Consider the following 72,089-nt stretch of genomic DNA (forward strand, 5'->3'; position numbering starts at 1 on the left):
CTATAAGGTGCAACAAAAAAGAGACAAAGAGGAAAATGATTAATATGGATTAAAATGAATAAAAATGAATGTTTATTGAAAAAAACAAAATGAGTAGAAACAGGCTCTAATCATTTTTAAAAACTGGGACTTGGATGGTACAAATAAATTTAGAAATATTGGAGGTAGTAAAAAATGAAGTGGAATGCATAAACATCATTCCATTAATGAACTCAGATGGATTGCTATTAGCCATTTTGTAGCAAACAATAATATGACTTAGTCTGCCTGATGGGACAAATTCAAGAGGAGTGATGTTATAGTTATTGTCAAAAAGAATATTTCACCATCTGTCTTGAAATACAATGTTTTCTGTGATCAGATACAATCTATTTACTTACAAAGTAATCTAGTTAATACAATTATTATTTGAATTTATGCATCAGTCATTAAACACAGTGAAGAAAAAATTGAAAACTCATATCATTTTGTTTATAATTAATCAAATATGCCATCAAGATGCCTTGATTATTATTGGTAATTGGAATGTCCAAATTGGAAACAAAAAGAAACAGTAGTTGGAAATTAGAGCATTGGAGGTTGAAATTAAGCTGGATTATTGCATGATAGAATGTTGCAAGACTAATTAATTCTTCATCATAAATTTCACTACTCATATGAGCTTCACCAGATGTAATAAAGAAGAATCAAATTAACTACATCTGTGGAAGGAGGTGATGAAAAGTTCAATATAGGCAGCTAACTGGAGGGCAGGGATCAATAGTAGAACAAACCATCAATTGCTCATGTGCAAATTCAGGCTAAAGGTGAAAACAATTAACATAAGTCTAGAAGAACCATCATATGTCCTTGAGTATATGAGGAGGTACCCACCTCAAAATGGAAAATGTTTCTCTGGGTGGAGCTTTTTGAGTAAGCGTTTTTTCCCTGCCAGGCAAACATCAAGCAAGTCGCTCTGAGTTAGTGCACCCACTGGCATCGCCTGGTAGGATTCTTTCTGATCATAGTGATTTAAAAAAAAAATAAACATGATTTCACATGAACTTTATTTATTGTGATGGTCAATTTAAGAGAAGGATGTGCTGCTGTGAAATTTTGTTTTCTGCTCAGGAAAAATGTGACTGTTGTGATGTTGAACACAGCTTATGAGGACAGTGCTATGGGTAAAACTCAAGTGTACAAGTGGTTTTTCAAAAAAGGTGAAATGTCGATTGATAAGAAACCTTTTTCTGGACATCCATCGACTTCCAGAACAGATGAAAATATTGACTCATAATTCATGTGGATTCCATTCCACCAAGTCAGACTATTAATCAAGCTTTCTATTGAGAGGTTCTGAAAAGACTGAGTAACAGTGTGTGACAAAAAAAGGTCTGATTTTGTGGAAGACTGGGAGCTGGTTTGGCCACCATGACAATGTACCTGCTCAAATAGCCATCCCAATTTTGGTAAAAACCGGCATGCCTCTCTTGCCCATGGTCCTTACTCTCCTCACCACACTCCTTACCACTTCCTTCTGTTTCCACAAATGAAGATGAAAGTGCTGGCATCCATCCAGATGAGTTTGAAAAATGTTTCCAAAATTGGAATTGCAGTTTTTAAATATATATTAAATGTAATGGAGAGCACTTTGAAGGCAATAAGGTTGTTTTGTAAAAACATATTAAGTACATTGCTTTAAAATTTCGGGGGTCTTTAGGGGGATACAGGCCCATAGACCACCAGCATTTTGAGTACATTTCAGGAACAGACTTGGTGCACTGAACACCACTGAGAGATGATCTGTTGAGCTGTAGGGTGACATCAAGAACACAGCACCTGAAGGAATGAAAGGGTCATTTTAAAGGCAGGAGCGAAACAAATAATCAAAGTTGAGGCAAGAAGAAACTTTCTCTCGGTCACAGAGTCACTAAAGCAAATGAAGACATCACATTAAAGCAAAGGGACTGAACGTAAACTTTGGAAAAGCAGCTGAGACCACAAAGTATTTCTAATGTAATATGCAAATACCTAGAGTTAGAACACAAAATAAGAACACGCCCAACATATATCAAGCTAAAAGAACGGAAGTAGAAATTCAAGTCTGGGCTTGTAATATTGAAAGATTCTATGAGTAAAATATTGAACATTGTAGGAAGCATCAAGAGAAGATGGAAGGAATACAGTTACTATACCAAAAAGAAAAGTTAAACATTCAAGTATTTCCAAAGAAGCATATAATCAAGAATGAGTGACACTGAAGAAAGAATTCCAAGCTACATTAAAATATTACTGAGAAACAAGGCTTGAGGACTTCACGGAATTTCAATCAAAATAAATCACAAGTTAATGAGGAACTGGAAATGCTGACTTACCTATGTCAAGAAATATGGAAAACAGCTACCTGACCAATGGACTGACAGAAATGCATAATTGTGCCCATTCCAAAGAAGGACGCACAGCATGCAGAGATTATCCAACAATATTGCTGTCACTGGTAATTAAGGTTTGAGTGAACATCATTCATCATGGTTGCAGCTGTACATCAACGTGAAGCTGCTCCAGAAGAAAGTTTGTAATGTGGACTATCATTGCTAATATCTGATGGATCTTGGGTGATCATAGAGAATGTCAGAAAGATGTTTATTTGTGTTTTATTGACTGTGCAAATATATTTGACTGTAGCACCTAAGAAAGTAGGGAAAGCATTGAAAAAAATGTGACTTCCAAAGCACTTCATTGTGATCACTCAGAATGTGCCCCTGGATTAAGAGGCTCACTAGTTGGGAAAGAAAAGGAGAATGCTGTGTGTTTTAAAATCAGGAAACATGGGTGTGGAGTTCATGCATTCATCATACTTATTGAATCTGCATGTTACACAGATGATCCAAAAAGCTGGAATCTATGAAGAACTCAGCATCATGATTGCAAACAAGCTTATTAAGAACCTGCCACATGAATATGACACAACTTTGCCTGCTGAAAGCGAGAGGACCTGAAGCACTTACTGATGAAGGTCATGGAATACAGCCTTCAGTATGGATTAAAACTCAATGTAAAGAAGACCAAAATCCTTGCAACTGGACCAACAGGTAACAACCTGATAAACGGAGAAAAAATTAACTGGTTCAAGGATTCTATCTCACCTGGATCCCCAATCAGTGCTCTCAAAAGCACTCCCGAAATCAGTGGTCATAGTTCAGAGACAAAGTGTGCTGCACAAAACCTCCTGACAGAATTGAAGAGAACGCATTTCCCTGTGAAGATGAAGGTATTCCTGACTCAAGAAAGGGCATTTTCAAATCGCCTTCCATTCACTGGAAAGTTGGACATTAAGTACAGAGGACTGTAGAAGATTCATTGGATTTGAATTTTGGTGCTGCCAGGATATATTGAAAGTGACCTGGAAGGTAACTTCTGGCAGAAGTGTCCTCAGAATGCTCCTTGGAGTGATAGAAAGGCTTTCTCCGCATACTCAGGAGAGACCAAGCATTGCAGAAAGAGATAATGGTTGAAAAAGTGGAGGGACAATGATGAATTAGAAGGGGACCCTCAAGGAGATGAATGGACATAGTGGCTAAAAGAATGGGCTGAAAGACAATAACATGTGAAGATGGCCTACGACTGGGTGCCCTTATAGTCTATTGTGACAGGGACCCTGTGAGTCTGAGCCAGTGCGAAAGCACTGAACAACAAGAAAAACAACCTTCAATGAGAATTAGCATTCAGTAAATGCAAACATATGCAAAACTGCCAAAAACTTTAAAAGTGTGGTTCAATAGAGACATTATGTATATGTCAAATACTATGACCACCATCTAGCCCAATTCATTATCAGAAAAGTTAGGTGTAGTAGTAAGTGAAAAATTGGATGTATTTTCTAAAACTCCATATGATAGAAATCAACTAATACCTAAAATGATGATTTAAGTGTTTATTTATTAACGTGAAAATATCACTATTTTTGACACATAGTGGCCAAGAAATAAGTTCCAAACAAAGTCTACGATATGGATTCTGAGAGGAAGAACAAGTGACAAAATAAGAGAAAGAAGGTTAATACTCTTTTTGCTATTGCTAGCATACCAACACTTACATCTGTATGGACAAACGGGAGAATGTGCCCACCATGCGTTAGAGTTAGCCAGGCCATGTGACTGGCTCTTGGACTAAGCATGTCATTGGCAGGGGGCCCTGCAAAGCTTGTCCGCACTTCCGCTGACATCACCTTAATCTCACCATGAGATTTTTCATCTTTCAGCAACTTTTGTACAGTGACTAAAGGAAGTAAGCCTCTTCATTGAACAATGTATAATATAAAGGAAATACATCAGTGTGGTTTCAGGACAGTGGATTTTTTTTTTGTTTTACTATCTTTCATTAATTTTATTGAAATATAGCCTAAACCCACCAACAAATTTATGTGTATACTAAATGTGTATATGTTCATCTATATATGTATTTATATGTAAATACCTTAAATACTGCTTTTATTTTACTCTAGATGATACAATGTATACGCGATTTTTATACTTTGTTGTATATTTTATCTTTCAGATGACACATAATACATATATTTCTAAGAATCTATCCTTCCAAAGCAAATTAATTATAGGGATAAGAAAAGGAGTAAATGGCTCTTGAATAATGATTATTACCCTAGAATTTACATGCTTATCAACTGAAGATATTCTTATTTTCTGTTAAAATTAAGATTACTGTAAATTGAGAGATACTATGAATGCATGTATGAAATACAAAATACATTCAGATATTTAAAATAATTACATATTTTTTGAAAAACGATAGAAATAGCCAATACCAGAAAAGAGTAGTGTTAATAAATAGTAACCTCCTTGTGTTTGACAAGGTATTAGAATAACAAAAGCAGATATAAAGCTTAAAGACAGATTTATCTATGTCTTCAGAAGCTAACCACGTGGAATTTATCTTGTGAGTGGGCAGGCGAGTGCACATTAAGGGACACCAGTGAGACGCTTTTCTTGCCCCACTTGTAACAAGACTCAAGTGTGACCTAAACGGCTCCCTGGTGCTGGGATTTATATTCTTCTCAGAGGCATTGGATATTGTATTTCACTACAAAGAGCTAAAAATATTGCAATCATTATTTATAAATCTTTTAGAAAAAATGCATTTTCTTAGCAGCAACTATGGCAACAGGAACTTGCAATGACACTGGAAAAGAATGGTGCTTGCTTGCAAGGGGCGATGCATGGAGAATTTATGCGTTAACACAGTCTATATTTTAGCTCCAGAAAAGTCAAAATAAACCCACAGCTCATGCTCCATGTTGTATCCGCATGTTCCATTTAACCAACATTTAATTTGTAGGATATAAAATATATTTACTTAATTGTCATGAAAAATTTATAAACAGAAAAGGACTGGCCGTGAATAAAACAGCATCTTATTTCTAGAGTACAGTCAACTTTACATATTTGCAATAAAAGTAGAATTTCTAACCAGAGGGTTTATATTTCTACTACTTTTTATAGATTTTATAAACTGTTCTATAAAGGGGGAGATGGCGATTCTTTTAGTGTTTAACATAGCAAACATGATATTTTTTCTTCTTTTTTTAAAGGAATTTTTTCATATTCCTTTAAGAACACAACTGAAATAGTCGTTTCTAGTAGGTTGGGCACAAGCAACATTTATTTCATAGCACTATTTCACCCTTTTTCTTAATCAGAAACTTTGCATCCCGTTATAATTGTTCTCACTAAGACAGACAAGAGAACTTCAAAAAGTCTGTGAGAAATTCCACAACCTTTTCATTCTATTTTTTATGAAGGTCTCATAGATAGATAGATAGATAGATAGATAGATAGATAGATAGATAGATAGATAGATAGATAGATACATAGATAGATAGACAGATAGATATAGATATTTCTTAAAATTAAAAACTGATGTGTGCTAAAGCATTAGTCAATAGTTCTTATATAGATCAGTATTTTAAACCCTCATTAGCAAGTCCTGACAAAGTCTTTCTCTAAAATATTGAAATGTTTTGCAATCATTAAATTTGTATATCACATTACATGGCTTGATAACATTTAATTAAGTAATAATATAGTAACATTGATCTACACATACTATAGGAAATATCCTTGCAGTTAAAGATAGGTACATGTGCTTCGGTCTTGGAATTTACTCCTATATACAAATATATTAACTTAAGAACTCCAAGCATTTTTAAAACGTTGACTACTCATTAAAACATCAAAAATATGTACATATTTACTAATAAGATTTCCCAAATCTTTCCCTAATATTAAATATTAGGATATTTTTAAATACCCATCTGCTTATTTGATAGTTAATTAAGTATGCTATTTTTATTTACTTTAAGTTCTGATAACATAATAGCATTAGAAGGTTTTTTTTGTAATTCCTGTATCATTACTAGGCTATATTCAAATATTGTCAATCTATTTAGTAAAAATGTATCTTATAACCCTTTTCTCAGTCTGTAGTGTACCTTTTTATATATACACATAAAATCCATAAGTGCAATATGTAATTATTTAATTTGTTCACATAGTTAATACAAAATGCCCATAGTTATTTTAAACAAATGAAGTACACTTGGATTATTTTCTCTTCTAACAATATCAACATCCTTGTTTTAAATTTTGGTCTCCCCAGCATCAAGTCCTCTATGTCAATGTCTGCATCGGTGGCTTTCCTAGTGTTGGTGAGACCCTGCGTTATGACCCAGGCTATCAGCCCACACTGCCCTCACCCCCAATGCAGGCCAAGGACCGCTCTACTGGGATCTGTTTCAGAACATATGGAATTCTTAATATTGAGTCCGACCCATTTTAAAGACAGAGCGATATGTGAAACCATAATTGCTAACTTCTTAAATGCAAGTCATCTATTACAGGAAAACTAACAATACAATTATTCTATAAAGTGTTTTATACTGAATTGCAATATTCTTAGTTCTATCATTGGTAATAATGTAGACACTTTTTTTCTACTCTTTTCCCTTAGTTACTATGTCATTCCTTAAATAATTGTAGATTAAGTTCACAAATATGAAATAACAAAATATTCTAGCTAAAATTCCAGAGTATGTGATCAAATCAGAGACTGAAAACCCTGGTACCTACAAAAGCAGGGATCCAAATTATGCAATTAACAATTTCGCTGAATGAAGGGTACAAGAAGGCAGTTACTGTTGTGATTTCCCCTGGAAAGCAAAGTGATGTTTCAGTGCAGTGGTTCTCGGCCTTCCTAATGCAAGGACCCTTTCAAGCAGTTCTTCATGGTGTGGTGACCTCAAACATAAAATTATTTTCGTTGCTGCTTTATAACTGTAATTTTTCTACTGTTATGAATCATCATGTGAATATCTGGTATGCAGGGCGTATGTTCTTTTTTTTGTTTTGTTTTGTAAAACTCCAGGATGTATTTTCATTGGTACAAATTGAACATAATAAAGCATAGTGATTGATCACAAAAACAATATGTAATAATAGGGTGAAATATTTATTTTGAATGACAAATAAATGAAATTTTGTCTTGAAGCATGGCATATGTAGCCTGGGTAACAGTCTTCACACAGGGTACTCTTTGTGAGCTTATCTGCATGTGGGCAGACCCGCCTGGAGACAGATAGAGGAGCGGGGTCTCGGTTCCGAAGACCATCAGAAATATGTGTTTTCCGCTGGTCTTAGGTGACCCCTGTGAAAGAGTCATTCGACCCCCATAGAGAAGCGCGGGTTTAGTGGGTTAAGTGTTGACCTGCTGGCCCAAGGTCACTCTGGGGGGGAGATATAATGGTGAACCCTGCAGTTCTGCACTGTGCTAAAGGATCCCTATGCTGAACTGAACTCAATGGCAATATTTCTCTGTGCTTATTGTGCTTTGGGTGTTTTTTGCCTTCAATGGATATTAATAAATGTAAGCTGTACTTACAAAAGTATTTATAATTTTGCAACAAACTCCAGGGATATTCTTATAAAAAAAATAAATGGTAGTATTGGGAGGAAGCATCCAGGATCTGGGGGAAAGCTACCTTGCTGGGCTGGGTAGGGCAGAGGTTATACACTGGTACATATGAGGACTGGAGGCACAGGGAATCCAGGGTGGATGATACCTTCAGGACCAAGGGTGTGAGGGGCGATTCTGGGAGAGTGGAGGGTGAGTGGGTTGGAAAGGGGGAACTGATTACAAGGATCCACATGTGACCTCCTCCCTGGGAGATGGATAGCAGAGAAGGGGGGGAAGGGAGACTCCGGATAGAGCAAGATATGACAAAATAACAATGTATAAATTACAAAGGGCACATTAGGGACGGGGGAGCGGGGAGGGAGGGGAAAAAAAGAGCACCTGATGCAAAGGGCTTAAGTGGAGAGCAAATGCTTTGAGAATGATTGGGGCAGGGAATGTATGGATATGATTTATACAATTGATGTATATATATGTATGGATTGTGATAAGAGTTGTATGAGTCCCTAATAAAATGTAAAAAAAGAAAAGAGGAGAAAAAAAAGAAAATGATTAGGGCAAAGAATGTACAGATGTGGTTTATACAATTGATGTATGTATATGTATGGACTGTGATAAGAACTGTATGAGCCCCTAATAAATTGTTTAAAAACAAACAAACAAATAAATAAATAAATGAAGCACTGCTAAAATACTGTGCCATCTTTTGGGTGTCACCCTTTCTACCAGTGTCACTCGGCAAAGTCAGCAACCCTACGCCTTCTTAGGGAGTCCCTGAGCTGCACCTCCTAGATTGCACTGGATCACCCTCAGTCACAACGTCCTTAATGCTTGCCAAAACATGCAGAAAGATACCAAAGGTAGGGATGGGAAGATCCTGTTTTTACACAGAGTCACACAAGAGTTAATAGATAGATAGGCATTAACTTCCCATCTTGTTAGATTGTATGTCTAATTGTACTTGTGTGAAGGTAGGGGTTGAGTCTAATCTATCAGAACAGAAACTAAGGAGGTGTCCTTGGAGGTCTGGCCTTTTTATAAGAGATGCTGTAAGCAACTTCCTTCGGGACCTCTCCTTCCTCCTCTACTAGGTCCTCTGTCTACCTTGTGGAGCTGGTGACCCATGTCACCTATAGAAGTTCCTGTGGACCCTGGATCCAGGTACCACTGCACCAACTAGCAGGGGCAGTCTAACTTCCTCCTTAACATTCCTGCTTAACCGCCTGGCAGCTGCATGCGTTTGGCAAGCCTGCTACTGACATCTGACCCATGGACCTTAGATGGACAGGGCTGTATCAATTCCAGGGTGTACAATTATTTCTTAATATAAAGTTCTTTTGTATGCACAAGGGGTCGAGATGTAAAGCTAAGCCTCATCTTGACATTGAGCACTTCTGTGAGCCTAAAGAAAACACACACCAAAAAATTACCGGCTTGTTATTTTTGAACTGGAATGAATGCCAACAGTTGCTTGGAGATATGCATAAACTAGAAAAGACTGTGCCCAACAAAACTCTGAGTATTCCCAGCTGCAGGACTGAAAATTAAAGAGAACCTTGTGCAGCCTGGAATGCACACTAGGTGACCACCTGGATTCACGTGTGAAATGGTAATAAAGGAAATGCAGCAATGAAAGGATACGTTGAATATTGCTACTGAACCTTAAGGCCCTAGTCTACAGAAGCTAGAGTGGCAAGATGAGGAAGGACTAGCTGGTCTGAAGTTTAAAGAGGTGTGCAGAACCCAATCACCCTAATTCTATGGCAGAACCTAGCCCAAGGGGCTAGAGTTGATGAGAATATGAGAACAGGCAAATGGTCTGAAGTGTAGGGAGATGCCTATGAAAACTAGAACTTTCACTCTTTGCCATTGATCTCGATTGGAATGTCTGGCACAGTGTTTTCCAGAACCCAACCAGATGAAGTGAAAGATGTCCGGCCCTCCAATATGGCACACATTGCTTGCAGTCTTGATGAATGGCTGACGTCAGATTTGACTTTGCTTATGGATGGACACACACAAAGTTCTAACTGAAATGAAGGTTTCTCACATTCAAAAGCATGCTTGTGTACTCTAAGCAATGGGTTGACAGGAATGGGCCATTTAGAAATGGGATGTCCAAAATGCAGGGAGGTAATGGCATTAAGGGTCTGGTTGACCAATTTTCATTGGAGTCTTTAAGATAAAATAAGTGAGACAAAGAAGGATTTCCATTGAATAGTTTTTACTTCTCATTATGGGTCTAGTGAAGAGGGGGTTAGGGGAACATGCTGATGGGATTATTTGATTCAGGTAGAGTTAACTGATGCCAGAAGTACCATCTGTTGGTTTTGTTCACTTATAGAAAATAATCTGTAAATGGGCCTGGTGGATTTTTGGCTTTACAAGTGTTAGTTACCTCCTGTGAGTCACAAGTTTGATTTTTTTATTGCCTTTGCTTGGCAATTATGTAAAGTTAATGATGTAGGTTCAGGTGCCAAACGGATAAGTGGTGTACTGTGGTGGTTAGATTTTATGACAGCCTGTATTTGTGTGGAGGATATTCTGATTCTACATTACGTTACACACTGAGTGCTAATGATCAGTTAGGAATTCAAAGCGACCAGCAGCACTCAGGACAAAGGATGAGCATTTCTACTTCCATAAAGGTTTACAGACCTTAACACCCACAGGGAAGTTCTGCTCTGTTCTGGAGAGTTGCCATGAGTCAGAAGTGAATATGAATTGACTGTATGTCAGTTAGCTTGGTGATTTTGGCACCTATGTGATAAACGAGGTAAAGTTCTAAAGGTCAATCAGGACCCAGTCTAAAAGAACATCCCCCTAAGGATATGGCCCTATGTAAGAGATATGGAGAGATGCTTGTTCTCTTGCTCTGCTCCTTCTTGCTGGAATGGGTCCTATGTCTCATGACTGGGCCGACAGCCCGTACAGACTGAACACTGGTAGCAACAGCATCTTATTTTGCTCCTATGGATGTTGGACCCATGTGTCTTTGCACCTACCAGCCCATAATTTTCCAGCTGTGTCTTCAGACTCCATGCACAAACAGCTGCATGATACTAGGAGGCCTATATCTAGCATCTACTCCATGGACTTAAATTGGACTGGGCTGGACCACTTCCTTGATATAAAACTATTTCATGATATAAAGTTTATATCAAGTTTCTAGAGAAACAAAACCTGAGAATATATATATACATATACATATAAACAAAACACACACATAAACATATTCTCAGGTTATGTTTCTCTAGGAAACTCAGTGTAACACACAAACTGAACCAGAAGACAAGGAGTAATTATGTTAACCTTTGATGTTTTTTATTTTCTTTCTGTTCATAAGGTGATGCTTGGGCAACACATGGGAGGGAGTGTTTCCTGACTCCCCACCCTTATCACAGATCTGATACTTATTCAATAATTGCTGATGTCAGATGGATCTTAGCTGAAAGCAGAAAATAACAGAAAGATCTTTAGTGGTGTATAATTGACTATTTCAAGGCATTCAGCTATGTGAATCATGACAAACTTGAGAAAAATGGCATTTTAGAACAGCTAATCATGCTCACCTGGAAACTGTACATGGATCAAAAGGCAATTGTGCAAATAAATAAGGTGTAACGCAGGGTTTAAATCAAGGGTGCATCAGGGTTGTATCCTCTTACCATACCGATTTAATTTGTATGCTGAGAAAACCATCAGAGCTGTTAGCTTATACGAAGCAGGACGTGGCATCAGACTCGGAGGCAGGGATACTAACAACCTGCACTATGCAGATGACACAAAAGTCCTTGCTGAAAGCGAGGAGGGCTTAAAGACCTGGCTGATGAATATGAAACATTTCAGGCTTCTGTATTGATTACAACTCAGTGTAAAGAAAATAAAAATCCTCACAACTGGTCCAACTGATAACACCATGATAAACTGAGATCTGATGGAAGTTGCTAATGATTTTATCTTTCTCAGAACCACAACCAATGCTCGTGGAACTGATATCCAGAAACTGGATGCATTGCAATTGGGAAATCTGCTGCACAAGACCTCTTTAAAGTGCTGAAAGCAAAGATGTTACTAAGGTGCACCTGGCCCAAGCTGCAGTGTTTTCAGTTGCCTCATTTGCATTTGAAAATTGGACAATGTATAAGGAAGGCCCAAGAAGAATCTAGGCATTTTAATTATGATTCAGGTGAAGAATAATGGAGGTCCCATGGACAAACACAAACAAACAAAACCAAATGTGTCCTGGAAGAAGTAGAAACAAAATCAAGGCTGGTGAGATTCATCTCACGTACTTTTGACTTGTTGTCAGGAGAGTCCAGTCATTGAGTATCATGCTTCGTAAGTAGAGAGAGAGAAAAAGAGGAAGTCTCACAAGATTGCTGGACACAATGGCTACAATAATGGGCTGGAGCACAGAATCATTGTTAAGTTGGTGTAGGAACGGGCAGTCTTTTGTTCTGTTGTCCACAGGGTGACTGAGCCAGAACTAACCAACGGCAACAACTGTGTTTTAGTTAGATTTGTAGCAACAATTAAAAGGCACTTAACAGCAAGGACTATGTTTTAGCATGAGCCTGGTGAGTTTGGTGGGTATTAAAGTAGGACTATAACTTGTAAAATAAGAGTTAGAGGAAGGAGTAAACTAGAAAGGAATTTTGGAGTTAGAGTCTTGAGACGACCTCTCCTGCTTGGAGTAACCCTGTTTTCTTCTATGTATCTTTGTAAAGGACACTCTAATTAACCTTCTATTCTAACAGCCTTTAAAGTGCTACCCCAGAAGATAGCTCCATCACATATCTTAGACTTTTGACTTTTAAAAAAGGTTAGGAAAAAGAATATTAAAGTAAATTAATAACAGAATGAGATAATTTTTCACGTGAATATTCTTCTTGCCTTCAGTTAATGAATCTTAAATTCTCCAATTTTATTAAAATTGGTGATTACTTGTGTTTGCAGTGCTAATGTTGGACTGACAGATTATCACATGGACACAATTTCTTTATCTAATAAAATGTAATTTATTTGATTTTGAGTTATTTAGTATTACCCAAAACATTTGATATGTTTCATTGTGAGATTATTCAGAGTCATCATGTGAATTAAAGATATGTTAGCATATGATCTATAAGGAACAGAGTAAGAAAAGATCCTGTTTTTAAAAATATATAAAACAAGTAACAAGTAGACTAAACAGTATTATTGAGTGAAATATCAGCTCGCATTCTGCTTAGGCCCACTGTCAAATGACAGTGATGTAATGGAGACAGTAAATTGGTCATCAAAATTACATCATAGGAGAAGGGCTAGAGAAATGTTAAAGATCAACCTCAAGATCTCACACCAGACTTCTTAACATGTGATTTTCAATGACTCTTACCAAGACTCATACCAGGATACATTTGAGAACTCTGTGGAAATTTGTATGCACAGTACTGAGAGCTACTATTCTTCTCTGTCATAGAGAGTTACTCTGAGTTGGAATTAAATCAAGAGCATACAGGAATAACATGGTTTCTCTATACTCTGATGTGTAAGGATGTTTCTATTTTTACAGAAATAAAATCTTCCAATCTGACAAAAATATAAATGACTAAATATATTGATGACATAATTTAAATTTAATTGTTCCTTGGAAAAATTGCCATTGGCTTTGTTTAGAAGGAATAGAAATGCACCAAGTTCTTCCCCCCTATTTTTCATGATATATTTAGGTAGAAATTAAAGTCCCTTATTTACATTTTCTCATCACCACATTATGAGTGTTGAAGGATGATTAATTTCAACTTTAAAACGATTCACAGATCAGTGAACTCAACTAAAATGCCATTAAAAATTAAATCTCATGAATCTGAGAACTTAGAGACTGTCTCACTTCCCAATGAAAGACTGTGTACTCTCTTACACAAACTATTTCTAAAACCAAAGCTGGAAGTAATGTAGGCGTGTATGTATAAAACAATTAAACATATTACCCATCATAAGAAACAAGAACACTCTAAAATGTAGTAAGGAAATCTAGAGGAGGTTATCTTTTGGACCTTATTGAAATATACTCTTAAAACTTGACAGCTATACAGAAACATATCAGCACATTGCCATAAAGGGCCCAATGTGAGAGACTATTGACTTAAATCCCCCACATGCTTCCATATGCATGGTGCATCCACAAGACATGTAAATGCAGATGCAGGATTGAAAATGTTCTGTCAAGCTTATATATCTAGGGCTGTAGACTCATTGACTGCTAGTCTTTTCTTTTGAGAATCTGTTTAGAAAAGCACTTTGTATTATGTGGAATTCTGGACTTTCCATCCTTTTAAATGAAATAATAGCATTATTTTACAGTGAGTGAATGTATATATGCTATTATAATCATCTGTTTGTAAAAAGCCAGCTTAAAGAATGATACAGGGACAAGTTTCCTGTTTTGTGAATGTGTTGCCTGTGTGTGCATTAATAGGCTTTCTTTGAATAGGTTGCACACCTATGCTGTCACTTGTAAATCTGCTTGGACACCTCAGTTTATATAAGATTGTTAGTAACAATATAAAATCACCCAAGAGAAACTTAAATTGTGTGTGTTTCTAATGTACCATGAAACAGACGTTTTCTGAAAAAGTTGTTTTTTAAAATTATATTTAAATATTTAAATGGTTTATAAATAAATTGATATATTTTATGCTCACACATTTTATGATTTTATATTGATGATTCATAATATAGATTGTTTTCTAATAAAATTAATCTAAAAACTACATTTAACCCCAATGATTATAAGGTATTGCTGTAAAGATGTTTGGTAGGAAACACTAATGAAAAAAATGTGCAGAAAAATGTTTAGAAATGATTGATGTTACATGTGATGTTACTTTGGCATGGTGTATTTCAGAAGTAGCTTATTTTTATGTTTCTGTGTCACATAGACTGTATTGAGTAGTAATTACTACTAACAGAATGTAATACTTCACTATTATCATAGGCAGCCTTTTTATTACACAACTTAATAAAAAAATAAGAAAGCTATTGGTAAAACTGTCACATTAATATCCCTCTGAGATTTGAACTATAATTGTCATGACTTTTATTCTTCCCCATGAGACACAGGAGGAATGTGGGAGGCAGCTGGCAATCCACTCGTGTAATTATATTTCCCGCTATGTTTGAATTATTAGGTAGAGTTTTTGCTAATAGAACTGAAAATGGAAAGTAGCCTATCCCCTTTATATTGAACTCAGTAATTCTTGTGCCTCACAGAGGTCTACAAACTAGAGCTTCTAAATTGTTCAGTTCTGTTTCTACTCCCTTTTGAAAGTTAGAACTTCTCCCATGTCTACTGAGTCAGAATCTCCATTTTAACAAGAACCCGAAGGGATTCTTATGTAAGCCTGGGTTCTATACAAATCTGGGCTTCTTTGTAATAGAGATCCTGATTCAGTATATATGAGATGGAGAAGCAAATCCTCAGTATGAGGTCAAACCTAGCCCCATCTCAAACACAGCATAGAGAAGCCCTATTGCGGGTCTGTGATCTTTTGTCATAACTCCATAGTGACAGGAAGAATCTATAAGGAAATGCAAGAAATAAAGTTCGGGTATTTCCTAGCAATACCTCAACATATAAAATCCAGGGAAGATTCACAAGTAATGAAAAAAATGTGAAATCATTTGAAACCTATTTCAGATATACTTTCTGAGTTTCGAAGACATCTAGCTAGAAAGAGCGCACTAAAGAGAAATGGGGTCGTTTTCCATGCATCAGAGGAGCAATACTAAAGGAACAGCTTGAAATAAAAGTATACTTTTCTATTCATCACCACAAACTCACGCTCATCATCACAGCAGGATGCTAAAATTATCATCAAACATAATTCAAACATGGTTTCCAAATGTAACAGTAATAAAGTGTGAATCTAATAGAAAAATAAAGACTCCAGTCACAATGTTATGCATAAGAGCTCCCAAATCTAGATGTTTAGCATAGAGAAACAGCTGATGAAACTCCATTTTCATTAAAACAAAATAAATAAATACATAAAAAATAAATAAATAAATATGTTAAAATTAGGTTGCTTACCATTAACTTTGAGATATTTTAGCATATGGCCATTGTTTTCACACAAGTTTTTGGAGGGACTTGAGAAATAGTACAATAACCACAGTAAAAGTTAAGATTTATTTTCTCTAAATGAAAAAGGGGCATAGGGAAAAAGCTACGGTATATAAACATTCTTGGGGTGAGGACCGTGTAGGATGGCAGGGACCAGATAAAATCCAGGGATGCACATTGTATACAACTGGGGAGGAGGTGGGAAAAAGAAAAGAAAATAGAAGACATGTTAGCGGGGGCACGGGGCGCCAACCCACCCAAGGGGAGGGTATTGTTTATATCTGCAGAGTGAAGGAGGAACCAGACTTCAACCTAGTGCCCCAAGGTGTGAATGCAACATTCCGGCTTGGAGTAGTGAACCAGTGGAGAGGTCTAGGGGGCTGGTCCCAGTACTAAATACTAAGTGGACGCCTGACCCTCCCCCCACAAGAATCTATTTCAAAGAACTGCATTGAATCTCCAGCTCTGTGAGAGGGACATATCTGATTGGAGCATTCGGGGGCAGATGAAGGGGGAGTAGGAGAAAGTGGAGCACATCCTGGCCCACCAGGCCTTGAGGATGATGACCCCAATTAGAGCAGCCAGACCACAGAGAGAACCACGTGGCCAGCCCTACTATGAGATATGACACCCCTCACTGACCCATGGCGCTACAGGGGACAGCACAGGAGACACAGTGTGGGAATTTTGCCCTACCTGATCCCACCACACGGAGGCAAAGCATTGGGGGAGTGCAGCAGAACAGCAAGGGAATGGAGCGGCAAAGTTCTCAGGGAATGCTGAAGATGGGCTTTGGGGCCAGGGCATGGTGTCCCAACAGACTGGACTGGAAAGCACTCCTAAAGGCCAACAAATTATCCTGGAACTAACTACAAGCTTTTCTTTCTTGTTGTGTTTTGTTATGTTCTTTGTCAGTGGTTTTGTTGTTGTTTTGTTGTATATTGTTGCTTGGTTTTACTCTGTCTTGTTTTTGTGCATGTTATGATCTCTGCAGGTCTGTCTAAATAAGATAGGCTGGATGAATAATCTGAAAGAAAAAAAAAGGGGACCGACAGTTCCGGGGAGACATGGGATATGGGGAGGTGGGGGTAAGGAAGTGGTGTTAACAAAGCCAGGGACAAGGGAACAACAAGTGATCCAAATTGGTGGTGATTTGGATGCGGCAGGCCTGGGAGGGCATGATCAAGGCTAATGTATTGAAAAGGTATTGCTGAAACCCAGGTGGGGACGGAGCATGATAGCGGGGCAGGAGGAAAGTCAAGGGAAATAGAGGAAAGAGCTGGGAGGCAAAGGGCATTTATAGAGGTCTAGACAAACACATGTATATATGCAAATATATACATGAAGATTGGGAATTAGATCTATGTGCCCATATTTATAGGTTTAGTATTAAGGTGGCGGAAGGACATTGGGCCTCTACTCAAGTACTCCCTAAATGCAAGAATATTTTCTTATATTAAATTGACATTCTATGATGTTCCCCCTCCCGGCACTACTGCTGAAGACAAAGCAGGTGAATAAGCAAATATGAAGAAAGCTGATGGTGCCTGGCTATCAAAAGGTAAAGGCTTGAAGATAAACAAGCGGCCATCTAGCTCAGAAGCAACAAAGCCCACATGGAAGAACACACCAGCCCGTGTGATCATGAGGTGCCAAAGGCATCAGTTATCAGGCATCAAAGAACAAAAAAATCCTATCATTGGGTGCAGACCTCCATGATACAAATGCTGAGGACAAATGCGTGCATAAGCAAATGTGGCAAAGAAAGCTGATGGTGCCTGGCTACCAAAAGATATAATGTCTGGGGTCTTAAAGGGTTGAAGGTAAACACGAGGTCATCTAGCTCAGAAGCAACAAAGCCCACATGGAAGAAGCACACCAGCCTGTGCGATCATGAGGTGTTGAAGGGATCAGGTATAAGGCATCCTCAGAACAAAAATATCTTACCATAGTGAATGAAAGGGGAAGTGCAGAGTGGAGACCCAAAGCCCTCACAGACGGGCCAGGGGAAGAGATGAGTCAGTAGGGTGCGACATAGCACTGATGAAGAATACAGCTTTCCCCCAGTTCCTAAATGCTTCCTACCGCCTCTGTCCCCCCCACTATATGATCCGAATTCTACCTTGCAAGTCTGGCTAGACCAGAGGATGTACACTGGTGCAGATAGGAGCTGGAGGCACAGGGAATCCAGGGCAGATGATACCTTCAGGACCAGGGGTGTGAGTGGTGATACTGGGAGCGGGTAGAGGGAGAATGTGTTGGAAGGAGGGAACTGATTATAAGGATCTACATGTGACCTCCTCCCTGGGGGATGGACAACAGAAAAGGGGGTGAAGGGAGACATTGGACAGGGCAAGCTATGACAAAATAATAATTTATAAATTATCAAGGGCTCATAAGGGAGGAGGGAGCGGGGGGGAGGGGTAAAAAAGAGGACCTGATGCCAAGGGATCAAGTGGAGAGAAAATGCTTTGAAAATGATGAGGGCAATGAATGTACAGATATGCTTTACACAATTGATGTATGTATGAATTGTGATTAGAGTTGTATGAGCCCTTAAAAAACGTTAAAAAAAAGAAGTATTTTCTCAGTTGAATTTCACAGTGATGACTGCATTAATTATTTTTCAGGAATGTTGGGGGGGGCGTCTTTCAAATATTTGCATACTTTAAATTACCGTCGTGGACAATAGATGGTAATTCTTTTCCTGAGTCCAGTTAGTTTGGCTGTGTGAAGGCACACTTAAACTACGGATTGTAACATAATGGAAGATGCTTATCCTAAGCCTAAAGGGACTCTGGTGACATAAAGGGAGAGTGGGCTGGTAACCACAATTTCGTGATTCTAACCCACTAGCCATTCTATGGGAGAATGGTCGGGCTTATTGCTCCCACAAAGATGGAAAGCCACTCAAATCCCAAGAAGCAGTACTACTCTATCCTATAGACTTGCTAAGAGTCAAAATCCACTAAATGGCGGTGGTGTTTGGTTTCAGTGGGTCACTAGGTCAATGTTCCATTTTTGAATGAAACATGTACTAATCCAATGCTCTATTTTTAATGACACATGTAAGTCTTCCTTTCTGCCTTCCGAAAAGTAAAGCCTGTGATTTAGAACTACGAAATTTTAACCCTCCTCCAAAAATTATACAGAGGACAAGAACACGTTTGGTGAAGAAATGTGTGTCAGGAAAGGTTGCTTCTTTGGCTTCAGAGGTATGTCCACACAGCAGGCCTCAGAAAGCACATAGAGGGAGCCAACTCAGTTGACTCAAAGAATATAGCTTAGAAAATAAGTCAGCTGACTTTGTACAGCACTATCTTGCATTAATTTGTTTCAGACCCAAGTATGATCCCAAGCCTGCATGGCAGTAGTCACATGTTCTGTCCCCACTCTTCTATATAAAAAGCGCGCCTTTTCCTCAAAGTGGTTGAACACTTCATTTCAATGAGAAGGTCTATGTGAATTTCTTTCATTCCTTCAATAAAACTATTTGCTTTAATTTTTAACAGAGATGCCAGTGTGCTTGTTGGTGATAATTTAGTCTTGATCCAATATGACATCCACATAATAGATTCAGCTTCTGTTGAAAGCAATGTGAGATAAATAAATCTACTTTTCAATTTATAATTAAAGAGTTTAAAATAATATGAAACATACCATTATGTTTAATGATATTAAGCAAACATCAATAAATTCGTAATATTAAGCAAACACTAATTTTATAAAATATTTTTTACAATCACTAATTCTGATCATTTAAATGATTTTCTGGCAAATTGTTCTCAGCAGCAGTGAGAAGAGGGTACAGGAATTCCTCTAAAGTAGATGTGATATAAGAAAACAAACAAACATTTCTGTGTCTGAAGGCAGAATGTGTCTGTCAATCATATTGTGAGGATTGAATAAAACAATTTAAGAGTCCTGTTTAGCACAGCCTCTATCTTTATAGAGGAGAAGAGTAATTTGATTAAATATTTCCTCAATCCACTTGTTTTTATAACATGCTATTGGCACTCTTTCAATAATGGAAGGGATTTGTGTTGGTAATTTATAAGCAGAGTGCAATATTCCCAAATACCCATAAAGATATTTCTGCATGTATTCTGCATGTTCTTAAATGTGCACACATAAAACACTTCCTAGGATGAGGATGTAGTGTGGTGTAACTACTATCTGAGATATTAATGAAGGAAGGGTAGATTATATTAGCATAGTGCAGCGTGATTCAATGCAATCTAGCCCTAGGTCGTACTGGTTACATGCTGGCCCTCGGTTCATATGGTTGGCCCACAACAGGAGCTCTGTGCGAGAAAGACCGGACTTTCTATTCTGCTAAACAATTACAGTTTCAGAAACCCACAGGGGGTGCCTGTGAGTCAGCACTGATTCCCAATAACAGTGAATTTTGGAGAATGTTTGAACGCTAGAGATGGAAGGAGAAAATGTGAAAACAACTCAGAAAAGCAAGTGTAAAGAGAGAAGTAACTGAGTAGGGTAAGTTTGTCAGTGTTCAGGACATAGCCAAGGTTAAGAAATGCTTCCCTGAATGACCACAATATGAAACATCTACTCAGTCCTATAGAAGGTTACTGGAGTGTCTCTCTAACATAAACCAGGAAAGTTCACTCACTTTTTTAGAACCTCCATGTCTTTTCCTTGTCTACAGAATGAAAGGTTACTCTAACCACCAAATGGAAATGTATTATTTAGAATTGATGAAACCACCAGATTTTATACTAGAGGATGTGCAATTCATACTTATTTCCAATAGTACACCGGTATAATTCATCTGTTTAGATCAGGTATCATGAAGTGATTTAGAAGAAGTGTGACCATTGTGAATTTTCTTACTGCTGCTTCAGCCTCATCGTGCCCAGCTCTGCTAAAGTCTGCAACTCACTCCATCTTTAGCACTTCTTACAACAGCGCGAGTCAAAGGTACACACACAACAAAGGTTTGTTCAATGAGAAGACAAACACGTGGCAAGACATGAATGCCAATTCCTGAATTCAGAACAGTAGAATTACTAGTCAATGGCCCTTCAGCTGGGACACTTTAATCAAAGAACTTTTTTACATCACATATTGAAAGTGAGGGAAAAAAAGATCAATGATGTACTTGAATTAAATACTTCAGACTTGCAGTCAGACAGAAAAACAAGAGTGAGATAGTTGTTGCCTCTCTGGTTTGTTACAATGACTATCAGTTTATATGTAATGATTATACAACAAAAATTGTATGATTCAGGAATAACTTTCATTCTTTGACCATATGATCTGGCATAACTCTCTCCTGATATTACCTGAGATGATCTCATTTACTCTTCACAACAACTTGTGAAATTTATATTTGATGTCCATTCCATATTCAGATAAAGTGAGGCTCAGACCAATTAATTATTGTATAAAAATGATGCAGTTAAATTAAAGTTAATTTATAGTAAGTTCAGGATGCAAACTAATGATTTTCTGATTCCAGTTTCATAAAACAACAGCATATACTTAATATTTTAGAACAATATCTTATGTCTCTCTATGATATATAAAAATTCTGAAGTTTAAATAAAACAATCTATCTATTCATTGTAGATTAATTTTTTCACAAGAGAAATTTAGTAATTTATATGTATGAAAGAAGAGAATATTTTTAATGTGCAAAAAAATCTGTCAGAGAAGTTTGGAGAGTGAAGGCAAATATTAAAAATATAAGTAAGGAACTCTATTATTTGCCAATATAAGTGAACTAGATTTCTTCTTTGAGTCATCATAAATTAGGCTACTTTGTTTATCTCTTGTCCTATTATATCTATCTATATGTTACAACTTCTTTATGGTATATAAAAATAAAATGGGAACTTAAAAATGGTTTACAATATTTTATAAATTGTAATTGAATCTAACTTACATTTTCAAATTTTGACAAATTGATCATCCCATTTCACTTATACCATTTTTTAACTTCATATATTTTATGCAATATTTTAGTATGGATAATATGCAAAGAAATTAGATGTAAAATAAATATTTGTAGTAAATTTGTGTTGAAACTTATATTCAACTTATTAAAACAAGTGCCTTACAATAACCCCCCAATATATATGTATACATATATAGTACATGTATATATATACATATACGCATATGTCATGCTGAACAAAATGCTTTAGGCAGTAGCAATTTCAACTATTTGATACTCAACCAGCATGGTCTAAAAGTCAATGCATGTTTTAAAATTTTGTTACACATCTATGTATTACTGCTGAGCCTTATACTGATAAAAGTTGGCGCTTTTTCACAGGATACCTTAAAGCAAAAGAGGCGGTGGTTGTGCTTGAATAATGTAAAACTGGTCCATGGAATTTCAATACTAAGAGAATGATGAGAGGCTTGAAGATCTGCTTAGAAAATCAGCCAATGAAATCCCTATAAATCTAATGGAACAATACCAGGTGGTATCCTGCTCACAGCGAAGAGATGCTGGAGCAATGGGTAGCATTTTATTCAGTTGTGTATGGGCTCACATTTACACATATAAGTTCAGTTCCAGATAACAATAATGATATCAGTGATAAAAGTAAAAAGAAACTTTTTAAAGTGGATTTGGCAATGATTTATGAATCAGATGATAAGCCTTACAATCAAGTGTTCAAGAAAGTTCAAAAAAAAATTACTTCAGTACAGAAAATCAGGTAGAACAACGAAATCAGGAGCACCCCGATGAAAGATATTAATTAAATCACACTTATACTTAATATCAATCATCTATCATACATACAAATGAAAACACACTGAGTCTAATTGTATTTGATATATCATACATGAACAAAGGAAAGATATTCAATAAGCGCATATAAAGAAAATACACTGACAATTACAAACCTCACTTTTGCAATTGATCACGTGATGGTAACTGATAGGTAGAATCTGTTAGGCCGTAACTGATAGATAACTTCTTCTACTACCCATTCTGTATTACCTTTGCCCTTGGCAAGCACCTCAGCTGGCTGTGGTTTGGATTGAGGTAGGTAGTTTAGTGTGCCAACCTGGCCGATAAACTCATATGGGGTTAATTGAAGGGCAGAGGGATAAATGGCTCAGTGAGCCTCGCCTTTCTTGTTCTCGGTCTCTTGCTCTTTGATCATCGGACCAGTGTACAGCTACCTTGCTTGTTCTGTCCGTCAATTTGCAGCTACACTGCCTGTGGGACACCTAACCTGTGGACTATGTCACTGTGATTTGAGATTCCTTCAATGCCTGCTTCGCCACCCCATTGAAATTTACATCTCTTGAGCTGCAGACTGTTGGATCTTGTCATCTGGCTGACTGTTGGTAAACTGCCTTGCCGTTTGCTGCTTTCGCCCAGATAGCCTGAATTTCTCTACAGGAGACTACCCAGCGGCCAGTGGAAGCACTGCCAGTGTCTCACAACTGTCTCATGGGAGTGAGTTGCTCTGAGCCATTTTTACTGCATTATAATTTAATTAACTGTTTATTTCTTATTTTATATATCTATCTGTAAAATATATATATTAATTATTAGCATTCTGGTTTTGTTTCTCTAGAGAACCCTTTCTAACACAACCACCAAAAAACCCACAAAATATAACAATAAATTCATATTTATTAGTAATTACACTGAATACAAATGGGGTAATATCACCAGACAAGAGACAGCAAGTAGCAGAATGGATAAGACAATGACAGTGTTTTCTGTATTGTCTAGAAGAAACAGTTTAATCATAAAGACAAAAATAGGTTAATAGTCAAGGGCTTGGGGGGAAAATCAAGCTAATGGGAATAAAAAAGCATGCGTGGTAATAGTAATTTCTGATAAAATAGAATTTGAGATGTTACCCAGCATGAGATAAAAAGAAAGACATTACATCATGATTACACGGTCAATTGTATAAGAGGATTTAACCATAAATCAGTTTTGCAACAATGAGAGAGCCCTTAAATAAAAAAATCCAACCCTTAACGGAATGCGATGGAATCAATGCTGATGTGTAGCGGCTCTGAAGGACAAGGAAGGACTGCCTCTGCGGATTTCCTCAACTGTGACCCTTTCCAGGGGTAGGAAGCCTCATATTTCTCCCACCGGGTGGGTGGAACTTTTGAGGGACTTACTTTCTGTTTAGCAGCCCCTGGGATCCTTGAATATGTCACTTTTCACCCAGGACAGGCAAGTTAGCAAGAAAGTCAACCAAAGACATAGAAGCACTAACCAAGGAAAACACCTTGAGCTGTAGAGTCCCCTACACCCCAAAAGTCTTCCTATGCATTGTTTTGCAGGGCGCATGGAAATTCTCCACGTGGGACCATATGTTAGATTACAAAGCAAGCCTGAGTGAATTTAATAACAACATATACAGAGATGTGTGATCATTTATTTTAGTGTAATTAAAAAGTCAAAAGGCATGTCTTTTAGAAAAACTTGTCGTTATTTTTGTGGAATATTGCCTAGCAATAGAACTCAAATTCTTACCCTTCATTGCATACTGTACTCTCTCACATGCTGTCTGATGTTGAACGGCTGCAGGGCCACTAACTCACATCTGGGTGGGATGTGACGTCTTTGCACTAGATCTATTGACATTTAATGATTTAGATGTATTGCTGATTGGCCCTCTCTTGTAGAACCTTTAATTTCATAGATATCATTAAGTCACACCTGAGACATTGGGAGCAGACATTTCACAAAATGTTATGAAAATGTGATAACCGCTAGTAATCAGAGGGTTATTCATTCTTTTACAGCTGAGAAATCCTTGACATCTCTGTCTCTCTGCATTCCTCATCCCAAGCAGTGAACCTGAGGGCAGAGTCTATTCATCAGCTTTCCAAAACAGGGCAGGGTGTCTTTTCAAGATCGAATCTTTATGAAATCAGTCTGCTACATCTTGCTCCTAAAGAGAAGCTGGTGGGTTTGAACAGGCAACCTTTCTGTCAACAGCCAAGATCTTTACCACTGTACCATGAGCGCTTCATGGAAGAAGGTAGTACTTCTTTTATCTATTTCAGTTCCACTCTTCAGAGATAACAATTTGAGATCTTTTTATTTTGAGTAGTATGATAGTTATTGCTGTATATAAAAAAAAATTTACACATGGTCTCCCTTTTCAGTAGCTTCCAAGGTCATCTTCTAAATAGTCTCTCTCAATCTTAGAAATTCAATTAATATATTTTTACTATGCCCTATAAGTTTAATAGTTTTATAGATAGGTGTTTCTTAATCTAACTTCATAATTTTAAATTACATAGTTTAAACAAACCCTTATTTATTTATCAACTTGGGATATGGTCTCTTCGTCTGCATGAAGCATCCCATCTACCTTTCTTACATAACAGTTGCATGCGCACTGGGAAGTTTTAAAAATATATAAATCTGTTCTCTTTTAAGCCAAACTATGTTCTTTGTTCCAGTTACTATCAAATGATGCTTTACGGAGGCACTTGAGCAGGGGGTGGGGTGTTAAGCATACCCTACATCTCCCTAGAGTGCACTGACTCGGACTCAAAAATCCACGAACCATAAACTCAAAGGCACAAAATAAACCAATTTCAAGCCTAGCCTCTCTTGGCATAGATACTACAAATTGCAAAACGACCAAACAAAAATACAAATAAATAGAAAAGAAATTTGAAAGCAAGCCATTTTATAACATGTATTAAGATAAAGAATTAAGTGATTTAGAATGAAAGAATATAAAATGTTCTATGGTGATTTTTTTTTGCCAACCATGTGTAATGTAGAGAGGCAGTAGATGAGGTGAAGTTTAAATAATACATTTTTAAACAAAATTAGAATAACAGTGTTTACAGTAAAATATAATGGGCACATCTTCCTGAAAAATGGAAAGACACAAAACAAATGGCTTTTTCCATCTGCTTTAGGGCTTTTGGAATACAAAACAAGGGGAATACTTACATTAAGTTACCAAGCTATGTAATAGAACAATCAATTCTGAATTACAAAGTATCTTGGATTAAGGTATACCCAAATGGTCATTCATAATAAAATAGCCCCAGAAAGGCTGTCTTGCCATTATCCCTTCTGACAAAATGATACACAACTGACACAACTTAGTGGAAGAGTTGGAAGCCCACAGAGGCACAAGTCTGGTCAGGTGGAAGAGTTGTTACCTAGAAGATTACTAGGCACCGCACTGAGCCGAGTGCCCACAGTGGGATCCTTCATACTAATGGGGCTTTCTCAATAACAATAGACTGAAAAAGTACCCAATATTACAAGGAAGCGATCAAAGCCACTGCCACTGAGTTGTTTCCCATTTAGAGTAACCAGGCATTGTGACCATACAAACCTTTACAAGCAAGCCTGAATGATCTTGCCCCCAAGGGAGTGGCTGGTGAGTTTTCATGTTTCCATTAGTAGCCAAACACCTTCCCAAGGAAGCAGAAGGCTGAAATAACTCAAGACACCTCTATATGAGGGTATGCAATGGATGATTAAAATAATGATATAGATCAGGTATCAAAAAGTGTGGCCACCTGATTGTAAATCAAGTTTTATGGGCACATGATGATTTGTTTATCAGCATGCATCCTAAAGTGGCACAGCTGAATCTTTGTAACAGAAACTGCAGACCGTGAAGCTTAAAATATTTATCTGCCCTTTACAAATAATTTTCTTCCTCTTAGAAGAATTTATATTTATTGACACAAATACCTTTTACATGAGATAGTACTATTTATGTCCATTTATATTTTGTAACCATAAAATTGCATGGTGTGTGTCTCCATGCTGTTTCAAATGACGCATACTTCTGGAAGCTTCCGCTCTTCAAGATTATTCACAATTTGTTATTTGCATAGGAAGTGTATTCCACGAAAATACAGTACTTATATAACACATAATTGACACTGAGCAAAATTAAGGAAGCAGGTTTCATCATTGGTTTTACAAACAAGAGTTTTAAGAGCTGAATTTTCAGAAATGGAAAATGGTCCTGCTTGCCTTCAGTGGACTGAAGCTTGACAGCCTTGGGAGCTGGGTGGGCTTCCTTCCAGTGCAGGGCAGGCTACAAATTAGTTCAAGGTTCTGTGAGGTTGAGAGTAGTTGTCTGGAATGAGGAGAACTGCTCATTTTCACAAGCATGGAGACACTCTTATTTTCATCCATGCTCCTTCAATCAGACACGGAACACCTGTCACAAAACTATTGTCTGATGTGGCAGCAAACCTTTTCTAAATCTAAGGGCCAGGCAGCAGTTACAGAAGAACAGATCAGACAGTTATCTACAAATATGTTGATCCCTGTACCACACCATGATTAATTTGTTTTTAATAACAATGATGTTGTGGCTTTAGGAAGAATAATTATGGCTACATAATATGTAGCAATATGTGTATATATACATGTCTGCCTGTGTGGTTATATGAAGAGGATTCAACATGTCTAGGAAAAATGGAATCGAAACTTCATGAAAGCTCAGTCATATATGCAGTGACAGCTTATTCATGCATACTTTTTTATACATGTGTATCAGAAATATATGTCAAAGTACATATATATTTAGATTTAGTTTGTTTAATATACTTAGACCACGATTTTATCTAAAATATATTCTTAATTCTTAAAGACACATGGTACAATGTATTGAAGAATATTTAAATCACTCTTCTAACCCATAGTTTTATTTTCAGTATGAATCAAAGAACAGAACAGCAAATTTAGGTTTTCATTGATTTGTACAGCTTTGCACATATCATTACAATACATTCCCAAATCTTTTGAAGCAATAATGCTTTATTACACTTTACATAAAAAACCATTTAGTTCAATTGAACGCAAATACCTCCCTACAACATTTCCCTAAGTCAATAAATGAGGGTACGAAGTAAAAAGCAAGATACATTTTAATTGGGCCCACGTTCATGTTCTCGCGTGCCATATTTGTGGTTATTATGCCCCTAACAGTCCGCTCATTTTAAAGTGGAATGTGGTTAAAATTGGGGGTTAATAGGAATTATTTGCTCTAAAACATGCATATGGGGAATATTTGTATTCAAGTTAGGAAAATCATTGGGGATAGGAGAAAATATTTCTAACGTTAGAATACTTAGGATTGGGTCTTGGCTTGGCTATTTACTGGTGTTGGGTAACTAGGTTGAGTTTCTTTTATTTATTTATTTTACTTCTTTATTTTTAAAATCATTTTATTGGGGGGCTCATACAACTCATCACAATTATACATATATCCATTGTTCAAAGTACATTTGTACATTCATTGTCCTCAACATTCTCAAAACACATGCTCTCCACTTAAGTCCTTGGCATCAGGTCCTCATTTCTCCCCTCCCTCCCCACTCCCCACTCCCTCATGAACCCTTGTTAATTTATAAATTATTATTTTGTCATATCTTGCCCTGTCCGACGTCTCCCTTCATCCACTTCTCTGTTGTCCATCCCCCAAGGAGGAAGTTATATATAGATCCTTGTAATTGGTTTCCCCTTCCCACTCCACCTTCCTCCACCCTCCTGGTATCACCACTCTCACCACTGGTCCTGAAGGGATCATCTGTCCTGGATTCCCTGTGTTTCTGATTCCTATGTGTGCAGATTGAGTTTCATGTCATAAATGTACTCCTGCCTAATGTGCAGATGATGATACTATGCCGTGTATCCCTCATAAGATTATGTTGAGAATTAAAGCGATTGGTATTTGTAAAGTGTTTAACACAGCAGGTGGCATATAATAATTATTGTACTATTGATTAAGGAGGGATTTTTAAAAGGCAAGTGACAAAATTTTAATTTCACACAAAACCAAGTTATCATCATATTTATGTTTTACTTCAATTTAATACTGATTGCTTTGCTCTTTTAGCATTTTTTAAAACTATTTCCCATGAGTTGGGTGAATGTGTACAGAGGGAATTTATTTTCCATTCAGCAATTCATACGTGTTTTGTTTTGTGACATTGATTGCAATCCCTACAATGTAACAGCACCTTCCTCTTTCCTCCCTATGTTACCCACCTGCATCTATTTCCTCCTTACCCCTTTCTGACTTCTGAGCTTTAGCTCTGTGTAAAACTACCCTGCTGATCTTGTTTGGCAGGTTGTTGTAACTCATGCTTGCCTCCCTCTTGTTACTGCTCACCTTGCCTGTTATGTGGCTTGAAAGATGACTAGGTTGTGAATTCAGTTTTTGGCTGGGGTAGTATCCAGGAGCCAGAGTCTGTGGGTTCCACCAGTCTCTGTCAGATCCATAAGCCTAATATTTTATTTGTTTAATCTCATAAATATGTGTTCAAAGTTTTTCCCCACTCTACTTAGACCCTCCTATTTTTATCTTTCAAAGCACAATCAGCAGTGGTAGTAGAGGACTCCCTCATTCTCGTAGGATCATGGAGTCTCGGGCTCACTTGATCCACTAGTCCGTGTCTCGCATCTTTGATTTTCTTCACTCTCTTCGCTTCAGAAGGGCAAGATCAATGGGTGTATATTAAGTAGCTGCTCAAAGACTCTTAGGGCGCCAGTCACAATGGACAAAAGTAGGATGTAGAGGATTGATTTGGTGGCCTGTTGTGTCATTGACTTCACTGTAACCACCATAAGCTGTAAGCCACTTGATGCCAGTGAGCCTGGTTTGGGGTTTGTAGTCCTATAACTAGGGGGTTCTGGTTTCCTAATTCTGTAGACGCTGTGGTGGCCTAGGGGCTGATGCATTGGACTGCTTAGCTCAAGGTCAGTAGTTTTGAAGCACCAGCTGATCCGGAGGAGAAAGCTGAGGTTTTCTACTCTTGTCAAGAGTTACACTACAATCTCAGAAATGCACAGTTAGACAATTCTACGTCTGTCCCTCCGAGTCACCATGAGTTGGAATCAACTGTGATGACACTCAATTTGGTTTGAGTTTTGAGTACTATAACCTCAGTGCTATAAATTTTTTACTAAATTATTAAGCAAAATAAAGGTAAAAAGTAAATATCAACAATTATGAGGCAAGATAGCATCCACTTTCAGTTTTGTTGTTGTTTTTAGTTTGGGGCAAGTTACTGCTAAACTCAATTTTTGCTTTGTAAGTGAAAACAACAAGTGCTCCACTCCAGGTTGTTGTCAGGTTCGAAGGACAGAACCAATGGCAAGCACTACCCAGGACAATTCATGAGCGGCTGTGGGGTGACACGGTGGGCTCCAAACAAGGTCAGCACTTTGAAACCACTAGCAGCTCTGGGACTCTAATGGGGATTTCTGATCCCATCAAGAGTTACAGCTTTGAAATCGCAGTCCTACTTCTCTGATGGGGGCTCCTGAATGGGAACCAAGTTCATGGCAGTGACTTCTCGTTGCTTGTTGTTGTTCCTGGTATCCAGAACAATGCAGAGGGAATGCAGAGGGAATGTAATGGATTCAATCCTCTAAAACTAATTTTAACTCCTATACTAGTGGCTATACTCTGACTTGGGAATAAGCGTTCTTTGTCTTGTTGATGAGGCAATATTATTGCAGGGAATGTGGTAATTGATCTCCTATGATGTTAAAAATCAACCAGACACACAAACAACAAGGAATTGAGGTACAGAGAGGCAAGCAGTGATGAGAGAAGACAGATGTCACGTTACACAAAGATTACCTAGGAGCCAAGAAACAAGCTAAGCGGATCCAAGGTCTTTTCCCCAGAAACAAACAAACTCACTGCCATCAAGTCACTGCCACGCAGTGACCATACAGCACAGGGCAACACTGCTCCTGGGTAAGGGGACAGAGAGCCTCGTCTTTGTTTTGGGAAACAGCTGGTGGATTCGAACTGCTTACTTTGCCGTTGCAGCCCAACTTATAGCTGCTATGCCACCAGGCCTCCGTAGTGCAGGAGCAAAGCTCCCTGTAGTGCTAGCCCTGCTTATAGACTTCTGCCATCTTATATTGTGACACAATCAATTCTGATATGTTTAAGGTACCTACTTGTGATATTGCATGTTAAGGAGACATCAGCTAAGACAGTAAATATTAAAAATAAAAAAAGTTTATGAGTTTAGACAGAAAAATTCAAAGAGTTAATCAATTAAATCTTAAATGATATATTTATAAAATATAAATGGAAACAATTAAATATCATTTCCTCCTATCAAAATGGCATACATTGTTGAAATCCTACTGCAGAGCTATTAAATATTTAGCAAAGCACACTTATATATAAATGAGGAGTATTTATATGTTTATGCTTCTAAACCAGGAGTAGAAGTATTCATTGTTATTATCTTTCTGAAGAGCAATTAAAAATATCTATTAAGATATTTAAAGTATAACTACTTATCAGGTTAATATTGAGGATGGAGAAAGAGTTCAACTTAGGACATTATTAATCAGCATCAATATTCATATACATTTTATTTTTAATAAGGATAAATAGAAACTGATCTAAGAAATGAAAGCATAGGGAGTAACTTAAAAAATGTGTGCAATTGTGAAAGGAAAAATGTAAACATTTGGAAACACCATAAATATTTTAGAATTAGAGGAAAATTTCACAGTAATATGTGATTTAAAAAAGTAAAAAAACTGTATGAGTATTATAATCTACATGTCCTATTTCAAGAGAACTAGTTAGTATTCTGAAAAATGATATGTGGTTATCTTCTTTGTAACAGTCTACCGAAATTTTTTTTTAATTATCAAAGTTTCATTTTCCTGGAATTTACCTTCTAATTAGAGAGTAAAAAGTTTTTAAGCTTCTTTTTAAATAGGAATGAAAAAATATTTAATTTTATTTGATATATTCTGGTTTAGCATTTCCAACTGACTCATTTAGTTTGACTGACTGTATTCTTGTGAAATCCTCCACTAACTCTTTTAGCTAGATCTAGTATCAATTGGGTAATTGCCAAATTTATATAAAAAATTCTATTATATTTATAAGATTATCCCTTGCCATAAATAGCCCTGTTATTCCACTGTATTTTCTGCATTGAAATATCTAGTGGCATTCCAATACTTTTGTCACTAGCTGCTGTGCAGTCAGTCCAGCTTCCCATCTTCAAGGTCCGTTGCTGTCCAGACACCTGAAGTCCATAGGGTTTTCACTGTAGTTTACAAGATTAGACTGCTAGGCCTTGTGTCCTGCTCTTAGTCTTGAAGCTCTGCTGAAACCTGGTCAGTATCGGAATATTATTCAAGCCTTTGCTAATGGAAAGTCGTAGCTCATACTTGAGATTCATTGGCTGGCAGTGAAATCTAGGCCTTCAACATAGGTTATATGAAGGGCCATCTAGTCAAGTTCAACCCAGCGCTACCCGATGTAGACCCGGTGTAGACAGTCTGACACCACAGTCTCGATGTGCTCTGTTTGAGTCATCCTTGCAGCCAGAGCATCAGTCCTTCTTGTTGGACTTCCTCCACTTTTCCACTGACAACCTAATATTCCATGTGTGATGTCCTTCTGCAGGAACGAGTCCTTCCTGATAACATGCCCAAAGTACTTTAGAGAAGGTCTACCATACTCTTCTTTCAGGAGCACTCAGTACTTCCTTCAAGACCAGTGCTCTTCTTTCTTCTAGCAGTGCACGGTATATGCCATAACCGTCCCCAACACCCTAATTCAAATCCTAATTCATGATTTTATTGTATTCCAAGTAAAATGGAGTCCTTGGCAATGTATCATACTGTTGATTATTGAGGCATTTGTGAGGATTTTTGTTCTTTTTGTTTTGAGGCTATTTTACGGTGAAGGCTATAGTCTTTGATGATCACCAGTCAGTGTAGCAAGACACTTCATTTTCAATAGACAGAATTGTATCATCTGCGTACCAGAAGATCTTAGTAAACCTTCCTAAAACCCTGAGGCTGCACTCTAATTCCCAGACCGTAACTTCTTCTCTTGTTTTCTCAGCATACATATTGAAAAACAGGATGAAAAAAATACAACCCTGAAACTGGAAGGCAACAATTTGACCATTCCCCTGCCCCCAAAGCCCCAGATTAGATGCTGATCTGATACTGTTCACAGAGGACACGTAAGCCAACAATCAGTGCATTGCTGACATGTGGTCTGAGAGGTGGGCGGAAGCAATTTGACTCTCTTCCTAAATTAACTCAGATTATGTATTTATGTCTTGTTTACACAGATAAAACTACAACTCATGTTTCGTCAATAAGGAAGTGAGAGTGGAGTGGCACTCATGACACAAAATTATCAAGATGACACAGGCGTAAGATAGGTGACAGTCTTACTATGGACTGCTATAGGGGATTTTATTCAATAGAAAACATAAAAACTATTATGTGGTTTTCCAGCTTTAAGCTATTTTTCTTTGAATTCCTAATACTCAAAATTGTAAAGGACGTTTATGTGGTAAAACAAGCAGCATAAATAGTATATGTTTTCATGGTTAGCTCTGACACTTGTGGAAAGCAGATTATTCTCAAAGTAAACATGTCTGGATTCACAAGTACCATCAAAAAGTATTCTCAGAGCAAAATTTTCTTAGAAGTGGTGGAAACCAAATTATCCTTTGGCTGAAAATTATAGTGACACCTAGAAAGCATAACTACCCGTTTCAATACACAGAGTTCTACTTTAATATTCTCCCTCCATAATAGCACTATGGCTTGATTTAGGAGAGGTTACCTAATGTGGCTGGGGGAAAAAAAACATTTTCAATTAATTTGAATGACAAATATACTGGCTTTTTGGTTACAAATGAGTTTTTAATTGTAATTTTTGAAAGAACAAATCCTTACAGGATGCTGTCTTTTCACAAGTGCACAGATACTTGAATCTAGAATAAGAAAAGATGTGTGGACATTAACACTTGACGGATTAAGTTGATTTTATTGACTTCTGTGGAATTTAGAGCATTATGGATTTTTTCTTAAGATCATCCAACCATGTTTACAGAAGTATAATGACAGGGAACTATCAGAAGTTATGGCTGGATGATCTAAAATGTGACCTCCTAACACAATTCTAGACTGACACAGAAAATGTCCCTTAAAATCATAATAGATTAGCTCATTACTATTGTGCCTGGTACTATTTTCATTTTTATCTTTAACCAATTTTAGTGTAAACAGTATCTCAAGTGCCTCCCCAGAACAGTATACTTCAAGTGAGTTGACAGAGGACAATGAAAGCCAGAGCCAAATAAAGAAATCAAAGAAGGTGTGTTATGGACAGGGGTTAATGCATGATTGTCCTGATTCTCTCACTCACTCACTACTCACTCACTCACTCACCCACTCAAACACTCACTCACTCACCCACTCACCCACTCACACACTCACTCACTCACCCACTCACACACTCACTCACTCACCCACTCACACACTCACTTACTCAACCACTTATTCGCTATCAGACAGTCGATACTGATTGATAGAGACACTCTGGCACAGGGTTCAACTGCCCTGGTGGTTTCTGAGATTGAGATTCCTTATGGGAACAGAAAGCTTTGTTTTCCACCACTGGAGAAGCCGGTGGTTTCGAATGTGGTTAACAGCCCATTGAGTAACCTAATTTACAACCAATGATCCTAAAAGCTGGGATGAAGCATCATATATATAATTAATACTAAAAATTATTTTGACATTTAAAAAGATTATTACATAAAGAAAATAAGTTTAAAAAGCAGTTAAAGCACTGCACCTAAATTTATCTGTAGTGAGTATTATGCAGTCATAACATTATTCCAAGTATACAAATAAGCATTTAAGTAGATTATTAGAATATATACTTATATGAAATTCAGCTTCTTTGATATTTAATTGATCTCATTATTATTTGAGATAACTGATGGGTACATCAGGAAAAAAGTTTTGTAGGTATATATATATATATAATTAACAATAAAAATACAGACTTTGTTTCACGTTGTGGCAGACTACTACCTTGTTTCATTTCTGATGATATCTTTTAAAAAGAAAGAAAGAAAGGAAAGAACACCATACACACACAAACAAACAGCCCACCTCTCTAGAAAGAATGTTCAACTGACCGTTTATAACTATTATTAAAAGCACCATCTGCTGGTTACGAGACACAGATATACTTCAATCTGTCTGAATTCCAATTCTTTGATAAAAGAAGGTAGAAACTGTCTCCCGATGCATGCACAAATCCCCTCTGATAATTGAAGTTACTAGACTAGAGGAACAGAAGGTGTTTTTTATTGGTAAAATGTGTGTGTGTGTGTGTGTGTGTGTGTGTGTGTGTGTGCACACAGTAGAAATAAATTTTTCAACTTGTCTTTTCGGGGAAAGATTAATTATCTACTGAGACCCTTAGGTAAATGAGAGTGTTTTCTTATTTACATCAGTCTTACATAACCAGGAGTCATTTGTTACTTCATTGAGTTCAGAAGATTCCTCTGTTTCATTATTTATAGATTTAAAATAATATGCGAGGCATAAAATAATTGTAGTTTGAGCATTTGATGAATCGATTAAAACACCGATTACAATGATCTACATATAACCCCCTCTCTGGGGTATGGACAAAAGTAAAGGGGTGAAGGGAGATATCATACAGTGTAAGATATGACAAAATAATAATAATTTATAAATTGTCAAAGACTCATGGGGGTCAGGGATGGGGAGAAAACTAGGAGCTGATTTCAAGGGCTCAAGTAGAAATCAAATGTTTTGAGAATGATGATGGCAACAAATGTACAAATGTGTTTAACATAATGGATGCATGTATGGATTATGATGAGTTGTATGAGGCCCCAATAAAATAATTTAAAATAAAAGCAAAATATCCTAAATAGCAACAAAGCTGTGTTATAAATGTAATATAATTTATTTTATATATTCTCTTGAAATGGACCTAGTTTATTAAAACTAAAATTTAAGATATTAAATTCTGAGTTATAGCTAGGTTAAAATTCTTTTATTAATTGATTTTTTCTTTTAAAGATTCAGAAAATAGTTTTTTTAAGAGTAATCAAGGAAATGTCAAGCTGCCATGCAGAAGAGGTAGCGATAGTTACTGAAGTCAGATCCCCTTATCTCCAAACACATCATTTGGCAATGAAAATACCTTTCCATTAGACTTGTGCATTTTTATCGTGGGTAAGTGATTGGTTAGGGTGGATGCAAGTTTCCCTATATCTGCTTAACATCCTCAAAGCTACCATGATGTTACTTAACCATTCTAAAAAGAAATTAATGATACAAATACACAAGTTTTAGTGAAATAAATTTTCAGTAAGAGCATTTTCTTTGCCACTGAACCTTCCAATCACTTTGATAATAAGTTCATCGTGTTTCAGGCAGTGAGTCTGTATCACAGTGGAACTCAATGTGATTCTGCTGGCACTGCATGGTGAGTGAAATTAACAAGTATTTCAACAGGCCCATTCCTGTGCTGAGTACTTTTAATCCAATGGGGGAGAAAATGTATTCCTACACAATATGTAGGTAATGATAATACCGTATTTGGCTTGCCTTCACCAGAAGCTTCTGTCCAGAATGCTTACTTAGTTCTACAATAAACATAATCTTCATTATCCCAGTATTAGTATGAATTTTCATGAAAATATCATTTTTTGTGAAGTATCTGGAATGCACAATTTTAAAAATCCACCTGTGTTTGGTACACAGAGTATAGAGAAGATCCAAGATAAAGAAGACTGCATTATCATCTCTCTCACTGGTATTTTTGCTACATAACACTAACTGTACAAAACAGATTTTTTTAGCAATCAATATCTGTTACATAGGTATGCTTATTAATGACAAAACACTATAATATTAATACATTTTAGGGAAGTTTATTTGTTGTCCACTCAACATTCTTTTTTTCCCCTTTATATCAATCAGTAATCCTTTGGGATTATCCTTTCTCCAGAAGGTTTAAATGTCACAGGCTTCTATGGAGTACTCTGATTACCACCTATCAGTCTTCATGTCTTTATCCCCTCTTCTTCAATAAGTACTAGCCCAGGCCTTTGCAATTTTCTCCTGACACTGTCCCATCCACTGTGATTGCTCCATGATCAAAGCTATTACAAGAAGAATAAATCTTAGAAATTCCTTTTCTAGAATGTGTTTGGTGGTTACGAGAAAAACACCGATTCTCTGAACAAGAAAGAGAGTGATAATAATCATTGTAAGCCATGATTTTGAAGATACACTAATGGGAGTTAGCCTCTGAATAAAGCCTTTGCTGTAGAAAAGAGCGTGTTGAGTTGGGTGAAGCCGGGGGGGAATATTGCTGAATATCTAAGTCTTGTGTGGAGTCGCCCTACTTTTGGACTTGTCAGTTTATGAGCTAATCATTTTCCTTCATTGTTTACAGCAACTAGATTCTGATTGTTTGCTACTCAAGAGCAAATTCCTTGACACAACATGAAGTGGAGAACTTCTCATTGCAAGATAGTGTGTGAGACACTGTTCACGAAGGATACATTTTAATTCAGAGATGAGGGGAAAAGTTTGGAGCGATTACAGAGCTACCATCGACTGCACCTCTAGTCCATGTCAGTGACATTATTTAAAGCCTATGTTTCTGATTATCAACTCTACATCTTGAAACATTAACGATATATTCTTTTCCCCCAGGTGTGATAGAACAGAGCATTACTGTTATGAAAGATAATCTTGGATTGAAGTATTAGCTTCACTATTATTTTAGGTATATGCTTTGAAGTTGCCTAGCCACTGTGAGTCACAATTTTTCATATATAAATAATCTAAACAGTACCTATATAACGAAGACTGCTCCATAAATGTTAGCTCTCATTGGTAATCATTTATAGGCTTTAATTTGTTAGTGTCCAGAAGAAGCTTCATATTAAGTTACATGGTGAACAGAATACAGAGTCATTAAGAAGATCACTGCCTTTGGCTGGTTGACTTAAATCTTGAATGGAAGTGTGACATTTTCACAGAGTTCAGATACGCATAACTGCAATAAAGATGGGTTGCTCATCATAGCCTACATGCATTTGACTTTATTGACTTTTTTCCCTCAACAAATATATCTCGAGAACTTAACGTGTACTAAGGAGGTGCGGGCAACAGGAATACAGTAGCAAGCACCATACAGACACGATGCCAACCTGCAGAGCACCTAACCGTCTTGTGAGCAACAGAAGATGGGCATGTGAATAAGTCATCTCACTAAAACAACAAGGGAAGAGAGAGGAAAAAACCTCACAGAAGACTGTTATAAATAAATAATGAACAAGACATTACTGTGAGAGTAAATGAGTGGAGGCTGTAATTCAGTCTGGAAATCCCAGGAAGCCAAAAGATGACATTTTTATCTGGATACAGCTTAATCGAAGGGAAAGTGTTTCGGTGAGAGACAGCAGCACGTACAGCAACCCTTCTGGAGGAAACAACTCCATAAGTCCAGGGAAATGTTTGAAAAACATTGTACACAGAGTACAGAGAGTGAGAGAAAGGCCGAGTACAAACTAGTTCCATTTCATTTTGCAGGCTATTACTATATGGTGCCATCCATCACAAGGATCTGAACTGAAGCAAAAGTTTGGTTTCATTTTTGTTTTGTTTTTAAGAAGGCACTGATTATAGAAAACAAATTGGAGATATATAAAAGCATATTGAGAGAGAAGAGTGGGGCAAACATATTAGTTGTCTTGAAAGGAAAAACAAATAGACTGTTGTCTTGAACAGGGTGATGGTAATGAAATAGAGGCAAGTGATTATTGTAGAATCCGAGTTAATAACATTTGGTGATGAACTAGATACAGGTAGCAGTGTAGAGGCTGTGATGTCTCACTCAAATCTCCTCTATGGGACCAGGGACTGTGAACGTTGGCTTTGAAGTCACAGATGGTCTCTTACTGACAAATGCTTTGCAATAATGTTACACAGCATAACTAATTTCAGTTACTCCTTCTCCAAACTGAGGACTGACGGTCTCTGAAGGACTGAAACATTCTGACTGTGGACCCAAATCCCATCTCCTTCTCTGCTTCCGAGGGATTTGAACTGACTGTTGAACAATTTGCCAAAGAAAGACCCAAGGTGATTCTCAAGCCTGTAGCTAGATCAACGGTTCTCAACCTGGGGGTCTCGACCCCTTTGGGGGTCAAACAACCCTTTCTCAGGTGTCACCGGATTCCTAACAGTAGCAGAATTACAGTTATGAAGTAGCCATGAAAGTAATTTTATGCCTGGGGGGGGGGGTCACTGCTCATGAGGAACTGAAGTAAAGGGCCGCGACATAAGGAAGACAGAAAAGATTGGGCGATCTTTGACTGGCATTGGCAGGAAAAACAGGAGCCCCAGTGATGTTATGGGTGAAGCTGACTACATGGGCTGCTTTGCCAACACATAGTTTCTCTGCACAAGGAGTGTGGTGAGCCTGCTGGCTTGCACAAAGACGTGCACTCTCACAAACCCCGTGGGATGGTTCTACTCTGTTCTGTGCAGGGCCATTTTAAGTGAAACAGACTTGATGCTAGTTGGCTTGGTTTGGGTTTGGAGTATAGCTTGGTATAGAATATGTGAATTCAGTTTGGGATTTGTTGGCATTGAGATCATGTGACTTACTCAAGGAGAGATGTCAAGTTCTTGCTTACTCAATATATGGTAAATGGCTTTGGATCTTAGGGAATAAAGGAAATAAAATTAGATTGTATAGCCCACTGATGTAGAGTTTATTCTGACTCATAACAACTGTTGACCTTGAGGTTACCACCTCACTGCTATGCCCACATAGCACCAGGGTTCCCTAGTAGATTATATAAATGAATAAAATGTACTCACGGCAATCAAGTAGAATCCAACTGAGAGAGACCCTATCAAGGCTGCAAAGACTAGATATGCACAGGAGCAGAAAGTCTCACCTTTGTCCTTTGGAGGGGCTAGTGAGCTTCAATCCCAGACTTTATCCAATGCCCAGCACCATCCAGGTTCTTCACATTGTGTATATGTCATTGAAAAATGGGATGGGAGATGGAATCACACAAGAAAATGGTCACTTTTCTTAAAATGCTGCAGTTTCCAGTGAAACTTTTACTAAGACTACTCTACCTCCCCTCTTAGAGTGGAGGCTCTTTCTGAAATGATATACTACTGTTATACTGTCCAGGACTTTTAGCTGTGCATTGGTAACAATGTGTGTCTGTGTTTTGCTCTTTTCTTTGTCCTCAGTAAGCACATCAGCTCTATCTGACGTTGACTCTAGTATTCCCAATCTCACTGCCATCGAGTCCGTGCTGACTCTTCGTGAGGCCCCTGGACGTTCTGAGACTGTAACTCTTGACAAGGGTCTAACGCCAGTTTCCTCCTGCAGAGCTGCTGGCGATTTTAAACTGCTGCCCATGTGGCCCCAGTCCAACTCATAACCACTACTCCAACAGGACTCTGGTAATAGAAAAGGCCATATGTAATCAACACATATTGAGCAAACCTTATTGCCATTGAGTGGATGCCGTCTCATAGCTTCCCTCTAAGACAGAGTAAAATTTCCCAGTTCCTTTTTCAGACTGTAACTCTTTGAGAGTAGGGAGCGCCACCTTTCCGCATCTGAATGGCTGGTGGTTTTGAACCGCTGACCTTGTAGCTAGCAGCCCAAGGCATGACCACTATATCCCTTTCTCCACCTCTATTAGAAAGTTATAACATCTAACTGTACTCTCTGTCCACAAATTGGAATGCATTGAGTCTTAGTGTGTTCTTGAACTAGTGCCCATTTCTATTTTGCCATTTGCCACAAACATTTAATTTTTATTTCAATTATGTTGAAGATTATCATTTAAAAAGAAAAAATTTTGGCTGATTATGCATATGTTGCTTTCAAGACTTTTAATTTACGAAACCAAAATATTATCTAAAACTAATATCAGATTATCTTTGACGCATAATAAATTGTAAGCAGAGTAAAATATTTTCTTTTTTCTTGTTGTTAGTATATACTTCTTTCTTGCAACATTTCTTACAATTAAGAAATAAGAGAAGGATTTTCTTCCCAAATTAAATGGGGGAGAATTTTCATCAAACAGATACAATATATAAATAAAGCTAATTATTTACATCAAGTATATAGATATAGTCTAGAGCCAAATGATAATGCCATATATATGTAAACTTCATATGAGCCAGTCACTGCATATAAAATATTTTAAAGGATGGGGTAGTTTGAGAAAATAATTGAGATTATTTTTATTTCAAGACTTTCAGCTCCTGCTTTGCCAGAGTTACTCACTACTTGTGGGGGGGGGGGGTGTAGAATACTTTCCCCCTGCAATTAGTACCAAGTCAATAACAATGAAGAGTTTTTGGTTAGGTATAATAATAATTATTAAATAATTGCACATATAATTTTTACTTGGTATGACACTTCTTCTTTCAAGGAAAAAAATAATTTTTTATAGGTTACAGGAAGAAAAAGAAAACAATGTGAAAAGTGGAGCAGATGGGGATGAAGAGAGAACGGGGAGGCCCTTAACTCTATGTAAGAGCTGCATTATGGATTCCTTGATCAAATCTTTGAACTTTGATTTTTTGTTTGTTTAATTGTGGGTCGTTTCATTTTGTTTTGATTTAGAACAGAGTTAATTTAACCCTCTCAAAACTGGTCCTAGTATCTGGTACAGAGGAAGACAATTGTAAGATGAGAAATACAAGTGGAAATTAGTTAAAACTGAGACAAGTTAGAGGAGCCGTGGACCTGCATGGAACAGAGTAAAGTGGGTGTGGGGGAGCACACACAGAGGACAATTTCCAAGATGAGGGGTGAAACAAACAGAAGCAGAAAAGGAAAGAAGCAGACAGAAGAGAGAGGAAAACCTGAGGAAATGTGAGGCAGGATTGCCCTTTCACAGATGTATAACTGGATGTGCTTTTTTGCATTACGGATGGGTGGGGAGAAGTAGCATTGTATTTCTCATAATGTGCTGTGCTCAACCCTGGGCGACTTTCTATTTTTGATAATAAAAGTTATAATTTCTCTAAGTAGGTTTTGTCCATTAACTCCATAGCCTGCTTGATGTAACCTAAGGTTAAGTTACGTTTAAAATCCAAGTGAGCTCAAAAGTACAGGCAAAGCTTGTTTCTATTGGATCTAACTAAATAATAGCTCTCTGCAAAAGCTCAGCCTAGGAAATCCTGCCCTGGCAGTCAAGCAACCTCACCCGCTTTAGATGTGACTGCTGACAGGGGGCTCCCTGGGAATTGCCATGCAGAAGATCTTGAAACTTGCTGTGTGGGTTGACACCTTCACAATGATTAATTTGACAAGGGACATTTTCTGTAACAGGAGGGCAAATGTCAGGTTTCTCTCTACCCTTTTTTCTTTCTTCCTTCCTTCTCACTAATATCATCTTTCATTGACCACAACTTTGTATTTTAGGGCCACCGTCTCAGAAGGTAAAGAATGGCGCTTTACAATGACAGTTCCTAAAATTCTCTGTCCCCAAATATATTATACATGCCTACGCAAAATGTGAAGCCCTGGGGAGAGTGCGGTGTTCTCTGATCGATGGTTTACAAGTGCTGTCGTGGGGAGAAGTAACACAGGACTCTCTGCATAACCCGGCAGGTGATTTATTCCTACTTAGGGATTTCAGGCAGCACTCTGGGCTCATAAATTGAAATAATCCGACAGATGGCTTCTACATTTCAGTCCAGATATCTCAAAAGGTGCTGCACAGACACTAGGTATAGAAATCTTGAGAGAGAAGTGAGATAGTCGCTAACCTACTGGATCTGGGCACCTTGGACTGGTCCCTTATGTGTTTCTGAAATGAAATTTCTCCACTAAAAACTGGAGCAGTCCCAGTCCAGCACTGAGGAGAAGCACCCCAGATGAGAAGAGGCCTGTATCTTACCACACAAGGCAGATAGTCTCTCCTAAGGTTAGAGAACTTAAGATGCTTGTCCCAGACAGGACTCATCCCACAGATGAACAATCACACACTCATCACAGGACAATCTGTGCCATTCCAGTGGCCAATTATAATCCAAGTTCCCAGAAAATTAATCACTGACATTGTGTTTTCATTCATTGTCTTGTAACAGTCTAACTTTTATACCACAAAATTTTATACCAGCTATTTTGTGAGTGCCTAATAGCCATCAGATATTTATCGAGATGACTAACACTGCATGGATACAATGGCAATAAAGTGTCATCCTTAGGAGCTCTACATTCTAAAGGGGGTGAGGTGCCATTAAGAATAAATGTTATATAGAGTTAAACTTATAGAGTATTCACTAAAGCCTACCTATGATGAAATACATATTTTTGCAAAAATAAATTAAGAGAGGATCTTTGCCTTATTTTCCTTCGAAAGCTCTAAGTGTGTTTTACCTTTGAGGTCCTCAGGTAAAGCAGGGCTCAGCCATGCCAGTAAGACATATGTCGGGGACCCTTCACATGAAGGCAGAGGGACATACAGGACGTGTGGCAGGAATGGAGCAGATGCTTTCTGATTACAATGTGTGAAAGGTGGAAAGGAGGAAGGCAAGCATCACAGAAGAGGCAGTGTTTGCTTTGGTCTTAAAAAGATTTAAGGGTGTTTCCAGATGGGTAGACTGGGCCAGGATGAAGGCATTCCAGGGTTAGTTGGCAACATATTGAAATACAAGTTGTAACTTTGTATTTAAGCAAGGAAACAGAAAAATGAATGGTTTCTTTTTTCTTTGGTTTTATCTATGCTCACCACAAAAACCTGTTCAAAACTTTCTATCAGTAAAAAAAAATTACATGAACAAAGTAATAGGCTCTCTCCGGTATTTTGTTGCAACATACCGTTGGACAGGATTTGGTTTTCATAATGCTTTTATGGTGTGAGAAAATAAAATCATTATGTTATCAAAATAGCAAAATTGTATTTTAACAATGACACAAAGACAGTAGTGTGGCACTGTTAATGGTTTCTCTCAGCTTAAGAATCTACTTTTCAAAAATGATGTGATTTTTTAAGCATAAAAGGTATAACCAGTTAATGGAGAAAGACGCAAAGAAAATTTACTTTTAGGAATCTATTTCCAGAATTAAAAAAAATTTTTTTCTTTTTTTTTCCAAGTCCAAAAACATTTTTCTTGTTAACAAAAATGTGTGGTACTTTTCCAGTTACCTTACTTCTTCTCCACGCTGAAGTTATATCCATTATTTGATATGTGCATTTTTACCATGCTACAAATTTAGCAATCTCAGGGCAAAGAGAATATATATATATTCTAGAATTTACATACTCATGTGAGGTAAGATTTATTGATCCTTCCTTAATTGGATTATATGGTTTTCATTTCATCAAGAATTATTACTAGGGTATTAGAAGGGGTGTTGGATCATGTAATATAAGAGTTGGAGAAAAAAAGACAATACTGATCAGTGTAAATGATTAAACTGTAGCTATATGGCACATCTGCGGTTACTCACAAAAATCTCCTGATAAACTTTATGAGGAATTCTCTCCAAGGATGTGTAAGTTGCAGGCAAGAGAATCCTCATCTAGCGAATGTTCCAGGATTGCTTATGTTAAAAGCAAAACCTGGAATGTACGGATATGTAGAAATAATTCCCAAGAAAATATCACATAGGTTTAGAAACAATTTGTGAAACATGAAGTGGTCTCATTTTTTAAACGACCCCTTCTTTGTTGCTGCTTATACCAATTTGCGATCCCCTCTGCTGTTGTGGTTGTGGTGCACATCCTAATGAGTTCAATACAAAAATGCAAACTGTGCTTGCAATTGTAGTCCTTTTTGCTCTTTGTATTAGACTTCATAGTTAGTTGTATCATATGAAATTTCAACATGTGATTTTTGTGAATTGAATATGACTCCCCAACCCCTTGTGTCCCGAGGACCATTCTCTGTAAAGGTGGTCCTGACTCCTGGGGAGTTCAACGGCATCAAGAGTAGAACTGTGTTCCAGAGGGAGTTAAATGGCAGATATTTGTATTTTAAATAGATCACTAGGATATTCATTTGAAGTGCTTATGGGTTAATGTGAACCTAAAAACTTTCTGTTTGCAGCCTGGTCAATGACATTAATCGTTTTTACCATTCAGTGATTAATGGTCTGTATAGTGTTGATGTAAGAATGAACAATTAGATCATCTTTCCTTAGCCAACCAAGTACCAAATTCCACCTTTCTTTCTGTATATAGATGTCATTATTATTCATATTTATCCTGAAAATTTAGATGATTATCTTTTAAAGCTAAATAGCTTATTATCTTTAATAATAATATCACAATGTCCATCACCCTCATTCAAAACAACTTTCTGATACTTACCTTGTTTTCTACTCATTTACACAAAATAACAGAACAGACTTACATTGCATCATATACCTACAACTTTCAATAATCTATTTTTCTTTATTGACGCTTGTAGTCATTCACATTTTAATTTTGAGAGCCCTAATTTGTTTACAGGATACACAATGTGATGTAGTGAAATTTTTAATAGGGTTTTTCTTTTCAAGTCTCTGTCATTCCCACAATATTTTCTTCCTTTGTATATTTATCTTTATTCTATATAGCGTATGTCCATCCTTCACTCTGCATCTGTCTCATCATTCTGTAACCTCCTGCTCTTGGGAATGCTACCTAACCTGCAGTTTTAGAAATTCTTCAGCAGTCTTCACCTGACCTCAGTTGTCTGTTTCTGTAACCAGGTGAGTCAGGATTGATTCCAAAGAAAGAAAATCTCAAGGACACGGTTCTGAACTGGGTCCAGTTTGTTATACATAACTGCATTGATGCCTCTTATTTCAGTAAGGAAAAGGGCACTATCAGCTCATGTCATAAGTTGTCAATTGGGATATGGAAGCAACCCTGATCATTTGATCAACTCTTTGTGAGATAAAGTGTTCTGGGTGATAGTGTACTTGGTATAGTTTAGTTTTTCAGTCAAACTAAGGCAAATAGTGAGGCTGACTGCTTGTTCCTGCTTTCACTAGACACTAAGTGACAAAGGGAAGGTATTTGCTTAGGACTTCAGTGTCACAGCACACGTGCCTCATAAAAGATCTCTATGTTGTCACGCCCTCTGAGAGAACGCTTCATTTCTTGTAGTAACAGAGATGGTATTGACAAAAACTGAACTCTGAATCCTACTGTAAGAGTGACTAAATTACAACATGGATTGAATTCCAATAACAAAGGTTGCCTGAAGTTAAAGTGGGGCCATTGACTGGCAAGGAATAGGTCCCTGAAATTTTGGATGGGAACATGTGGTCATACATTCAGGAAGCTGAAGACATGGTGGATTCTAAGCTCCATTGAATCACTCTTGCCAACAGAACTGATGCTCTAACTCCCATCAGAAAGAGTATTCCATCTTTGCTAAGTCTCCCTCTTCAGTAAAACCATTATGGCCTTCTACCTCAATCTGATAATGATATGCAGATGCCACAATCCAGTTTGCTGAAAGGAGAACTTGAAGCCCTTATTGATGAAGATCAAATATTCCAGACTCCAATATTGATTACAAATTAATGTAAAGAATCTGCTTAAACTCTATCAATTGCTAGGATAGTGAAAAAAGATAAATGATTGAAGTGGCCAAGGATTTTGTCTTGCTTAGATCCACAATCCGTGCTCATGGAAGAGCCTTCAAGAAATAAAATGTTATATTGCCTTAGGCAAATCTTCTGCACAAACCTGTTTAAAGTGCTGAAGATCAAGAAGAGCAAATGTAAACAAAGGTACATATGATCCAAGCCAGGATATTTTCAATTGCCTTATATGAATATGAAAGTTGGACATGAAATAAGGAAGACTGAGAAAGAATCAACAACATTGAACTATGATGTGTGGAGAGGGCTGAGAGTACCGTGGACTTCCAAAAGAATAAACAAATCTGTCTCAGAAGAGATGCAGTCAGAATAATCCTTTAAAGTGAGGATATAAGAGACTTTTTCTCAGGTTCTTTGGCCATATTATTTGGAAAATCCAATCCCTGGTAAAGACATTCTTGGTAAAGTGGAAAGGCAAATGAAAAGAGAAGAATCTTCAAAGAGCTGGAGCAACACAGTGGCTGCCTGCAGCAATGAGCTCCAACATAACAATCACCAGGATGGCACAGGACTAGTATTCCTGAGTATGAAAAACAAAAGTAAATGTGCCTACGACCTATTTGATAGGATTAGCTCAGTTGTGCTTGAAGTGGCTTGTCTGAGATATTACTTGAGGAAGAGTCTAGGATGTTGTCTAGGGGAACATGTGAGAAAGGGGCCGTAAAATACATTGCTGAATATCCCAGGATCCATCCCATCGCCATTCGGGCTTCTAGATTTATAGCTAAACACTGAGGGGAGCTCAATGTGATTGAACAATTGAACTATTCAGTTGTATGATATGTAAATTATGTGTTAATGAAACTGTCTGAAAAAACGTCAAAATCACACACACACAAAGTCCTAAGACAATGTGCCTCAAGAGATAACGTACAAAGCAAAATCCAGGAGAAAGAGAATGTATATTATCTTCAAAAAGAAATATGTAGTTATTTTGTTTGTTTTTCAAATAAACAGAATCCTTGGGACTGTGCATAGGAATGCCTATTAAGAGTGTGGGATAAGTGTGCAAGAAATATAAAGTTGGATTAATTTGAGTTTACTGATATTGGCCCCCAAAGCACAGCTATTTTACTGTGTTTTAGCTGAAGTTGTCAGAAATTGATCTACTAGGAAACTTGGTTGGTCCTTAGTCAAATTAAAATGCTAGACCTGCCATGTTAGACCTTAGAAGAAGGTGTCTAGAGACTTTGAGAAACTGACATGCTAGAGTGGGTTTATCAGGCTGTTCTCAGAGCCACCCCCAGGTCGTACCCAGAGAACCCTTAGCGACAACGATGAGGCACACATTTGTGAAGGGAGTCCAGTGTCTTTGAAAATTTCTGTGACTGTTCTTTTATATATGAGATATAACAGGGAAAATTGACCTGACTGAATTAAGACGGCTAACTACATAGGTGCAGATTTAATAAAGTTGTCCTAGGGGCAAAGTGACAGCACTTAATCACCATAAACAAGGCAAGATGGTCACCGTAATAGACAACAGAGTCACCGCAGTGATCAGAATTGTCTGGCTCATACAGACGTATGGCACTGACTACTGAACACAAGTTGAGCCCCTCAGGCATTCAAAGTACAACTGTTTTCTCAAATAAGAGTCCACCTTACTCATGCAGAATATGTAAAGCCTGTGAGAGTAACACCTTCACGAACTTCATTTGCTAGTGGGCATGACTCAACCTGAGAACAAACAGCTGCCAAGATATACTAATAATTGAAAAGTATAATGTAGAATATACAAATCTAGGAAAATGAAAAGCCATCAAGGATATGGAGTTCATTAAGATCAATATCCCAGGTATACGTAAACTAAAATAAACTCATACTGGCCATTTTGAATCATAAAATTCCATGACTTACCCTGACAGTAATGAGAGATTCCAGAGGAGTGGGGTTGTATTAATCATCAAAAAGAACATTTCTAGAACTATCTGGAAGTACAATGCTTTGTATGACAGGATGATATAATTCCCATACAAGGAAATCCTGTCAATGCAAACATTATTCGAACTAAAGCTAGTCATGCAGAAATTAAAGAATTTTTACCATTTTCATTCTAAAATTGATCCAATGTGCAATCAAGATGCTATATTGATTATTGGTGCAGAAGCTGGAAACGATGTGGAAGGATCAATAGTTGGAGAACCTGGTCTTAGTCATAGAAACAAAGCTAGAGATCAAATGGTATAATTTTGCAAGACCAATGACTTTTGTTTCTCAAATACCCTTTTTCAATAACATAAACAACAGCCATACACATGGATTTCTCCAGAGTGAATCCAGAGAAAACAAATGGACTACATCTGAGTGAAGAGTTGATGGAGAAACTCAATATAAACAACTAAACTAGACCATAGGCCTACTGTGAAACAGATCATCAATTACTTCTATGCAAATTCAGGTTGAAGTACAAGAAAATTAACACAAGTCCACCATAGTCAAAATAAGACCTCAAGTATATCCCACTTGAAGGTAGACAAGGTCTCAAGGGCAGATTTGATGCATTGCACACTAATGACAGAAGACTTGATGAGCTATAGTATGCCATCAAGAACATTATGCATGGAGAAAGAATAAATCATACAAGGGTGAGGACACTCTTGTTCCAGAGAAGCCCCTTGGAGGGTTTCAGGAAAATTAATGGTTGGATCAAAGGTGACAGCCAGACTCAGAACATGTGACATTTGACTGTGTCCTGCTCTGGTAAGCTCACTGGTACAAGACTAATGTGGGTCTCCCTTATGGCAAAAGAGGCATCTCTGAGTATCTCAAAGCACTTCAGAAGCTGCAGAAGTTATATTTGCTGAGAGAATCCAACCAGACAAATTCAATGGTGATTGTCCTTTTGGAGTCTCTTGTGGGGCAATACTTGGACAGACATGTTTTTCTCACGTTCACCTTGCTTGTGTTCATTGCCAGGTCTACCAATAAAGTTGGATTCTCACTGCTCCTTGTGCTAGTTGCATCGCTGGCTAATTTTGTGCAAGTCATAATAGGGAAAGGACTGGTCATTTCTGTGGATGGCCTCTCATTGAGTTGTGTCCTCTGAGGCTTGAATTTCGTTTCACTTGTCATGTCAGGGATACTCATCATACCATACATATTGTGCTCTGAACTCATCAGCTACTGGGTTTCTCCCACCCCTTTACCACACCAAAACCCTGGTGGCAAGTGCCAGTGGGATACTAAGGCCAAGGGTTTTGAGAGTTTCTCCCAGGAGCATCAGCTGAATAGAACCGGAGTTGTTTGACAATCATCTTGAGATAATATTTAGCTCTTGGGACCATGACTGCAGAGATGACTGGGCACGCAGCCACTCCTGAAGCTTGCCCTCTGGTGTTTTGATTGGCGCTCTTCAGGATCCTACCGGGACTAATTTGGGAATGTTGTGTTGGTTCTGTTTGCTTTTTGATTCAGTTAAGGTGATCTCGCTTTGAGAATCAGCATAGAGCTGCTGTAGTGATGCTACTGTCCACCTCCCAGCCCCCAAGCATGCAAACTTGAGATTGGCAGGGACCTGGGCCTCTGGAACCTTCAGCTTGTCCCTGTGATATTTAGTGGGGTTTTGTTCATTTGTTTGCTGCTTGTGTGTTTGTTTTTGTGGCAACATGGCACCCATAGAAGATACAGACCTGGTATTCAGTTCCAGCTTGATGACCTCTTCTCGAGGTGTGACCAAGATAGGTGGATCACCGGATCCTGACCCCTCTCTCTCTTCCTGGTAGTCATGCTGTCTGATTCAGCTGCCCTGCCTCAGAGTGTGGTGCATGTGGTCCAAGCCAGCCCGTGGACCACGGTGGACAGCTTTGCTTTGCCATGCTACTCCATGCCTGGGCCCCGCCCCATCTTGCCAGGCCTGCTGTCTGAAAGGCAGACTCATTTTGCTGCCACTCCAGATGCTTCACCTCCCACCAGTCACTCCACATCGCTGCACCTGAAGGATCCACTGTGACCTGCTTCACTAAGCTGTTCTACTGGCCTCTGCTACACCTCATCACATCACCTTCCTACTGTCTGCCTGCTAGGCACGTAAGTTGGAAGGCCCTTCAGTAGATTCACTGTCCCATGAAAGTGAGTTGGAGTGAGCTCTGTATTGATGTGTAGACTAATTTACTTTTATATTCATTTTCACTAGTTAGGCTTATCTATCTATCTATAATCGTTAGTGTCCAGGTATTGTTTCTATAGAGAAACCTGCCTAACACAGTCCCCCTCCAAAGTCTCAAAGCTTGTGTCCCACAATCCCACTTAAACATTAATGAATTTTTTTAGAAATGGGAAAGCAGTTTGTTTCTTAATCCATTTTTCAAAAGGTAGGCAAACCAATAAAATGGAACATACACCCTTCTACGTTATTTTATTATATATATACACACAAATACCCCTTATATGTTATTATATTATATATAAATATTATATATATAAAGAAGAGTTATTTAAGATGAAAGAACATTAACAGAAAATGACCACTATTGGAAAGTTAGGCAATAGGGTCAAAATTTAACTATTGGGCCAAAAGTATCTTCATGTTGTTTTTTTAAGTCTAAAGATATACTTTCCAAGGTTAATGTTGAGTACCGTTAAAACTATTGATCTTTAAGCATCTGCAGTTGATTTAATTTTCAGTGTGTCTTAAAATTAAATAAATAAAGTAAAAGAAAGCAACTAGATATTACACAAAGAAGGCAAATAGGAGCATTTTTGGAATGCCGATAATCTAATCTCTCTGTACTGCCATGTTCTATGATTATAGACAATATAAAACTATAACAACCCAATTCTGACATGCCTACTCATGGCCTGGACCTGTTAAGAATAAAGATCTAGGTCATCCTACTGGGCAAAGAAGCACAAACAGCTGAATTGTTTCCTTAGGGAAAAGAAAATATGGAATGGATGATGGAAGAAGGCTATTTTAGATTTTGATTATGATTTGGTGATTCATTTCAGAAAATGACTGCAATTTTACAATTTATACACATGTATATATATGTGTGTTATATATTATATGTGCATTATATATGATATACCTCTCACATATAATGTATGTATCTGAACATATGGACATATATATTTTTCTTTTCTTCTTTATCCATTAATTATAAAGCATAAAATATAAATGGGTTAATATATTTTGATTGTATACACTCTACCATAGAAGGTTTAAGTATGACTTTATAATGGTCTTTATTTCAAGATTATGTATGACTTAAGGATATATGTACATGTATCAAGATGGAAAAGGATAGTTTGGCTGGCATTGGACTGATGGATCTTTCATAATGTAATCACCCTCCATTTTCTGATCTGATATGAGCAGCCAATCAGTTGAAAGGGCAATCAGTTGAAAACTAATCTAATGAAAACCAATCCACTAAAAAGGCACCCAGATGTGGAGGAGACTGCCCTTATACAACATGTAGATTTCTCTTGGAATAGAAAGGAAGCTGAAGAGAGAACCTCACAGAACTGACAGCGAAGGGTAGCCTTTTTCTAGAGATGACCCACTGAATTTGAACTTCTCAAGTAGAAGCGATTCTACAGCAAAGTAGAGCTGATATCGCCAGAGTTAAAATGCTGTTAGAAGATGCTGCAGGGGATAACAAAAGTGCAACAGATGTGCAAATCACTGCAAACATTGTAAAGGCATTTCTAAGAAAAAGCAGAAAAGGCCCAGATTGCAGCCGAGAAGGCAATTAAACAAGCAGATGAAGACACCCTAGTAACACAAAACCTGCTGAGTTGGCTAAGCCTGGCATTGTGTCTTCTGAGAAAATCTTGTAAAATACCTGCAAGAAATTCAGCAAGCTACAGAGGGTGGTGGCAGAGCTTAAATAGAAGTTGCCTAAAATTGGAGGGAAGTATAACATCTTGAAAAGTTCTATAGAAGCTGAAAACACTGCAACCATGGAGAAGACAGAGGAGTAAGATTAATGAAAATTATAAGAATATATAAAATTTAATTGTCAACCAAATGGAGAGTTAGCTGATGACAGAAAAGTAGAAATGTTCCAAAGTGAAGCGAAAACTATTTTTTCTCAAGAGTTATGGAAAAAATATGAAAACAAGTAAAAAATCAGATGATTAAGCTAAAAATATCAATGGACTAAGCATAATCAACCTAATGGACGAAGCTCACTCACTCTTGAAGGAGGTAAGCTGGCAAGTTGCTGTCTCAAGGGGAAGACTTGTTAACAGCAGAGACTGTTATCACGGATTTCATTTTGACTCAGATTCAAGCCCATGGAAGCAGTACTCAAGAAATTCAACAACATATCACACTGGTAAAATCTACTGTAAAAGACTGTTAAGCTATTGAAAATCAGATATATCACTTTGAGGACTAAGGTATGCCTGACCCACGCTATGGTACTTTGAATCATCTCATTTGCATGTGAAAGACAGACAATGAATAAGTGATATTAGTAAAGAATATTGATATAATATGGGCTGCCAAAAAATGAAGAAATCAGTCTTGCATGAAGTACCAAGAGAATGCTTCTCGAAGAGAGGATGGAGATATTTGCTCTCATATACCTTGAATATTTTATCAGGAAGACCAGTACATTGCACTTGCAAAACAAGAGGGTCAAACAAAAACAGAAAATATTCAATGGCATTGATGGATACGGTGACTGCTAAATAGACTCAGAGATTGCATTTATTGCGAGGATTACACAGGACAAAGCATTGTCTGATTCTCCGGTACATATGGTCACTCTGAGATGTAAGGAACATTACAGAAACTAGCAACAGAAGCGTCCTAATTTTTGAGATAATATATTTATGTTAGTAAAGCCAATTACTATAATTCCCTCACCTTGATCTATTGGTTTCACTATTCTTCTGAACTGGTTCCTCCTCCCAACAATAAAATTAAGAAAAGGCTCCTCCCTCCTCATACCCTGTAAAAGCCTTGCACCTTCAACAATTACTCATAAATGATATTTCATTAAAATATAAACTATTTCCTATAATTTATTTAGGATATGCTTTAATATTCTCAATCCTTAAAATTATTCCTTCAAATGCCATAATATAATAATTTTAGGATTGTGTTCATTACCTCTTTCTGCTCTCTCTGAAGGTGATTAATTCTTGAACAATGTCACAGTCAAACGTCATTCATGATCTGCCACAGCTTTCAAAGTAACCAAAACTAGCGTATCTGCATTATTACTGGTTGCAAAACTGTTCGACGCAGCCAAACTGACACCTTACTTATGCATCTTGGTCAGTGATGAAGGGCCTATACTCCCATGATGAGCATTCTAATTTCTTATGATTTGAACCTGTTCTCAATTTTCAGAGCACTCCTTTTCCTACCAGGAAGACATAGAAGTTGTCTATGACAACACGGTCATCTTTTACATCCTTCCTAAAATGGAACCGTTTATTGAGTGGCTTACCAAGTAACCAGTAAGGCACTTCCTTAAACATTTTGTGAAGCTTTAAGCCATGCTAAATTTTGCCATGTTAAATTATGAAATCCCAACCATCCCATGCCCAGCCATTTAGCATTAGAGAGTCCCTTGCACAAACCTAGGCAGACTAGAGGTTTTTCACATGTCCTACCATTGTTCTCTGTCTTATCTATAATATCCTAGAAATTAGCTGATTCTTCCTTTCTCATATGCACAATCTGAGTAAAGTTGAGTAACTTAAAAAAACAAAAAATAGTATTACTAATATAATAATTTCCATTTAGAAAGTCATGATTTGCTGTATTATATTTTGGTGTTTCTGGGAGTCAGGAAGTCCATTCTGATTCATGGAAACCCCATGTGTCCAGAGGGTAAGCTTCAGTCACAGTTCTTTTGAGGTCTCAACTCCTTGGAAGTGCCGCCCCTGCATTTAATTCCTGACTACCTCACTTCAAATGTGTATGTCTCAGGATATATTTCTCTGAAAACCCTCTCTAAAATATCATTTCTGCCTTCATCCAGTTTGTTTCCCTTTCCAGTTTGTTTTCTTGGGAAACATTTTTCACTATTCAATTATGCCCCCAATGGGCCTTCAAACAGCTTGAGGAAACACTCTGTGATCTTTCAATTCTCCCCTTTTTAAAAACCATGACCTCTTCCTTAGTGTGTCTATGTCTGCATTCCTGTGCCGTGCTGATATATTTTAACTCCATGTATTTTCACAAACATAATATGACTAAACAATTGATTTTTCTACTGCTTCAAATAGTGTTTCACTTAGCAGTTGTTCCATATGAACTGCTAAATGCATAAGTGAATCATGTTATTTGGTAAAGCCTAAATCAGAAAAGAGTCAAATGAAGCTCTCAAAGTAGAAATGAGGTCTCTAAACCCATGTAGATAATTACCATGATTTCAAAACTGTGAGTCCAAAGGCCTCACTTCAGGAATGACGAGGCAGAGATCTGGATAAAGAATTAGGGACAGACGAAAAGAGCCTTATCTTTTTCCTCGGAGGCCATGAATGATGTGTCAAATATATAGTAAACCAGGGGGCTAATCTCCCTGAGCAGAGACAGGATTCTCTCAAGTAAGCTTTGCACTCTTAACCCTCACACCTGCATGCGTCCTCTGGAGAGTATGTTGCTGTAATTTCTAAGTAAGCCGTTGTTCACTGACAACTGACCAAAGGAATGATCAAACACTTCAGCGTATAAGTGCTAAAAAAAGAAAAAGAAAAAAAGGATTTGAAGATATGACAGTATAAAATTGATCCCATGAAAAATGTGTTATACCACACTCAATGTTTCAGAATTAATATCCATCCACTCATGGGAGGATATCATGAAGTAACATTCCATCTTACTAATTCACTCAGTTGATATTATTTTATTTTCAGAAAAATAAACTCAAAACCACACTGACTACATCCAGTTGAGGAAGACAGGCATGTAGGTCAACAACTGAGAAGATCACAGATCTTCCATGAGAGATTTAATCTTTCTAAATTGAGATCTTCAATGATACAATTATAGGATCAGAATCATGATAGTATCAAGCATATTATACTACTGTGAAGATTGTGTTGTTCATGATTCTAATGAGTTTGCTGCACTACCTGAAACATTGTATGCCTTCAGTGAATCATAGCGATTGATATGCAAGCCATAAAATATGCATTTACCTGGTGGAATGATAGTTGATTAATCACAATAACGATCTATAGGGTTTCTGACCTTTAAACACTTTCATTGTCTCATGCAGAAAATGATGAGTACTTACATCTGGGCAAGAATTGGTAGAGATTAAATAGAAGGGAGTAATTCAACTTAATATATAAATAACATAATGTATGGTTTTATTATATTAGTACCATCTAGCTTTATCATTGATTAAACATCAGAAATTATTTTAATTTGGCTTCCATAAGTCATAATTTCAATATTCTTTTCAGGTATTTGACACTGTAAGTTGCTTAATGGAATAAAAATATGGACTGTGGTCAGGGAGAGTGATCTACATTTCAAAGTTAAAGAAGATTTAAAAAAGAAGAAGAAAGAGGTATTTGGTGAGAATATGGAGAGGAAATTTAACATAACCTCATAAAACACCTCTGACTCAGTGAACATTCAGATAGTATAAAATCCTGATAGAAAGCATTTTGCAATTCCAATTTCAGATGTTCTGCAAGTAAAATTAAATCCCACATGGACAGGGTGACATATAGTGCATGTCTTTCACTATTCTATGACAAACCTTGAATATGCCCAAACCTAGACCATTTCTATTGAGTATATATGATTCATATCAACCCAAGACGAGCTACAAAGGCTATAAATACTTGTGGGATCAGATCAACACATCCTTCTCCCAGAGCGGCTGGTTCTTGAGCTACCAACCTTCTGGTTCTCAAGAGAACATGTTAATCACTGTGATAGCACGATTCCATATCTTGAGAATACACATCTATTTCCAGTCTTGGGAGTCCTACATAAGTTTTCCATGAGTGAGAATTCCCTCAATGAGAGTGTGTTTGGGTTTAATAGAAAACAGTTGTTGATATCCAACTGGGGGGTGGCACTCTGCTAGCCAAGGAGCATCCATAAACACCAAGATACAGTTCTTCATGTCTGAACAGAGTCTGGAAGAGAATACTTCTCCCCATCCCTACTAGATTCTTCACATAGTCAAAATCTATTATCATGTACCTCTGTTATGTTTGCTGTTCAAGTTTCCATTTGTTTACAGCTTCAGAAACCCTGTAGAGAGTCAAAGTGAGTTGGCATGGTATCAAGGTAGTGGTTTTGTTGTTGTTCTTTTTGGATTGTTATACAATGCAATCCAGGTTTCCTCTAGAACATTATGTGTAATTGCAAGTATCGTATTAACTTGATTTTTAAATCATACCTCTCTATGTACTCTGTAAGGACAGAGGAGCTGTGGTGTTACTGTGATTGGCTAACTGAGGATTAGTTGTTTAAACCCACCAGCCTCTCGGCAAGAGAAAGAAGTTGTCATCTCTTCGTTAAAGATTACAGCCTTGGAAACCATCGGGAGAAACGAGTATGTTCTGAAAGGTCTGTATGAACCAGAATTGACTGGAGGTCATTTTATTATATTTTTCTATTTTTCTGGGGATGTGAATTATGTATGCTTGGTCCAATAGAGGAGAGTGCATTCATTAAGGATGTCAATAAAGTAAATTCTGGTTTGCAATTTAGCTAAATGTGGAGCGCCTCTAAAACAAAATAATGGCTTGTGGAGGAAGATGAGAATTTCTATTGATGAGTGAATCTTTCCAATGCTGCCATTGCGCACAGACAAATGTCTACCAGGCAGGGTTGGCATTTATTAAGATAAACGTGTTTACAGATGCAAAGAAATTACTTACATGGACAATAGTTATGCTTAAGTATGAGATGGAAAAGTCTCTTGTAGAGAATGTGAAAAAGAAAAGTTCTGAAAGGTCTCTAACCTTGCAAAGACATGGGAATCAAGATGGATAAAGCTTCATGTCACAGAAGGTCTATGCCAGTTAAAAGATGTTTCAGAAAGAGAGCATTACAAGGAAGTATAATTATTTGGTACGCGTTTCATTAAGACTGGAGTTCTCAAATGTGCTATGGCAATCGGCTTTGCCATGGAGCCTTGTGGAACTTCGGCCACATTGAGAGATCTTGAGAATCAATGGCACAGTGTGGGAGGACATGCTTTAGCCCAAAGAAACATTTGATGTTTCAGAGTAAGGTGACCAGACTTCCTGCTTTTGGGGGGACAGCCCTGATTTTAACCATTTGTCCCGCATCCCGCGGCATTTTTAAAAAGTCCTGGTTTTTGGAAAGAATGCACAACAAGCTAGGGAACGGCAGGAGAACGGGAAGGGAATCCACGGTTTTCAGCTGTCATGTGGCTATTTCGCCAGGATATGATTTTATAATATTTTTGTTAATTTTATAATGTTAAACTTTAATAATAACAAATAATTGTTGAGAAACGGTTATTGAGAACTGCTTATCAAAGTTCGCATTGTTGATCAGTTGTTAGAATTCAACCACCATTGTTTGGACTTAATGAACAATGGCATTCTTTGGCATTGGGAACCACGAAAACATTTTGTAACTGTCTCTCAGACGATACACATCATACTGCATGCTACTACTAGTTAAACAAGTGATGTCAACAAATCATCTATTCATATAATTTAGGTAATTTATTTATTCATAAATACATAAATTTTCTTGAATTTAGCAGACAGTACTCATATTATTTATATTTTATGCTGGCGGCAAAAAGTCTAGCACTGGCCTTGAAAGTGACACTTATGACTTACATTATGGCAAATTCAGAGAAAAAATAATATGTTAGTATTGTTATTATTTAGAAAGAAATGTAGGATTAAAATTAAAATAACTTTTAAAATATGGTTAGTTTATAATAATCAAATTAATTTAATTTACAAACTAACAATAAAATATGTTCATGCAATTCTGTACCAACTTGCTGTGTTTTTAAGCAATATGTATATAATAATTTATAATATAACTTAATTTTTTTTAGACTTTTAACATAATGAGCAAGAAAAGAAGATGCAAATTCAACGATGATGTAAGAAGTGAAAATCTTTTTATTAAAAAAACCAAAAGCAATTACATGGTAAAATGTGAAAAATGTAATAGTGAATTTTCTATTTCATATGGTGAGAAGAACGATATTTCAAAGCACTTAGAGACACATAAAAATAAAAGATACTCAAATACTGCTGTATCTTCCTCCAAAATACAGGAATTTGTTTCAGAAAACAACTTATGGAGACGAAGAAAAGAAATCAGCATTAGCAGAAGGACTTATGTCTCTTCATGCTATTAATCACAATCATTCCTTCAGATCTATGGACTGTGCATCACAAGTTGTCAAAAAGTTAATCTAATCAACAAAAAATTTGCCTGTGCTTGAACAAAATCCGAGGCATATGCTTTCCCCATAAGCATTTTCAGAATTAAACAAAAATCTAGAAAAATTAATTTTATATCCATATATTCTGATGCATCTAATCATAAGTATATAAAGTTATTTTCAACCATTATTAGATTTTTTGATTTGGAAACTAGAATAAAAATTCAAATTTTAGATTTCATTTATGTGACCGGCGTAAATTCTGAAATATTTTTGAGTTCCATTATTAATATTTTGTAAAAAAAATTAAAAACATAAAATGATTGCATATTGTGCAGACAACATGAACGCACAATTTGGAGGAAAAGCAAGAAGAGATATAAATAATATTTTTTATATTTTAAAAAACCTTAATCAAAACATTATTGGTGTTGGTTGTGTAGCACACATAACACATAATGCCATTCAAACAGCTGCTGATTTGTTGCCCGTAGATGTGGAAAAGATTGTTATTAAAATATATTCTTATTTCTATATATACACTGTGCACGTTGAAATGCTTAAAGAATTTTGTGAAACTGCATAAGTTGAATATCAGAAAATACTTGGATACAGTAAAACACGCTGGTTAGCTCTTTTCCCAGATGTCGAAAGAATTTTGAAAATATATGATCCTTTGAAATCCTGCTTCCTATCACTGGATAAATGTCCAGAATTTTAGAAGAGTTTTTGAAAAAGAATCTTCAAACCTTTGGCTAGAGTTTGTACACAATCAAGCAGCTCTTTTTCAAAATTCTATAAAACTTATTGAGGGTGACAACATTTTGGTAATCGAAGTAGCAAATGAAGTTAATAATTTAAAATTGCAGTGTCAAGGGTGGTTAGAAAATAATTTTCTTCTGTTAACTGTCCGTAATAGTATAAGCCAGCTAGAAGAACAAGGTGCAATAAATCGTGCAGATATCATGAATCACGTTAAAAAGTTCTATAGTAACTGCATAGATTATTTAGAAGAGTGGACAGCACATTACAATGATATTGAATATTTTCATTGGGTTACATTAAAACAAGAACTTAATTGGAATGATGTGCAAAAATCACTCGATCATATTACTCAAAATTTCCCATATAGTAATATTTCTGAAAATAATCTGTTTAATGAGGTATCATTATTAAAAATATATTGATAAGGAAAAGATTAAATCTAGGGCATGAACAAAAATCACAATAGAAAAAAAATAGTTAGAAATATTTTATCATTTTGAAACAAACCATGTTCCATACAATAATGCACTAAAAATTGTGGAATACTCGCTGTCCTTACCAGGAACTAATGCTGCGACTGAATGCATTTTTCTACGGTAAATAAAGTGTGGGCATCAGAAAAATCACAATTCAGTATTGACACTTTGAAAGCACTTTTATGTGTGAAATATAATTTAACAAATTCTTGTGAAAATGTTCATGACCTTTTAAACAATGACAGCAATCTATACTAAAAAAAACTTAACTCAAATGAGAAATATGCCAAAGAATAAAATAATACTATACATAATTTTGGATGTATTATATTTGTCAATTGTACTTATGTTGAAATTATATATATATATAATATTTTTGCATTCTACAAAAATTTTTGTTGTTCCATATAGACTGAATTTTTCATCAAAAACAGACCCCCCTCTCCCCCCCCATGTCAATGGTATCCCGCTTTACCAATGTCAAAATCTGGTCACCTTATTTTTGAGACATCTTGAATTGTTAAGACTGAGATGGTTGGAGCTCCTGGGATCTAGCGGGTAGGGGCCGTGGATGCTACTGAACATAGTATAATGCTCAAAGTAATCCCCATTCCAAATAATTATCTATCCCCAAATACCAGCAGTGCCAACACAGGGTGAGGGTTGGTGGCGTGGGGTGAAGAATGCCCTGGAGTGGTGGGGTAGAGCAAAAGCTCAGGATTTAAATTACACTTGGAGGCCTTTATTTTGTTGGTGCTGTTGTTGCCTAAAATTTGTGTGAATAAAGGATCTTTAAAAAAAAATCCTGACGTGCTGATTGTACTTACCTCAGGGGACTCATGCTATACCTGCCCTTTTGAGATTGGCTTACCTCACTGAACATGATTCTTTCCAGCCCTTCTCATGAAATGACGTGTTTCATGTGATCACCTGTGCTTTTCAGTGCTGCATAGTACTCCATTGTGTATATGTGCCAGATTGTGTGATCACATTCCTCATATAACCACTGAAGAAGAATGTGTGCATAAGTAAGTGGGGTGAAGAAGGCTTATGGTGCCCAGCTATCGAGAGATATAGTATCTTGGGTCTTAAAGGCTTGAAAGTAAACAAGTGGACATCTAGTCCAGAAGCAACAAAGATCATATGGAAGAAGCACACCAGCATGTGAGATCACGGAGGGTCTAGGGGACTGGGTATCAAGCACCAAGAGGGGTGGGAGGGATTAGATCATCATGAATGAGGGGAACACGTGATGGGGACCCAATGCCCATCTGTAGACAACTGGACATTCCTTGTAAGGTAGTAGTGGGGAGGAGATGAATCACCCCGGGTGCAGTGTAGCATTGATGAAATTGACAACCTTTATCTAGATCTTAAATGCTTCTTCCCCGCCCCCACCCAAACCCCGTCCATTATGATCCCAATTCTCCCTTGCAAATCTGGTTAGACCAGAGGATGCACAGCAGTGCAGATGGGAAATGGAAACACAGGGAATCCCGGACAAATGAACCTCTCAGGACCAGTGGTGAGATTGGTGATACCGGGAGGGAAGAAGGAAGGGGGTGTAGAAAGGGTGACCCAATTTCAAGGATCTACATAAAACCTTCTCCATGGGCAACACAAAAGTTAGTGAAGGTACATGCCAGGCAGTGTAAGATAGGATAAAATAATTTATAAATTATCAAAGGTTCATGAGGAAGGGGGGAACAGGTAGGGAGATGGAAGGAAAAAAAATGAGGAGCTGATTCCATGAGCCCAAGCAGAAAATGAGAGGTTTGAAAATGATGAGGACAATGAATGTATAAGTGTGCTTTCCACAATGGATGTGTGTGTATGGATTTTTTTAATCTCTAAAGGTTGAGGGTAAACAAGCAGCCATCTAGCTGAAAAGCAACAAAGCCCACATGGTAGAAGCACACCAGCCTGTGTGATCATGAGGTGCCGAAGGGATCAGGTATCATGCATCAAAGAACAAAAATCATATCATGGTATGCTCACCTCCATGATACGATGACTGAAGACAAATGGGTGTATAAGCAAATATGGTAAAGAAAGCTTATGGTGCCCGGCTATCAAAAGATATAGCATCTGGGGTCTTAAAAGTTTGAAGGTAAATAAGCGGCCATGTAGCTAAGAAGCAACAAAGCCCACATGGAAGAAGCACACCAGCCTGTGTGACCACAAGGTGTTGAAGGGATCAGGTATCAGGCATCAAAGAACAAAAAAATCATATCATAGTGAATAAGGCACAGTGTGGAGTGGGGACTCAAACCCATCTGTAGGCAACTGGACTTCTCCTTTCAGAAGAGTCACAGGGAGGAGACGAGCCAGTCAAGGTGCAGTGTAGCAATGATGAAACATACAACTTCCTTCTACTTCCTAAATGCTTCTTCCCCACCCACTATCATGATCTCAACTCTATCGTACAAATCTACAAATCTGGCTAGGTCAGAGGTTGAACACTGGTACAGATAGGAACTGGAAGCACAGGGAATCCAGGAGAGATGATCCCTTCAGGATCAGAGGTGAGAGTGGCGACACTGAGAGGGTGGAGGGAGGGTGGGTTAGAGAAGGTGAACCCATTATAAGGATCTACATATAAGCTCCTCCCTGGGTGATGGACAACAGGCAAGTGGGTGAAATGAGACATTTGACAGCGTAAGATATGACAAAATAATAAATTATAAATTATCAAGTATTCCTGAGGGAGGGGAAGGGGGAAGGGAGGGAATGAGGAGCTGATGCCATGGGCTTAAGCGGAGAGAAAATATTTTGAGAATGATCAGGGTAACAAATGTAGAAATGTGCTTTATTTAATTGATGTATATATGTATTGTGATAATAGTTGTAAGAAACCCCCACTAAAATGATTTCAAAACTAATAGTAATAAAGAAAAGACACTAGACCAAGAATCAAAGTTCAAATGATTCAAATTAGGATATCAAATACTTTTCCAAGGATTTCAAACTTGACAGAAAATAACATACATTTGGACCTATTATAACGTTTTAATGACGACGATGAAAAATCTGTCAGAACAAAAGGATTCAAAGCTGGTGTCAGAGGAGAGCAAATATGAGGTATGAGAGATTAAAAGAATGTATCTAACTCTAGTAAAATAGTTTTTCCTACCATTTGACATTAACAAGAGTCAATACATTCTTTTTCTTTAGTCAGTGCATTGGTATTCTGTCATGTACAACCAAAGTCCTGATAAATACACAGTTATTATTCATTCTGTAGATAGTATAATGTCAAATTTAAGGGATATATCTGTGGGACAATATAAAGACAAATGTTAGTGATATTATTTTTAAAATATTATCCTTTTGTACTCTCTCAGAGTATCTTTGATTAATCTATAATTTGGAATGTAAATAAACATCAAAATATTGATTAAGCCTAATCAGTGCAAATATTTTTAAATGCATAGAATAATAACAGCAAATAAGAAAATTAATTTTAACAAGTAAAGATCCTTGAACAGCACTCATTGCCTATTAAAAAGGTGGAGCAACGTATGTAGCAAAATAATCTTCAATCTACAAAATAGTGAAATAAATAAATGGAAAGGCATTTGATACATTCGGATAGTCACATGTATTCAAAGCCCTAAAAGTGGAAATTTAAAACTAATAATAAATATTATTATTCAGGTTAATCCACAAACACATTTCCAATAATGTTAAGAAATAGGCAGCAATACCCCCTTTTAACACTTTCATTGTTTTGGATGATCTACTGAACGCAGTGAGAAAATGAAATAAAAACAAAACAAAGACCCTATTTTGAGGCTATTATATAAGGGACTAGGGAAGAGTTATAAAATTAATGATGTAATCTCATATGTGGGATGCAAACAAGAAAGTTCCACTAAAAATCATAATCCAGCTTCTTCCCTACTCCAGCAATGATGACCAAAATATCGCAGACAATTGTTTTAAAAATCTCTCTTGAACACAGCTACAAAAATATGTACATAAAATAAAATTGTATAAATTATAATAATATTTATAAAAAATATTCCAGAAGAAACTGTGAAGAAAATTTGACCATCTTTTTTCAGAACAAAGATAAATTTGAAACAAATCAAAATGATATTAAAATCCTGAAGATAAGGTTTATATCTTTAAAAAGTTGACCCTAAATATGAACTAATTAGGAAGACAACAATGTGCAAAGACAACAATGTGCAAACTGCTTTCTGTCCTTTTCTTTTGAAGGGGTAGACATATGACCTTATTGTTCATAAAAATAATTAATGCATTATGAAAAATATATTTGATTTAAAAAATAAGGGGCACACTTTATCAGATATAAGAAAGCTCAGACATACATTTATTATAATTATAAATACAGAATTAAAAAACAAAATAAAATGATCTATTTTATAGACTAGTCAGTAGACTAAAATAGAAATTATTTTTGTTTATATTAAAAAAGAAATTATGAAACTTATGTTATTCCAATTCAATGGGTAAATAATTTAATATAAATTATTTAGTTTTGTTGATTAAAGAACTAACTGTATGGGGAAAGATAACTTAAATAGATGATAATCAATTTTGATCAGATCTCAGGCATAAGATCCAAAAATTTCTAATGATGGGAACTTTAATTACAAATATATGTATATATCCTCCCTCTCCCCCTTAGGAAGTTTCCAACAAATAACTTAATTATGTTGAGAAGTGAAAAATAAATAAATGAAGAAGGATTTGGAAAAAAATAATATTCTGAAAAAACAAGTATTTTTCTAAGTTGGACAAAGTATATAAAATCCATTTGTAAGGGATATCTTCCAAATTAAAGCTTGAAACTCAAAAAGCTATTAAATCAAATGAAGACTTATTTAAGTAAACAGAAATTGAAAATAGATTGTAGACAGGCCAGAAACAAGTCAAAAGAACAAACACTAGCAAAAGAAGAAACTTATTTCAATCAGTAAATGGGTAGCTAATGCCTGTAAAATAGTTTATCACAGATCTGTCAATGTGTTGTAGCAATGTGGTGGTTTGTGAATGACAAAAATGCTGGAAGATAAACCACCAGTATTTCACAAACCAGCAGGAGTACCCATGGTGGAAAAATCCAGCAGTTTCTTGGCTAAGACGAGAAAAAAATCCTTGCAATCTATTCCTATAAACAGTCACTAAAAATCATAGATAATCAAAGCTAAGACAGTAGATTCAAATATACCAATAATTGTGAAGATGGCATCAGATAAGGCAACTTTCACTTTCATCATAAGTGGTTACCATGAGCCAGAGCAGACTGAACACTGACATGAACAACAACATGATGAACAAGGCCTATAAACTAAATTATAGTGGACCAACTAGAAAAATGCAAAAAATGATCAAATGTAAGAATCAATAATTAACATAGGAACAAAGTTCAATGCTCTAAGACAAAATGAAAAGGATTCGGCCTCAGAAGTCCAATTCATTTTAAATTAATATCTGTATTGTAGCAGAAAATATTGGTTTAAACTGATCACTGAAAATAAAGGCAAAACAAAATAAAAAGCAAACAAAACTTTTATTAACAATATAAGTTGATACTGAACATTAGATATTCAACTGGACAAAATATATAAACTCATAGAACTCTATATTTTATAAGCCATCCGTACTCCGTGTATTGTATTTTTGTAAAATAACAACAGATAAGTTCAAAGCTTTGTGTAATGCTGTTTATTATAACATTCATTACAGTATAATGACAAAAGATTGAAAATAAATTGGATCCCATAAGTAATGGAATGACTTACAACAGGGGTTCCCAAACGTTTTTAGTCTATCCCTCACGTTTCAGAAAATAAAAACAACTCCTCTTCCTCTGACAATTAGCACTTTTTTAATGTATGACATAATCTAGGATGATGTGTAGGTTTCTGCATTTGCAGATACCCTTAATCCTTCAAGCACCTCAAAAGGAGGAGTATCAGCCAATTTGGAAATCTTGATTTAAATCTTATGCTACAACTATACATACCACAGAATATAAAAAATTAAAATCATTTACCTGAATAATTGGTAAGTTTTTCCAAGAGGTATCTTTGAATAATTAAGGAAAAAGATTTAAAAATATATATTGTTTGTGAAAGAATGATAACCACTATATACCTGTGCTTATAGCTATGAGTGTTTACCTACAAATATACAGTTGTATTTTTACAAGAGTAGGTAGAAAATTAAAGAGGGGTCGTATTAAGCCATGCACTGAGAGCAACTAGTAGTTGCTGTGTGCAATCAGAAGGTGAAAACATGCAAAAGTTTTCAAAATGAGGACTACACTACCACAAAACTATAGCAATAAAAGATGTAGCTCAGGATCACGGGGGAGGGGGATGGAGAAAAAACGTACACAGATTGATAAATAGGCAAATAAATAGACAGGATTTCTATATTTGTGTGCTTATTAATATTAATTCTCCAAGACATTAACTATAAGATATATTTAGAAAGCTGATGTTTTTGGTTGTCCATTTCTCAGACTATGCCCTTTGTTTCATTTTGTACAACTAACCTGGTAAAATTACCTTAACTTTACGTGTGATATATGTGCACTGTAAATTAAAATGAGAAATAACAGATCGAAGTACTTAATCATGCCATAATTCTTAGCCTATCACATAGACACCAATCAATAATGAGAGCAGGTTCTAATATTACAGGACAAATTTTCATCCTGTTTATCATTCATGAGAAGCTCTCCCCTCTCTTGATGCTGAGCCTGATGTTCCGTTTTATGAGTAACAGTTTAAACTTATTTATTTAGCTATCTTGACACATGTTTGAACAATAATTAGGTCTCAGGAGTGAATTCTCATGACTTATTTTATGTGAAATGCACAAAATGACCAAAGAAAAATGTGTTAGTTTTCTACATTTGATTAAAAAGTAAATTTAAGCTCTCCCTCAGTGACCGAATATTCATAAGTGTGATTATTCTGGGAATTATTAAGTGATATGCATCACCCTTGGATCATTTTGTGAACTCCAGAAAGTTCAATTAATTTTTTGCATGATCCACCTTATCTGAATGTTCACTATCCCAGGAAATTGCTTGGAACAGAACTGTAACCCGGAGTTCTCATTGTTTCAATTGCTGCACTTGAGGAGAGAACAAGGTTTACACTGCTTAATAAAGGTAGATTTTAAAATGAGATATTTGCGCAATTAGGATGGTAGAGGATCTCTGAAGACTCACACAATTCTATCATCTAAATCAAGGCAGCGTTTTTTTTCCCTTTCTATTTGGACACTACAGAGTTGATTTTAGTTTCTCTTTAGTGCAAGCTATTATAATTAAGAGAAAGTTGACAAATTGAAAAATAATTGTATAATGACTAGCAGCTTCACTTCAAAAACTTTATATGTTTAATTTGTCAAATTCAATATATAAAAAATACATATAATATATTTTAAACACTTTTCCTAAGAATAATTTGAATAATTACAATATACGTATTTCACTGAATAAATTTATATTTATATTTCTATAACATCCTGACTCTACCCCCCCCAAATGGAATAATTTTCACAAAGCTATGTGTTCTTTTTTTTTTACAAAGCAACCTTATCATCTTCAAAGTACTCTCCATTACAGTTAATACATTTGTCAAATCTATGATTCCATTATTGGAAACATTTTTCAAATTCATCAGTTTGGGTAGCTGACAGCACCTCCCCTGGTCTTTTTCCTTCACCTCTTCTATGTTGTCAAATCACAGTCCTTTCAGGTCCCTCTTCATTCACAGAGGCAGAAAGAAGTTGCCTGGAAAGGGTCATGTAAGTAAGGTGCATGGGGTAGGAGAGGTATGCTGGTATTTGCCAAATACTATCTCACTGAGATGGCTGCATGAGCAGCTGCATTGTCTTGGTGGGAAAGCTGTCACTCCTCTGCCACTAAGCAGACCTTTTTTGCCACAAACTTTTATGAAATCTTTTCAGAACCTCTAGATAGAAGGCTTGATTAATCGTCTGACCTAGTGGAATGGACTCTTAATGCACTGAGTCAACATTTTCACCCATTAGGGAAGTTGATGGACATCCAGAAAAAAAACAAGGTTTGTCATCAATCAACGTTTCTGTTTTTTTTAAAAATCATTTTATTGGGGGCTCTTATGGCTCTTATCACAATCCATTGTGTCAAGCACACTTGTACATCTGTTGCCATCATTGCTTTCAAAACATTGTCTTTCTATTTGAACCCTTGGTATCAGCTCATTCGCCACCCTCTTCACCCTCCCTTCTTAATGATTGGATGATAATTTATAAATTATTAATTTTTGTCTTTTACACCAACCACTGTCTCCCTTCACCCACTTTTGTGTTGTCTGTCCCCCTAGCGTGGGAAATTATATGTTGATCACTGTGCTTGGGTCCCGCTTTCTCCCTCCACATTCTGGTACCACTACTCTCATTATTGGTCCTGAGGGGTTTATCTGTCCTAGATTCCCTGTGTTGCTTGCTCTTGTCTGTACCAGTATAGATCCTCTGATCTAGCAAGATTTGTAAGGTAGAACTGAGGTCATGACAGTGGTGGGCGAGGAAGTATTAAAGTACTAGTGGAAAGTTGTGTTTCATTGGTACTGCACCCTGATTGGCTCATCTCTTTCTTCTGACCCTACTGTAAGTGTACGTTCAATTGACTACAGATGAGCTTTGGGTCTCCGTCCTCCTCCTCATTCACATCAATATGATTTTTTGTTTTGGGTCTTTGATGCCTGATACCTGATCCCTACGATATCTCATGATCACACATGCTGGTGTGCTTCTTCCATATGGGTTTGTTACTTCTCAGCTAGATGACTGCTTGTTTATCTTTAAGACTTTTTAAGACCTCAGATGCTATATCTTTTGATAGAACCATCAGCTTTCTTCGCCTGCTTTGCTTAAGCGCCCATTTGTCTTTAGTGATCATGTCAGGAAAGGTGAGCATCACAGAATGCCAGGTTATTAGAACAAAGTGTTCTTGCATTGCGGGAGAACTTGAATGGAGGCCCAGGGCCTGTCTGCTGCCTTAATACTTAGCAAATAAATATATGTACATAGATCTATATCCATATTTTATATACATACATGTATATATGTATATGTATGTGTGTGCATGTATACATGTACATATATGTTTATATGTGCATATCTATATTAAAGCTTTTATAAATATCCTTTTACTTACTTTTTGTTATGAAAAACATGCACTTTCATTTTCCCCCTAGTACTATACTTATTAGCTGTGTTCAATATCACAACAGTGTCTGCGGCATTTTAAAGAAGAAGGAAAAAAAATCGACAGCTGTATGCTCTTCTCTTAATTCAGCCATCACAATAAACCAGATCCTAGAGAACTGGTGTTACAACAAACCTCACTGTGAGGGCTTCTTCGCTGGCACTCTCCTCCCAGGTGGATGAGGGAGACATGTCTTTGCCCTCTGATGAAGATTCACTGGCTCGACTGTCACTGCCATCACTCCTGGAACTCGTTACGCCCTCAGATCTTTTTTCCTTAGTCTTTCTTCCTACAGTGGTTTCTGCAATTCTTTTTTTGTAATACTAAACCGCTTTCTTTTTCTTTTAAAGCTTTCTTTACTTCGGCAGTTCTTTAGGCCTATGCAGATATTTTCTTTTTCCTTTGCATTCAGAAGTCCAATGTCCAAAATCTAAGCATTTCTGACATCTGACATGTTGCTTCTGTGCTTCCTTAGGCCCTTCTCTGAGCTTTCAGCCAATGTATGGAAGTCGCCATCTTGCACAGCATGGAAGTGTCACCAATTCTAATTTTCTTAATTCATTTTTATCATTTCAAGGTTCTTATAGTGAAAGGCACAATTTAATATTTTAGACAGATTGGTAACCCATATCTTCATGCAATTTATGAAACAAGTTATCCCTCACTCATATGAAATGCTTTTGGCTTGTGTATTAATTATATATTTGAATATATATTTTATGCCTAAAGTTGTGCCTATTGAATGTGCAAATAATTGTATATTCATATGTCCCAATGAGCATAATAAGCATAAACCAAAATACATATGAATATCAGTAGATTTATGTCACTGTCCTATTCATCCACTTGCTATTCCCACACTTTGGTGGAAAATTATTACAAACTTATTGGGACAAGCCAATCACACTTCCCTTTGTAAAGATTCTGTAGTTACTCAATGTCATAGAGTCAATGCAGACTCACAGCAACCCCGTAGAAAGAGTAGAACTGCTTCAGTGGGTCCCAAGACTTTACTTCTGTAAAGGAGTAGAGAGTCTCATTGTTGTCTCAAGGAGTAGCTGGTAGTTTCAAAGCGCCAACCTTGCTGTTAGTACCGCACCTCATAAAGACTATGCCACCAGGACTGTACTACCTTTAAATTCTGTCAACTCTCCATTCAAGTCATTATCTTGATTTTAAAAATGTCTTTGTCCTTTTAATTATGAATGCATTAATATATTTGAGTGACATTAAAGAACAACCAAATAGACTATGTCTGCGCATTTTTTCTGGAAACCTATGGATTTTTAGAAATGTATGCAACTGTTAAGAAAATAGGAATTTTATTTACTCCCTTCTAGCCTATTTCCCCTTTTGTAGGAAAGGAAGAGTACAGGGTGTACCCTCGGAGCTGCTGAGAAGACTCAATGAGTAAATTCATTTGATATAACAGTGAGTTGCACACAACAACTGATCAAGAATCTATAGCTCTTTTATGAATATCAATTCATTAAATATTAGCAATAGAACACTTATTATTAGTCATATAAATTATCCATCCTTGGCGGGCTCATAGTTTTCATAGAATTGCAACATCAAATTTTTTTTTATATTTCAAAATTAGATATTTTATTTCTTTGTATACCTTTAAGAAAAATTAAAATTGGGGAGGGACAAAAATAAAAGGAAAATCAATATTAAACAATATCCCAAATTGTTTATTTGTTTGTGAGTGTGGCTTAACAACGACCTTTCATTTTTCCTTCCCTTCAGGAGGCAAACAGATATTTGAAGTTCTTGGGGAAGAAAAATGGACAGATACAGCAAAGAAAGGTCTCAATGGGAGGACTGGGGCCTTTGCTGCTAGAGACATGGTTTCATCCCTAAGGCACTCTTCCTCCTGCACAGCCATCACCAAGCTGTCAGTATAGGCTTCCAGAAATAGCCACTAAAACCTCTATAAAAGCAAATAGAACATTGTTTGAGGAAATACTTAGAGATGAAGCTCCACGTTGGAAAGAACTCGATGTACGATTACATACTGGCCACAGAAATTGATTTGAACCAACCAACAAACATAAAATTGGGGTAGCCAACATTTTCTTCCTATTGTAAATGATGCTCCCATGAGCTGGCTTAACCTCTAAAGCCACTAAGAACAGCCACTGGCATTGCAATGATCCTCCTTTTTCCTAACTTCAAAATAACGGGGAAGTTTATTTCCATTTTTATTGATGTAAAGGAAGTGGAAACTAATTTCAAGTGCCTTTGAAAAAGAAAATGAAACCTAAATATCTTTTACAAAAAGTGTCATTATGGCGTTGTAAAAAGGCAAAATATGACTTTGGCCTACTTTCCTATAAAACCTTAAATTAGCGCAGCTGGAATAGTCTATAGGAAATCACAGGATCCGGTCCACATAGCCCTTCCGGCTCCGACATTTTAATCATTACATGGGGTATCCTTCCCCAGCCTTCCTGCTTTCTGGGCTACTAATTAAATATAAAGCACCTCATTAGAACAAATGTCAGTTTCAAATGTCCCCAAGAGTCACATATGTAATTATGCATATTACTCATTTGTCAAACTCTTTTTGAATTTTCACGGTGTTCCTGCAACTGCAGTAGGTGCTATGAAGAAAGAAGGTAGCTTGGAATTTACTGAAAATTTAATGGAGCATATTACTTGTCATAATGCTCATCTTTAGCATACATACGTTTTCAGTAAATTCCCATTATCCTCTTAAATATTTAAACAGCTTAAAAT

The sequence above is a fragment of the Tenrec ecaudatus genome, chromosome 11 (assembly GCF_050624435.1).
Source record: "Tenrec ecaudatus isolate mTenEca1 chromosome 11, mTenEca1.hap1, whole genome shotgun sequence".
Taxonomy (NCBI): domain Eukaryota; kingdom Metazoa; phylum Chordata; class Mammalia; order Afrosoricida; family Tenrecidae; genus Tenrec; species Tenrec ecaudatus.